Source organism: Leiobunum rupestre, chromosome 4, assembly GCF_980474605.1.
Source record: "Leiobunum rupestre chromosome 4, qqLeiRupe1.1.hap1, whole genome shotgun sequence".
NCBI classification, from domain to species: Eukaryota; Metazoa; Arthropoda; class Arachnida; order Opiliones; family Sclerosomatidae; genus Leiobunum; species Leiobunum rupestre.
This window is the reverse complement of record NC_143387.1, coordinates 61505637-61577725: the sequence shown is the minus strand read 5'-3', so window position 1 is coordinate 61577725 and position 72089 is coordinate 61505637. Positions and strand designations below refer to the sequence as shown.

Sequence of the window (72089 nt, the reverse complement as noted above, 5' to 3'; positions counted from 1 at the left end):
AATAATGGTTCAAGTATGTATTTCGTTTTGGGCGCAATTTCGTAAATAATCAAATACTCCTTAATTTGAGGAGGTGTATTTGTCTAATCTAGTGATAATCTTTTCGCTATTTTCTCAATTCGCGACTGATTTCTTTTTTCGCTGGTCTTGCCACGAGGGGAAAATAATTAGAATCATTTTAAAATGACCTTCGATTTCGAACGATCTCTCTGCAGGGGTCATTTTGACCGTTTTATAAATGGCCAGTGGGAGAGAAGGTGGTCACGAAAAAGAGGCGTGTTAATTGAGATTTGAAATTTATTTCGGATATTTTATATTTTTGGTTTTAAGTGGTGCCTGTAGGAAATAGGGTTGTGTGGCTGGGGTTATTTCAGATTCACTGATATTTTTTTTCAAGTTCTTGGGGTTCTTAAGGTTTTATCTGTAGTTGCTGAAGGATTTTATTAACGTTGAATACGAAAATAGGATTGAGTATAGTCAGAAGAAAATAGGGGGAAGTACGCTTCTAGTCAGCTTTGGAAAGGCGTCACTTTTCACGAATTTTCGCGCCAAAACGGTTTGGCGGGAAATCGCGGATGAATACATCGTTTAAAAAATCAATTTTTCTTAAATAGAACAATTGTAATATAATGTCCTTCTCATTCTCTGCTAATTGAGCTAAGGCGTATTTGCTTTCGTCGTTTATAGCCGAGTTGAATCAAAACAAAAGTGGAACTACTTTTTCAGTTTGGTTTATTATGCGTAAAAAGGCATTTTCGTGGGTCACACGACGACTTCTATGGCTCAAAGCTACAGATACGTACTTCCCCTATTTTCTTCTGGTATAGTGTATTCAATAGCAGTGTCCTTACAAAATCGGACAACGCGAACAACGTAACTCTGGTACAAATATTTTCAATTAAAACAGTCCTGTTTTGCGTACCTGGAATTCGTATCTACTTCTACTAAGAATGGTTAATCATTGCCGATTTAACACAACGTTATTGATGTGGAAACGTGTTCAGAGTTTGGCTCCTCCCATTTTTCAAAAAAAACTGCTGATGGCCTACGAAGGAAAGGGTTTCAGTTTCTTCTCGTTATTTTAGGTAACCAAAGAGAAACCATCTATAGCTTTTGACCGCTCAAATAGTTCCGCCATATCCTATACCATGTTTTCGAATTAACTCACGAGCAAACTAAATTCTTCAAATGTTAATACGATAACAAATTGTTTAAAATAAAGAATATTGCGTGCTCTTTTTGGGTATTGTCTGCTTATACCATGATTATGTTTCACATAAGTGTTTCAGTTTCTTATTTTAATGTAATGTTAAATTTTTACTAAGGGTCATTTCTAGAATGAACAAAAAGTTTAGTTGGACTTGACACTAACAAGGAGACGACCCGAGGTGTAACGCACCGATTTGGTTCAAACTCGGGGGTTTGGTAGACCATCATGGAACTTGAAAAACCCTAAAGGGAAATGTCTCTATAGGCAACCGTTTTGACATGGCAACCAAAAATGTTTCTGACAACACAAAATGGAAATTTCCCATTGAATATAACATGGGAATCTGACCAATTTTAAGGGTACCCCCCTGTAAAAAATTTAATCAATTTAAAACTTTTTCATTATTTTTTTAATTATATTTTCTATTTTAAGCATTTTCAAAAATTTCCATTTTGTGTTGTCAAAAACATTTTTGGTTGCCATGGCCAAACAGTGACCTATGGAGACATTTGCCTTTAGGATTCTTCAAGTTATACATGATGGTCTACCAAACCCCCGAGTTTGAACAAAATCGGTGTGTTATACCAAGTGGTAAATTTGTTTTAAAGTGTATCTTTTTCTCCATGACGTCAATTCTATTTTACTTTACGTAATTATTTCGACTAAATTGACACACTCATGACACATAATTATAGACGTATTCTTATACGCAAAGTTGTCTCTTCGAAAGTGCGGACAGCGTTGCAAAAGGAAAAGATGACGTACTGGAGAAAGCTAATAAATCTAGCGGTCAACCCTCTATTAAAAAAGTATCCCTGTATTATTTCCCTCGTTCCTTAGTAGCGAGATTGAAGTTCCTGACGATTCTCAACAGATGTTGGATCCTTCGCCAAAAATGAAACAGCGCCAAAAGGAAAGGGAGTCAGTCTCGAAACGGGTTGAAACGTTCTTTAAATCACGAAATGAAGGAACGAGAAACGTGTATTACAACAATTCGGCTAATTGAAGTTGATGATCATTCATTATTCCGGTGGTAGTTTCGAGGTGATCGCCCAAAACAAGCGCGGATGGGACTGGCCCCGTATCCGCTCCATTGTGTCTCCCACTTCGAGGCCAGACACACACGCAGTCCCTCGTTTGGGCGTCTCGGAGACTCTCGAGAAAATATGTAACTCACGTCCAAAGATTACGGCTTAATAACTGCCGACTAAAAAGGGAGATCCTTTGAACGTTGAAAACACGTGTTAAATCTAATCCGTGTAATTTTCAATGATCCATCTCGCGGTCGCGAGCAAACGTGCGGTACATACGATAAACACCGACGCTATACACTGATGGTCGAAATACGAATTTAATTTCTTTTAGGAGTATACGTTTTGTCGGTTTGCCATGGAAATTAATCACGCCGTAACTTTTGCGCGGGAGGGATTTTCTACGGATACTTCTCTAATTTATAGATACTCGCTTTCTTACGGGTAATCTCGGAATCTAAGAACGTTTTCTCGTGGGTTTAAAGTGGAATTTCGCGTTCATTTATGGCGTGTGGAAAACCTTTTCTCTTAAATATAATCCCCAATGTATGCATATCGAAAAATAATGTTCTCCAGCCCTTATTTCACCTTGAAATTGTCTAAGATACTTCACGCGGTAAGGATATGTATGAAAGGATGGTTTCAAGAAAAGGTTTTGTTAAGATGGTGGCCATACTCCAAAGGTGGGGCCAAGAATGTATTCATTTATTATTAGGAAGAATGATTATGATGCGACAATCGCCGGGCATGTTGAACGCCTTTCCCCCGTCTCGCGCAGGGGGAAAGACAAAACGTCACCGGCGTTTGATTTCCATCGCGTTAGGTGACGTAAATTTTAAGCAGCCAATGAAATACCGGGAATATTCGTCTTATTTTAAGCGGAGGAGCGTACTGGGGGGACCAACGAGTGGATTGAGAGAAAGGCTAAAAACCGTCTCGACATAGACATTCTCTCTAGGTAAAATAAATACATTCTTGGTGGGGCATAATGTGGGAAAATAGGATGTATAAACCTGAAAGCGACCAGTGGTATCGTAAGTAATGTAACAACCGCAAGTAGAACACGTGTAGCCTTGTTCATGCATGGGGTTTTTACTACCTCATTTTTTCACTACTGACAAATAGTGTTTTAGCACATTCATAATCCGGTAAATCAGTAGTCTTTGTGGGTTTCTTATTGGTCAGCCATATTTAAAGTCAGTCTGTTTAATAATAACGGAAAATGTTGCAAAACTGCACACAAAACGCTTTTAGATCTCATATTCCCAAAATATTACCTCAGTGAGGCAAGTAAATGTTTTTAACAATCAATTCTACGTTCCTATTCAACAATTTCTTACTAGTTTGCTAAAATAAGTTTATTTTTTAGTGTCACTATAGTTATTAAGTTATATACGATAATATTAAAACCGTGCGTAGATAATTAATTTGTCAACTTTAATTTTTGCATCTTACCGCGTAATTATTCCCAAATATTGAAAGCGCCGAATTCTTTAAAGGTATAGTTAAAGCGAGTTTTATGAATATATATGTGATATAGTTGCTCAATTGAAGCCAATTACGTTTTTTTGTGGTTAGAAAATAATATGTTATTACCCGTATTAGTCGAACATTAAAGTTTAGCCTTGAGAGTAATAATAAAGAATTATAATTAAACGAGGAAAGAAATAGCGAAATAAACCTCCCTTTGAAATGTTATTAAATCCGCCGTTAAGAAAACGAAGCGTGTGGGAAAATCCCCAAATTGGATTCATTCAAATGTACAACAATGGCATTCAATTTACGCGTACAATACGAGTCAAATTCGTACTGGCAGTGCGAACGTGTCTAGTTTTTGGGGGAACACGTTTTCCGAATTGGACTCGTGCCCACTGTTGAGTCCGCGTAATTAAATAACAGCAAAACTAAAAGTCGAAACGCTTGTAATGGCGTCCTAAAGACACTTTTCAAGATCGTTTAAATCGTTAAAGTATTATCTAAACGGCGCCCCAACAAGGATCTGGAGACGCGATATATTATAATACCGGGCCAACTCACGCGAAATAAATTACTTTGGGAAATAGCCAACACTTATTAGTTAATTTGCTTCGCTCCTTTCTGCCACTATTCGCCGTAACCGTCAAGTCTTCTTCGTCGATACAACGACTTCGATATATATACCAAGAAGTTAGTTATAGCTGTACTTTCACGGTATTATTGCTCAACTGATTAGCATAATTTAACTAAAGATTACTTCGTGATATGGATTTACCCAAAAGATCCACTGAATAAAACGTGGTTATTATTTATCACTTCTTGTTGCTGACAAACTTACGAGTTGTTAGTGCGAAACTAACGCTATTTCTGGTCAATTTTAGAAGTCCAAGGATAAGGACTAACTATTTTAAAGACAGTCTATTTTATACTGAAAAATAATCTACTAACACGTACCTAGTGCCGGTTAATAATAATCATAATAATCAGCTAGGCTAATACCCAAGGCACCATCCTAGGCTCAAGTCATCTAGCTTCTGCTTAACCCCGTGGCAGAAGTGTTAAATTATTCGACGCTTGACTGACGAAGGACCGCGGTCCGAAAGCTCCCAAATTTTAAATAAATTAGGTTTTTAAAAACTCCATGAATTAGCAGTTCTTTTTATAATATTTACAAATTTTAAATTATGCGATCGATCATAAATATGGAAATTTATACCACCTGTAATATACATGCATTCATTTTTAAACACGTCCTTTTAATTGAACAAAACTATATTAAATAACACCTTTATGGTAGTCAACACTAAATATAATTTTGTAAGAATAACGAACAAGTTTGTTCATTGGTTTACATGATAAATTCAGATAACCTTTTTCGAACCATGTGTAATAAAATGTTTTGGGCAAATATATCATTAGATTTTTGGGGAATTTTAAAATTTCTCGTTTATTAGTGTATTTCTGTTTGTGTTATCTCAATTCGGATAAATAAAGTCTTGTGAATATTAAAAGCGATTTTTCTATTAGAAGTGTTGCCTTTTAAGGGTTGCAACTGACTTGTGAGTATGGAGCATGATTTGACGACAGTTCATTTGCCCACGCAAGGTTCATAGTGTCTTAACCAGGCTTCAGCCACAGACTAGCCAGTATTTCAAGAATTTCGGGTTCCAAGTCAGATCAGATCGGAGTGGATTTCGAGCCAGCTTTGAGATAAATGGAGTTAAGCGAGATTGTTAAATAGAACTCTTCACTTCGGAGTGATCTGAGAGCAATCCTAGAGCGAAAAAAAACATTGTTCACTCGAAATCGCCATAGTTTCTTTACAAACATTTAGAAGGTCAAGATCACCAATTTCAAGGTCGGGTTCACCCAAGGGGTCGAACAAAAATGTGTACGGGATTTTGAAGTTCGGGATTTCACGCTGGATTTCAAGATTTCTTGTTGAATTTCGGATTTCTTAACTTTTGTCCCGGATTTCTGGATTTCTCGTTGGAGTGCACATTTCTTTTTTTTTGTCCCGGGTTCCTGGATTTCTCGATTTCTTTTCATATTTCTGGATTTTGCGATTTCTCTATTTCTCACTGGATTTCGGGATTTATTGTCGGATTTCGGGATTTCTCGATTTCCCATCGGATTTCGCAATTTCTCGATTTCTCCCTGGATTTCAAGATTTTACGTCGGATTTCGGATTTTCTCGCCGGATTTCGAGATTTCCAGTCGCATTTCTGGATTTATTTTCGGATTTCGAGATTTAAAAAAAACTCCGTATGTTAAAGAAATCTAGGCTGGATTTCGGATTTATTGTCGGATTTCTTGGAGAGTGTACGGGAATTCTTTGAATGTCCGACCCCTCGGGCTCACCATTTTCAAGGTCGGGTTCCCCATTTGTTAAACACCGCCCATTTGGGCACCCTGCCTTCAGGTTTCTATAAAATAATAAATCGTCGACGATAAAAATATAAGAAATATATATAATACAAAATGTTTGTTAAAATGGTTTTTTTACTACAACTAAAATTATCTGAAATTCTTGTAGCAACATGATGGCATATCTTTCTGAATAACAATTTTAAATTTATTAAAATAACGGTCTTGCCAAATATTGGCTCTCATAGTTTTTACCTCTCCGAGGGGACTATGTACCCTAGGAGGGGTTATACAACCACCGTGTCTGTCTGTCTGTCTGTCTGTCTGTCCGTCAGGCCTGCGAACGCGTTCGCATTTTCGAGGCAAATGGTAATCACTGCGTACGCAGTTTCTTAGAATCAGGGAAAAGGTTTTTCCAAAAGCGCCCTCATTTTGTCATTGGGTGTAGTATAAATTTTTAATCGGCCGGGATTCAAACCCGAGCCCTCTTGAACGACAGGTGAGCGTTCTACCGCAGAACCACGGATACAGTTACGCTTTACTGAAAATTTAAAACTCTTCCGAGGAGAGGTATATTTTGGCTTGCCAACTTGTTTTATATACTTTAACGTATACGTTTATCGGGGTATCTTTGATAGTACCAAATTTACACCTCTTTACGGATTAGAATTGATTGACTGTTTTCGAATCTATCTGAACCGATTAATTGATAACAAGTTGGCAAGCTTGCCAAAATATACCTCTCCTCGGAAGAATTGTCCCTAGTGGTATTATTTTATCGAGATAACCCTTAAAGATATATCTCCGCAATTCAGAGTTATTTACTAAAAACGTCATCCCGGTTCTATCCCGCCCGGTATAAAATTGTTATTATAATTAAAATGAATGAGACGAAACCACAGATTTTAATTTATTCAAAATATTATAAATTAAGCAGTTACAACAGTGAGCTAGACATACTAAAACAATTCACAATTGAATTTCACCCTTTTTACGGTACAAGTTTATCAGTTGAATATAATACGAAGCAAATTTTAATGAAAGAAATATCTACAGAGGGTATTTGTATTTTTCTCGCTTACGAAATACTTGCCGAATCTTTAACGCTCATTTTATTTCAACACTTGCCCTTGATGAAGATACCGTAGAATAGCTATATTCGACATCTGGTAGTGGACGACTCGTAGACTTCCAGTTGACGTTGTGACACATACCGCATGAAAAAGACCAATGCCGTCCAATTTCCAATATCATATAATGACTCACACACCCAGGAAATCAATGACTGCGTTAGGAATCGTAGATATCCAAATATCCACACCAAATGTATTAACAAGAAGCAAAAACCTTACCATCAACAAAGCACAGAGAGCCACTTGACTAAACGACAGCTCGATAATCAATAAACGTTAAATAAACGCATTTGCGTTATTACAACTATATTTAAGACGATAATAAAACCCGTAAATAAATAACAAAAAACTAACAAAGTGGCCAACCAACGGTTTTACCCTTTAACCCTCTTATCTCTGCTGACTGCGCTAAAACAAGATTTGATCTTTAAAATTTCATACGTAAAAAATATAGACTTTAAAAACCATTGATATACTCTTCCGCTAAGCTGAGTTGATAATTTTCAAAGAAACGTAATATGTATCGGTGGTTCTGTGGTAGAACATTCGCCTGTCATATAGAAGGGCTCGGGTTCGAAACCTGGGCGGCTCATTCTTTTTAATCAACAGAGAAGACGTTACATTAGAATATCTTCAATGCAATAATTTAAATGATACACGAAATTTCGTTCTATTTTAATAACAGGCATCGGTGGCTCTTTGGTAGAGCACTCACTTGCCATGCAGGAGGGTCCGGGTTCAAAACCCGTCCGATGCGATCGCAATTTGATAATAGGACGTATACCTTGAACATTTGGTGGACACCCCACCTTATGGACGTTGAGACGTTTATCGTAACCCTCAGCGATCGGTCCGTTCGAAAAGTCAAAACATAGACGTTGGAGAGTAGAACACAAACGAAACACAAACATCACAAAACCACAACACGTCACAAATGCCCAATATACATCTACATTACGATCGCGACATCTCGAAAACGACTACTAAGGCCCAACCGTCGCGGCAGTGCCAAAAAACCACAAACGCAAATATTATCCGTTAACGCTCACCGTCACGGCAGTTTGGCACAATTTAAAATCAACAACAAATTCAAAGAAACTGCGTACGCAATGATTACGCTTTGCACCAAAATTGCGAACGCGTTCGCAGGACAGACACACACACACACACATACACACAGACAGACAGACACACAGACACGGTTACCCCTCCTTGGTACATTGTACCCTCGGAGAGGTAAAAATCGGTAAATTAGACGTCAACAGAAATTGAACAGATTAACAAAAAAAACTTTAATTTAGACCAGAATCGATTAACCGAATAGAATAATGATTTAGACATGAACCGATTAATCGAATAAAATAATAATTTAGACATGAACCGATTAATCGAATAAAATAGTAATTTAGACATGAACTGATTAATCGAATTAAATAGTAATTTAGACATGAACCGAATAATCGAATAAAATAGTAATTTAGACATGAACCGATTAATTGAAAAATATTATATTAGACACGAATCATATTGTTGAAAAAATGTAATTTAAACACAAACCAAATTATCTAAAATATTGATATTTAAAGACAAACCGAAAATATTGTAATTTAAACACAAAACGATTAATCGGTAGCCGAAAATAGACTAGCTAAGCAAACAGTCTGAGCATAATAAAGTTACTTCTAGACGTCTAAACGTTTCTAGCTCGGGTTTTCTCCAGTCTATTAAGTGCTTACGTATCAGGCGTGTAGCTTAGTGTAGTTCATTCAGTATTCCTAATGAAGTCATTCGTGAGCTGTTTCTCCGAACGCTTTTTAGCGTACGGGCTTCGTCATTACATTATTTATGGAAGTATTACCAAGATTGTATTCATTTCAACTTAGGGAGACGATTTTCAGTATGACCCTCCCCTTACAATTCAATCAAATCGGTTGGGTATCTCAGCGGTTCTTTAACACTGATGTATCGCTACCTTAGAGCAAGAGTCAAGCAAGTCTGAAAACCCCCATTTGAGAAAAGCCAGTTTAAAGTTCGAAATCTAGCATAATAACAATGATAATCTAATAATGAAAATTGATAACAATAGAGTGAAAATATATATTGAAAATTTTGTACTGTGTCACCTTAATTTATAAATTTTATATTACAAAAATAATAATAATAAAAAAAAACACACCCACACGAACTTAGGGCAGGGAGTACAAACAATCCCCGAGAGAGGCGCCCGGAGGGAAAGTGTTTAGTACCGAGGCCGCATTGCCTCTCTGCACCGCGATGGCGATCCGTTGCAAAAGGAATGTCACCGACCGATGCTCGCCTGTGACCTCCTTGATCCGACGGCCTATCGAATGGATCAAGGCCAGACCATATCGACCGAAGGAGCCCAGGGTTTCAACCGCGACAGCAGTGAATTTATAAACACTCAAGGATTCTTATTTTGAATTTTTTTCAATAGTCACGTATCTCGACTTACTCGACTTTTACTCTCAGTTAGCGTGTTGTTCTATAGCCGTTACAACACTGACAGGTGACGTTCTTCATTCCCCCATCTTGTGCCGGCGGGGGATATAGAGCATCGTCTCCACATTCTTGGTACACCATAAGACATTCTTAATGATAGATTTGGATACTGTTTTATAGGTACATTAGTTGAAAACGTTTAGCCTCTTCCCTAAAAAATAAATATACACGATAGTAGTAACGCGCTCTGGTACTGTACCGTAGTACGGCGAGGAGTTTGCCGCGGGTGTTACTGTTAACGGAAGAATTTGTCTGTATGTCGAGGTCTATCGGGCACGATGGAAGAGGCGCATCTAACCGGCGCCGGCAATCCATTCCGTCCAAGGCCCGCAATTAATTTAATAAACATTAGCCGAAAACATTCTCCTCTGATGGACGTAGACGTATCGCTAATTATTTTAATTCCTCGTTGCCAACTAGAAATTAAGAGAAAATCCCGAAAGAGAAGCGAAAAAAGAACGTCATTTGCGAGGTTCATTTACTTTAATTCCCCCTGCGCTTATCTCTTCTTGCGCCGCTAATTACCTAATAGATGTTCTAATATGAGTACACCCGAGAGAAAATAAAACTTCAAATAATTTTAACCAACCAACTGCTCATCTAGCGGCTGTACAGGGGAACGAGATTTGATCGGTTTCGGCTTTCCGTTGCTACGCAACTCGTTTTGCAATTTTTAATATTTAGGCTTAGTTTCTCTATTCGGTGTTATAGTCGCGAGCCAGATTTCCCGCACGCTACTGACGAGTCCCAAATACGACGAAACCGGTCTACCGTTGGCATTTCTGCCTATTTTATTTTATTTAATTTAGTTTTCACTCGAAGACCTATTTGCGAGCCTATTTGGTCCGAGTTTCGCGTCTTTTTGTTTGCTCGAAGACCTATCGGTACGAGCTATTAGTAAGTTTTTAAATTTCTTCAAATTTGTTTAGGGTTTAGCTTTATTATCCCTTTTCATAATGGACTAATCTACCTTTATCTACTAATTTTATAATCCTTTACAATGCAGTCCATAGGTGGTTCCTTTTAACTTAGGAGCAAAAAACACAAGGAGAACGCGGCTAGCCTTTAATCACGCTAAGGCAGTGTTGTGTACTAATTTCATTGGACGAGTCTTTACGCTGAACGTTTTACGGGCGGGGGGGGGAAGACAATTTCCGAATTTTCCCCTTCTGACGGCAGCAGGCGCTAAAGCGTCTAACCAATGAAAAATGTACGCAAGAAAATGCGACTTTTGATGGGTTGCGTTATCCTTGTGTGGGATGCTGTGTTTGTTGCTGCTAGGTTTAAGGGTACGAACATCTAGTTTCATAATTTCACTATGCTTATAGAAAAGGAAGTTTCCAGGGAACCACGAATCAAAAATTATATAACGAAACATATTTTATTTCCAATTCTGTTTATAAGCGATCTGGTAATTTAATTATCCTTTAAGTACCCGATACAACAGTATTTATGAAATTAAATAATTTTACCTTGCATATTCTCACTATGAAGATTTTTGGAATGTACGATTTTCTGTTAAGACTAAAGGAGAGGCTAGTGGAAGTGGTAGGCCTTAACCTACTTTAATATTTCAAAGGGTCACCAAATCCTACCAAGGGGTTCAATATTAACCAATTTAGAGTTTAACCTTTAAATTTCTATTTTTTTAGAGAAAGGATAAAATTGAAAAGTTAGTCGTCATATTATGCTAGCTTTAAAAAAAATTATACCCCTAAATAAATTCCTAATGGGCTTCAAAAGAAAATATTGGCCCATTTACTTGGCCTACCTCAAGCGTCCCTTAAAGGGCCCCACCGGTGTTTGAAAAATCCACCCAGAAAATCGGGTAGCAGACGACGTGTCGTAGCTTTCCCCATGTCCGCGATTCGCGCGGGAAACTGACGAATTTCAAACGACGATGGGGCCCTTTAAATCACACAAATACGATTTGTGCTAGTTTAAAGACATTTTGGCGGTTCATAGAAATTGAAAATCTACACATCCTGTTATTTTTAAGCCAGACGGAAAAGTGATCGATCAGATTAGCAGACATTTCGTTAAGGATTCACGAAATCGAAATTGAACCGAAGAATTAATATTACTAATCTAGCTATCAATATTACTATTTTAAAACCTTTTTCTACTCAACCTTGTTAAACTCAGTTCTTGTCTACCTAACTCAACTTTAACAAATTCGGCTATACCAGAAGTATATTACATACCTCCGAGAGAGAAGTATTCGTCTCCATATATTGCTAATGTTATTCACTTGATATATGCGCAATATCCCGCTGATTTTTCAAAATATGTCTTGGTAGAGAAAATTGCGCGTCAAAATAGGCATTTCTATAAAGTAACATTGGTCTTCTTGTTTTGATGTTGCTGCGACGTCACGGGTGACGTATTGATGATGTTTTACTAAGAAAAGCCCTGGACATAAGTGTAAATTTGACGAGGCACCCTGTTTTAAGCATAAACTAAACTGACCTTCTACGTATTTCGTGACGAATGAGCTACATAAAAACAAGTTCAGTAAACGTAGTTTATTTTATAGAAAGGCCTATTCTGTTTTTTTTGGTTAATTTATAAAAAAAATTGCATTCTAATTTTTACAATTTACAAGTATAAATTTTCCGCCGAGCTGTGGATTTTGTTGGGAAATTGGCGTCCATTTGAAAACTGTTTTGAGTCTGCTAAGCTATATGTCATGTTTAATTTTTATAACACAGAGGGATACTTCTCTCGTAGAGTACTTTATATACTTCTGGCAATACATTTACAGGCACAAGTACACGGGTAAAATTTCAGAGCGAAATATCTGCTGTAAATAACAAAATGTGTTTAAACACTACATACAAGCTGTACGTAGAATTGTGTTTGAAACAGGACGTGACTCCCCAAGGATGTCAAATATTTCCACTTCAAAATTACACCTGTTAATCGGAAAATGGCAAATAATAAACACAATAATTTCCAATAATTAAAATATTCACTTTTAAAAGTACAAAACCATGACTGGAACAAAGTGTACGACACTGTATACATTCCAAAAAAAAGTTATAGTGGTTTTAAATTCTCGCCCCAAAACGGCTGCGTAAAGATAAGCATTTTATTATTTCTGCCATCCGTGTTAAATTATTAGAATTAAGTATCTGGTCGCTAAAAATTCTTCTAATTTACGAAATTAGGTATCTCTGGCGTAATTACTGGGTTTTGTTATTTTTGCCTGTCCCCCGCGGGCTTAATATTAAGGACAATTAGTATCGTCCATCTCTGTTCGAATTTCCCGTTTTTCGGCCGATGGCCATGTTATTAGCCTCGACGTAGCGGAGAACCCAATGTCTATAGTTAATAACCTCCCCTTCATTACAATAGCCGAAATCACCCAAGAAAATTTATTCCGTGGAAGGGCCTAATTAACTGATTAGGAACATATTGGGTGCGGTCCAGGAATACCCGCCACTCTATATAGCAGCCTCGAAATATCTAAATACAAACGGTATGTGAATTTGCCCGTGTTCGCCGTTTCGTGATCTAATTCGGTTCGCGTCTCACTACACGCCACTCCTATTGCATTTACGTTTGTTTATTCTGATCCGTTTAATGAATCTCCTTAATGATTTATTAATTAAACTTAAGTACGTCGCGATTGTCCCGTAGTTAATTGGCAAGTTTTTGATTCGCCAAAAACTCGTTTTTTCGCGTATTTATATTTAAGTATACACGAGTTAATTTACATACATTTTTTTATTTCATGTTTTTTTTTTATTGTATGGTGGCTTGTTAACCGTAATTTATCGAAATTTTAAATGAAATTATTCTTCAAACCGCTTCTTTGTAAAACTGGATCGACGCGATCATTTTAGCGGTAAAGAACTTTTGCCAATAAATATATTCCTTTATAAATTAGGTTTATTTCCATTAATTAATGATTGATGGAGAATTATGTTTGTAATAATTCGTAATATATATAATGTTCCAATGTTCCGCTTGAATGTTAAATCGGAGGAAAATTTGTGTAAATATATTTGACATCAACCGCAACCCCAGTAATTATCGGTGGATTATATATCTTAGCTTAATTGTAATTATTATTATACTTATTATTCATTTATGTCAGATTTGACATGATTTTATTTTAGAGGAGTTTGTACGGATTTAATTGTTGGAGATTATAGGTTATTTCGGATGAGTGTTGTTAATTGGCTTTTCTAGAATAATGTTTTATAAGGATTGCGGATTCGATTAGAAAATTATATCCAATTATTTTTATTTGCTTTAGAAGTTGTTGATTTATAAATGAGTTTGTAAGTTATTAGGTGGATAATTTTCACCTGTTCTGGAATTTCGAGGTGGGGTATAGCTATAGTGTTCCTCTTTGGCGTCAATTTAATCCAGTTCTGTTCTTGTTAATAGTTTGGGATAAAACGATTTTGGATTTAAAAGTGTACACTTTTTACTACAAATTAAACTGTTACTCAATTCACTATCTTCCAATTCCAATTTTATGCAAACTTTTGTGGTTTTACAGACGTCAAAAACCAATAACTACTTTTTATTCTATTTTTTGGAAAAGTTGCCAAAACCCCAGTTGCCCTATAAGCCAATAGCTTACGGTGTAGAGCAATTCCCAACACTGGAACAGGCCAATACTTAGATTTAGGGTAAAAAGTGTACAATTGTTTTAACAGAACCAAGTCCACAAGCATATTGATAATACCTTTGGTAATTTATAAATGACACGTGTGAATTCAAGTATCAATGAAATCATACCATAAGTATTGTAGTAGAAATACGTACTATACATAACCATATCGATTTTGGAAATCCTGTGCAATTCGTCAAACGTTTCTCACTTTGTTGGCAGTATGACTGCCGTCCTACAACCATGTCAACAAATAAAAAGCGAATCTAAATTGTTTTTCAAATTCTAATATAACTACCGTCACAAACAAAGTTAGTGCATATAGACTATTATATGTTATGACTCAATGATTTGGCGTTAATTCGTTATAGTTAGCGTTAACTTTGAAAGCGTTCTATTTTCCTTTTAAACCTTTTCTGAAATTTAAGGGGGAATTTATGAGACGACGATACTTGAAAGCTTATTCACACGTACCAACATTTTGGGCAAACTTTGTTGTTTAGTGTAGTTTCTCGACTCTGGTTCGTTGAGTTTTCGTTTACACGCTCCACGAAATGTTTCTAGTAATGATACGTCTTCTAGGCCTACTACATAATATTTAAATTTATGATATTTATTCATATTATAGGTATTTATTTATCATTTATTTTTATGTAACCAAAACGATGAGTACCAAAATTATTAAATTTAAATATTTAGTTCAGAAAAAAACGGTTGTTCATCAAAACTTGGCTAACAAAAGCCAACATGTTGTGGAAATATTTTCTTCATTCGCACGGAGCAACTCGGTTTGCAACCCATGTCAATCAACAATGTTTTGAGCAAATGTTGGCTCGTGTGAATAGCTCAATAGAAGTTTCTATGACTAGTACCAACTAGTTAACATCTATAAGCCCTTAAACACATTTTAATTTAAATGGTCTGTGTTAAAAACTATAATGATAATAATTATAATAATCAGCTATGTTAAAATCCAAGATACCTCCAAAGCCCTAAGCCAGCTAGCGATTTTTTATTACCTTTTAATCGGATGGGCGAGTTAGTAGAAAATTACCAATGGAGAATAGGATGTAGGCTGTGTAGTAAACGCCAATTTCGAAACTTTCGAGTTAGAAGTAAATTCAAATGCAAATCGTTAGGGCTGTGCGATTAGTGGTTTTAGGCAATCGACTCGGTTAACGAGTATTAATTTTATTTTCATAGAGTATTCGAGTCGAGTAGTATTAAAGTCGAGTCGAGTAATCGAGTACTTGATTAAGGGGAAACTTTCTCTTATTCGAGTCGAGTAACTAAAAAAACTTCCGAGTAATATCTTTAACGAGTGGTTTATCGAGTACTTGATTAGGAGCTGGTTTTATTCAAGTAATTATGAAATTAAATTCAAAAGGAGTATAAAGTTACTTTCAATGCTGAAAAATATTCAATTTTTTTAAATGAACCACAGTTTTCACAACTTTGTAGGTACCGTTTATTGCCCCCCCCAAAAAGTTGTAAAAACCCCTCTTTGAACTTTGAAGCAACGAGGATAGAAAAAACAAATACACGGTGAGTTTAGAGAGCAGCTTATTCGAGTAATCGGGTACCCGAATCTGCAATTTTTTAGTACTCGGTAATCGACGAGTATTCTCCAATTAATTATTCGAGGTCGAGTTCGAGTAATCGACCTCAAAAAAGGTCGAGTATTCGATGGTGTTCGAGTACTCGCACAGCCCTACAAATCGTACACCTGCTGTATAAATTATGATACTCAATATAATAACATTACCGTAAGAACTAATGTAAATCAAAATACAAACTAAATTATCTCGAAATTAAAAATTAGATTTACTAGATTTTGTCATATGACAGGCGATATGTCGCGCAGTTGTCTAATTCCTTAGTTATATTGAACCTAATATGGCCGTGCCTGATAGTTTTAGAAAACCATGTTCCCCGTTATACGAAGGAAGTCAGACTTTTGACGCGACCTGAGAAACGTATTTATTTGAAACGTGATTCGAATCCTCAAAATTAAATCTTCCTTAATTTAATGCTCAATCACAAGTATTATATTTGAAAAATCGTTCAACCTAGAAATGGGAAATGAAATACTGTTCATCCTATTTAACACCTTGTATTGAGATATCCTGCCCCTGGCCCAGTTACTCTCTGATCGTTGCGCTGACAGCGGGGAACTAAAAATAGAGTTTTAATTGAAATGGAAATTAGCGAGAGCCTCTTGTTTTCCCTGACCAAATCACGTGAATTCCATTTAAAAGAAATTGGGACTGTCTATCGCTTCAATCAGTAACCGCTATCGCTAATGGCTTCAACTAAAAAAAATGCTCTTACGTGTTTTCCCAACACGCGCAATCCCTTTTTTGCGTAATCTGCCTGGCGAGAGTGTCACGCGTGTTTCCGCGTATAATAATAATGCCCGAGAAACCGTTCTTGAGAATTTTCCTTCTTTCATTTGTCGTAATTCTCCGTATTTTTATTTAATGGGCTTGTTAGATTATTGCCAAGGCAAACTATCTTCTCTTTATAAAGAAAGCTATTAAATCCGTAATTTCCCTTCAAATGAAACAAGTTTTTCTCTTTTTCTTTTAGTTTTTCTTTTTTTGTGTAAGCTTTTAAACAGGGCATTTTTTTTTAATTTTAAAAAGTTTTTATCTTTTCAACTTTTAATACGTTTTCGTACGCGAAGGAATTGAAATTTTTTTTACCCAATATAGCGAAATGTCTAATGGTCTATATTTGTACCATTATCTAAGTTAGAATGTCAAGTAAAGTCTTACTCTTAGATGTGAAATCGTGTCTGTCTTTTATACTAAATCTCAATATAGTGTAACAAAGTGTTAATTCAGGTTGTCCTACATAGAAAAAAAATTGTTTTCTTTAATTTTTCCACAATTTAAATTTTTATATTACTTGATTTTATATCTCTATCTTAAAGCGTGATTCGTGACTCCACCTAGATTTAATTATACCCTTACGATCTTTAATATTTTCAGATAAAAATAATTTTTATTCTAGCTAAACTTAATTATTTCTTACCCTACTTCTTATACTGTTACTAAGCTATAGTTTATTTCTTTTCTGAACGACTTTAATAGTGGCTATCCCGTTTTTTTAGTAGATATAATCAGTAGTATCCATCTCTTTATATACTTATTATAAAATTACCTTGTAACTTCGCAGGCTGATCTGAATTTTGAAAATACATTTTGGAAGAGATACATCACAATTATTTTCTAAAACTATTACATTGGATAGAAATGTGCATTGCAATTTCTACATTTTAAAATGTTGAAGCAGTTGAACTGATATGATTATGTAAGGACCTGTGTATATATTTAGTTCAAACAAAGCCCACTTGGTGTCACCACGTATTATTATTATTTGTATAAAAACTCATCGTCTGCCAAATAGCAGACCAGTCATGGACGCCTTTCTGCCGTTGCTTACTTAAAGCTGGTTTCACACTCGACGGAAAATTAACAGCGTAAAGTTGAACGTTAGCGGTATATCGAATGGGAACCAATTTTCAGCTCAGCGTTTATTATCGTCTTTCCGGCATATTTTCCGTCGAGTGTGAAACCAGCTTTATAAACCTTTTACGTTTTTCTTATTGTCTCGCGCCATTAATAAGCTAATCACGAACAACACAGCAGTATATTTTTCGCCATGGCGCAGTGTATGCTTGTGGAAATTCACACGCATTGGAACATTGTTTGAACTTGATTTTGCGAAGGTGTTAAGCTGGTTTCACACTCGACGGAAAATATGCCGGAAAGACGATAATAAACGCCGAGCTGAAAATTGATTCTCATTCGATATACCGCTAACGTTCAACTTTACGCTGCTAATTTTCCGTCGAGTGTGAAACCAGCTTTAAGCCTGGTTTTCACTTGGCGGAAACTCACCGACAGAAAGTTTGACGTCGGCGATATGGTTTTCGACGTTTCGCTCACTGTCGGCGTTTTAGCATTTTCACTTGGCGTTTTTTTTTTGGCGGAAATAAAGCGCTTTTGTTTCTGCCAGTGAGTTCGTCGGTTTTCGTCTGATTGTGGAGATTTAAGCCTAGGCCTAAAAATGGATGATTTATCTGATCATAATAGTGAACTATTGATTAAAGCTCATGTAAACATTTTAAATTTAATGTTATTTTACATGATCTATCGTGTTCAAAGAAATACAGGAAAAGAAGGCAACAAGGGTATCATGAAAAAAAAACACGTTAAAAAAATTCACAGAAAAGCATTAACCATCCCCCCTGACGTCACAGTCACCTTTCGAAAATGGTTTTTGATTGGTTGAAAAAGAGCGAAATCGCCCAACTGAGCGAAAAAAATAGAAATTAAAATCGCCACACAAAACCGAAAACCGACGGAATTTCCGCCCGGCGTCGACGGAAATTTTCGCCCATTTTCCGTCGACGCCGGGCTTTTTCGCCCAAAAACCGCCAAGTGAAAACCAGCTTTATTGTTTCTTAAATATATATTTATATCGTAAGAGATATGTCGCATACTTCCAATATAATTTGATATTAAATCCGAAATCCTAGAAAATAAAAACCCGAAAACATTTTGATAAGCCTCTAGTAGACAATTATATAAATACAAAGTAACTCAATTAAGGTGTCTATAATGAACGTCATTTTGCCGCGTACGTATGCTTGAAGTAATTTTCCGCTCTAAGAACTTGAATAATTCCCAATTCTTATTTTCGAATTTATGTAGAAATGACTTACGTTTATAGCACGTCTTAATATTTAGAGCCATCTATAAATAAGACTACGATATCTTTAATTTAAAAAGGATAATATTATGTAGAATAAGTCATTAGGTATTCATTTGGTATCGCGCGCATGCTTCAAAATGGGAATCACCGTCTGCGGCGTGTAACCACCACAGATGACTGAAGGGGAAAAAAGTCGTTAAAAAAATCATTAAAACGTTTTAATGGTAGAAAGAGGTAGGTATTTGGCTAAATTATAGCCAGCAATTAGATGTGCTAAGCACCAATATCGTCATTTAGCCAGAGAAATTAGCCACTTAAATTGTGGCACGCCAAAGTTTTCATTCCAGTCTTGAGCTACTAATGGTTTGTTTCCAATGAATGTTTTATTAAATCGAAGTGACTTTTAGACGGAAACCTTTGATAAGCGAGTCGCCATTTTCCGCGTTTTTGTAAATACGATTTAATTATCCTTAATGTTTAGTTTTAGAGCATCAAATGATGCGTAATTGTAACTCTCTGACAACGAAAAAAGCTTACTACGATTTAATTGAAGTATTAGACGAGGAAAATAATAAACTAAGGTTTATCCCGTAGACACGTCATTTGAATAAGAATTTAGGTAATTTTATCCGCTTTTATAAATCTAATTAAGAAAGATATACTAAAATGCTAACAAGCGGGTGGTCCTCACTTTATCTTCATTGAATTCCCCGTTGCTTTCGCATCCATATTTATACTTAGGTAGAATGACTATATTAGCGTTTTTGCTAATCCACCTCACGCTCTAACAGTAGGCTTCTCCTCTCAAGTGCCAATCAAATCTGATCGGCATCTCACGCTCTAACAGTAGGCTTCTCCTCTCAAGTGCCAATCAAATCTGATCGGCATCTCACGCTCTAACAGTAGGCTTCTCCTCTCAAGTGCCAATCAAATCTGATCGGCATCTCACGCTCTAACAGTAGGCTTCTCCTCTCAAGTGCCAATCAAATCTGATCGGCATCTCACGCTCTAACAGTAGGCTTCTCCTCTCAAGTGCCAATCAAATCTGATCGGCATCTCACGCTCTAACAGTAGGCTTCTCCTCTCAAGTGCCAATCAAATCTGATCGGCATCTCACGCTCTAACAGTAGGCTTCTCCTCTCAAGTGCCAATCAAATCTGATCGGCATCTCACGCTCTAACAGTAGGCTTCTCCTCTCAAGTGCCAATCAAATCTGATCGGCATCTCACGCTCTAACAGTAGGCTTCTCCTCTCAAGTGCCAATCAAATCTGATCGGCATCTCACGCTCTAACAGTAGGCTTCTCCTCTCAAGTGCCAATCAAATCTGATCGGCATCTCACGCTCTAACAGTAGGCTTCTCCTCTCAAGTGCCAATCAAATCTGACCGGCATCTCACGCTCAGGGCCGCCTTATCCATAAAAGGGCCTACGAAAATTTTAGGAGAAGAAAGGGCCTAGTATTCAATATAATAGAGCCTACGAAGGTCTGAAAAGTCGGTAAATGAGAGATTTTTGCCTAAGGCCTACGGAAAGGTTAAAACAGTAGGCTCCTCCCCTAGAGTGCCAATCAAATCAGATCGGCATCTCACGCTCTAACAGTAGGCTCCTCCCCTCAAGTGCCAATCAAATCTGCCCGGCATCACACGCTCTAACATAAGGCTCCTCCCCTCAAGTGCCAATCAAATCTGATCGGCATCTCACGCTCTAACAGTAGGCTCCTCCCCTCAAGTGCCAATCAAATCTGACCGACATCTCACGCTCTAACAGTAGGCTCCTCCCCTCAAATGTCAATCAAATCTGATCGGCATCTCATTAGTTCCGTAAACGCACGTCTTTCAACGCGATGGAAACATAGGCGGGTGACGTTTTTCCTTCAGCCCTCTCTTGAAGATGAAAAAGTAGACCATGCTGCTCTAAAATATAAATGGTACATAATAAAATAAATTCAACATTTTCCAAGCAATATATAAATATGTTTTAATCGTTTATATACGGAATTTTAAAAAATACAATCATGTGTTTTATTTTGTCTATTAGCTTATTTGTCGTTCGTGCTTCTTATTTACAAAATTTAATCTATTTACAGGTGGTAATTTTAAATTTCAAAAGTCAGAAAATATATATATTCGCGAGCTTGCTGTTTAGAAAAGTTTTCCTGGCTGTTACAATTGTCATTTGGTCGGTGATTTTTACATTAAGGCTTACAAGTCCTGTTAAATAAATGGACGGCTTAGTTAAATCCGTTTATCTTAAATTACGAATTAACAAACGTAAAAAAAGCTTTTGTTCAGGGGTTTCTATTTAAAGCTGTAATAACAAAAAAATATCAGTCTTTTATAAAGTTGAAAGTAAAATTTTCAAAGTACACAATTTCCAAACGGTCAAGCCTGTTACTAATATTCTTTAGATATTATTGATTATTTCGGTTTTCATTTTTTTAATGAGCAGGCTTAACCATTTGTTATCAATCTTTGAAACGAATATACAATGCCCGATTAAGAAAATCGTTCCCAAAAGTGAAAATGCGGGGTCCTACCGATTGAATATTCAAGCCTTTCCGAGGTGGCCCGTGTTTATGCAAATTAACCATTCTTAGCGCCAGAAGTATATAATATAGGAGATAAGTATTCATTTTATCAAAGTTTCCCATCAAACCGCGGATGTGTAAACCGCATCGCGACTCAAACTTACTATATTTATTACCATAAGTAACATAATAACAATAAGTATGACACTTCCTATTGCTTTAATGCAAATTTTCTAACCAAACCTTTTTTCGGCACTGATACTCTGTTCAAGCTGTGACTTGGACTCGTGACTTACCGTTTTGGATGACTACGTTTTGATAAAAATTTAAGCCCTATATCGGAGAGCACGTTCTGGAGTCGCGAGGGGCTTTGGCTTTGTTTAGAAGCCCGAGAGCGAATCACGCGTGATAAAAAAAAAACATGACCTTGTGGCGCCGAGAAAAACTTTTTTAGTTATTATCATTTTAGCCTAATATTACGCCTATCTATCGGAAACCAGATATTTCGGCTTAGCCGAAGTCTCGCGTATTTTAGACACTAGATGGCTCTGTGCTGAGAAACATCTTGAATACGCAATAGCTATGAAAATCAGTTTGGTTGTAAATCTCGTTAATTGTCATACTTAATGTTATTATGTTACTTATGGTATTACTCCGCCCAAGGATGTAAAATTTAAAAATAACGCTTAGTAGGGGGGTTTGTTATTTTTAAATCATATTTTCCCATCTGCATTTGATGTATATCGAACCGCACTATTTTATCTTCCGAAAAGTATTTTGAAATATCAACTTGCAACGGTACATATTGCAAAGGATGTAGGCAGATGAATACTTATCTGGTACGAGATATATCATATACTTATCGACTAGTTAGGTAACATTGTAAGACTATGACGATGGCCTTTACAATGGAGAAACAAAGAGATCGTCATAAGAACCACCCTCGGTTTTTTTCCAATCCGGTAATAACAATGAAATGAAAATAATATTTTGGAAAATGATTGAATTAAAATTAAATATTTTGAAGGCGCAGCAATTAGGATAAAAACTATTAAATTGTATAAATTTCTATAAATCGTCTACTTCGTAAATCAATTAAGTCAATCAAACGATTTTCTTTAAAGGGAATATAACCTCCAACAATTTTAAGGATTACCTTAACAAACCACTAAACAGCGTCGAAAATGTCAAGCGGCTAATATCGTAACCTTTTGGTAGTGCTCGAAATTGTTTATTCATTATCCACAAATTTTCCGATTTATTTAAAATACGTTGGTAAAAATATATCATTTTAACTTATTTAATTGTGTTTTTTACGCAACCAAGCATTTATTTGAATAAAAGTGGTATTTATTTAAATAATTGTTTGTTTTATTTAAATAATAGGCTTATTCACTTTCGATTATTTAAACATTTTACAATTTTTATTCAACTATTGGTTATTTAAATAAATATTATTTAAATATCGCCGAGCTTATTTTATTCATGGATAAAAATTAATCGAATGCCGAGCACTACCCATTGGTCAGGGCGACAGAAATAATAAAGGTTATATTCCCTTTAAAAATGGGAAGCTACCAAAATTTGGTTCAGATCCTAATTATCGCAACTCCTTCGATTAAAAAAAATCAGTCTTATATTAATCTAGTAGAAGGTTTGCCATGTTGGCTGTTTTATACGTTTCACTAGAAGTAAAGTCTCAAGAATAACAATCGCGAGTGCAAAGAAACTAAATAAGCCTTAGCTTTCACAATAATCGAACGACGTACAATATAAATAACCAATCCGAAGATTACTAAATTATACAACTTGATTCGCGCTATTAAATTTATTCCTATTTACAATAAATAAAATTGTCTTTTTTTCGTTTTAAAGAAAATAATACAACTTCGCGATTGGGATTAAACCTAACAAATTCGCTCAATAACGTCGTACTTATTACCGTGCATTAAGGTACTCGCTTTTACCGGCGTGATAAGTGGTATCTTAGATAAATTAAATGGTCAAAAGGCCACGTATAGATGGCGCAGTTCGTCTTTTGATTAACTAAATTTTTCGGCGTTTTAATTTTTTTAGTACTGTTTGAGGAACTAGTTAGTTTAACCCGTTCGAGAAAGTGTGGTAAATGTCGTGAGATACGAGGGTGAGTGACGTCACGCGTCGCAACACAGTTCCTCCTCTTCGGATTCGTCCTCGGCGTCCATGTCGTCACCGTCCTCGTCGTGCGATTGGCTGTCGCGTTGTTGGCTACCTTCGCGACGGTTCTGATTGGATTCCGACGAACTGCCATAATTGGTCGATCGCGATTTTCCGTCCTGATTTGATCCGTCGCCCGGAGATTTTTGTCCGTTTTCGTCCTCGTCGTCCTGCTTTTGACGTTTGTGCTTGGTTCGCCGGTTCTGGAACCACACTTTGACCTACGAAAGACAAACGAATTCTTTTTAGAAACGCAAACTTGATTGGTTAAATGTCAGTGAGTAAGATAAACCCTCCTACGCCATGTAACCCGGCCACCTGAATTAATGGCCTTAAAAGTCGTTTGATGACTTAGGCCTAAGGTGGTGCCTTGGGTACTAGCCTAGCTGATGATGATAAACTTAGGATAAGGAATTAAATAAATTTGAGTCATTCTAAACAGCAAAATGATTGCGTAAGTGAATTTCGCTGTATAGGAAAAACCACAGAAAATATAGAAGAGGAATAACAACACGATCAATTTTATCTTCTTGGGGGTAATTTAGACCTATAAACTTCCGGTAATGGTACGACTTAAGCCTCGCCTATCCAAATAAATAACCGGAAGTGGTCCGCGCAAAGACCTATAGCTGTACAATCTCGAAATCCTTCTTAAAGCTTTGTCAAAGCTAACGTTGCTATTCCTCTCCCATATTTTTTTGAGGAAAACCCAAACGCTGTAATCCACAAATGATCTGGTATAATACGTGCCTTATACGACAGATGGTTTAAAGTTTTGTAATTAAATTGCGTGTACCTTAACGTAAAGTTTTAGCTGACATTTGGTCGTAATCCACAAATAGTACGGTTTGAGTCTATTTGATCGATTCCCAAATGATCGAACGGGTCCCATTTGATCGAATGGCATTTGATCGAAAGCTACTGTAGGGTAAAGCTACTAGTTTTTGGGAGTAAATCGAAAAGGCAACGGTGCATACGCGCCTACGGCGCGCGTACATCAACCTAACCTAACCTAACCTAACCTAACCTAACCTAGCCTAACCTAACCTAACCTGACCCTATTTATATATATCAAAAACAACGGGCCGTTATCGTCGATGTCATAAAAAATTCCATCATATAGTGTATTAAGTAAAAATCTCTTCATCTTTGTGGCTTAATACAGTTAAAGCAATGAATTATTCCATCATTATTCCTTCTGCACTTCATATTGACATTCGGTAAAATAAAAACATACCAACTGGTACTATAAATACTTTTGAATTCGATCAAATAGTATTCGATCATTTGAAGGTTCGATCTTATGAAACAAATGACAAATGGGATTCGATCAAATGGAATTTCGATCAATTGCAACGTATAATGATCGACTGTCGATCACATATTTTTCGATCAAATGGACCAACACCAATAGTATACTATACGAAACCGTTTGAATTTAATAGATAACAATTCCATTATACCAGTACGCCATTAGCAGTGTTTACGGTTCATTTTTATAAATTGCATTTATATCGTAATCCCTTCGCAAGGATTTTACAAAATGCCATCGCAACTTCGTTAAGGATACTTTCAACCTTCCCACGAAGACTGGCGACGTTCGAGTGTACATATTTGTTACGAAGTCGCGGCAAACTGGATGGTATTAATTTTCGAAACTTTTTACAAATCCCTACTTTGAAACCCCCGCGGTACACCGACCGTCGACAGGTAGGAAGCCATTAAAAATATACTTTCCGAACTAATAAATATTAAGTTGCTAAATTAACGTTCTACGTTTGGAAGACAAGCTTTTAAAAAAAATACTTTCCCCTCTTTTCTCTCCCCCTCTCTTTTTTTCTATCGTAAGAGTGGAAAACATTGGAGACATGTTTATTTTCGCGGTGGAATCTTTTTATTTAAATAAAGGAATTTACGAGTCAAAGAGGAGCTAGATGATATCCTTATTACCAGATTTACAGTCTCCCGCTTTCAGGTCGGCTCGTACTAAGTCCTATTTTATTACGGTTCAGATACATAAAAAAGAACTTCATATTTTGGGCCCTTTGAATACGACGCTTATTTATATTACCTTTCGCTGGACCCTTTTTTTTGGGGGGATATTATTTGAAAATGTCAAGGTATTTTTTAAATCATATTTAGGAGTCGTTATTCCAAAGGCTGATCTTTTCCGTGTGGATTCGTTTCGCTATTTTATTTGTACGACTTTTTTTGTTCGTTTTTGAAACGGGATATTATATATAATAGAGAGATTCAAATCGTTAAATATGCTAAGTAAGATATCGGAACATGTAAGGGATTTATTTGAAATATATGTTTTCTGTGTGTTTTGGGTATTTAGAAATTGCGATGGCTTTAAGAAAATTCTCAGAATAGTTTTATCTTTAGTGCGCGAATTCCTAATACCAAGATTGTATTCGAGTTAACAGAGTATACGTAAACGCATCTGATTTGGGTCTTTTTGATCGAAGTGCATTTGATCGACATTCGAAAATTCGTTCCTATATGATCGAAATGTAAAATATCAATGTTGATCGACAAATCAATGCAATGCGGTTTTTTTTTAAAACTTAAACTCGTTAGTTGTTCCCATTGGGTTGGGAATAAATAGAGGTACAACTAAATCTGGCCAGCGCGGGACCAATTTCGTTCCATAAGGAGACTTTATCAACTTTATCGTTCTACCGTGGGGGCATCTGTCTCAATTGGTGGCAACTATATTGCAATTTAATTTTTTCGCAAATCTGATGCGAAATTGAAATGTATGATTTCTCGTAACAAAAAAACCTTTGAAGTTGTTTAAAAATAATTTTATTCTGTCAACACGATCCTTTTTAACTCAAGTTACGGTGAGTTAGCTAATAATTTTTTATTTTTAGCCATATAACTTTACAAAATATAGATGGCGCTACCGCCTAATTATAAAGATGAATTTCGCACAGTCTTATCAGATTAGGTACCGCGTAACCATGGCAACCGAAATTGTAATTGTAATTCTAGCAGTATTATTCCCAATTCAATGGTTGTTCCCATTATCTACAATCACGGTGGGTGTATAAAATAATCCCACCTACTGACATCGTAACTAGTAAAATCGTACCTACTGGCATCGAAACCATTAAACTTAAAAACTAAAAAAAATTATGTTTAATTACTTTTTCACCTAACCTAACTTGCAACCTTTGAACTTTTATCAAACATTTCAGTAAAAAAAATGATATTGATAAGAAAAGTCTACTACGGATGCTGTCACTTTTGTCGATCAAACATATTTTCGATAAAATTCACTTCGATCAAAAGGACCCTCTGTCGATCGTTTGGAATTGGTATTTCGTATTAGTGTGCTTTCTCGTATCGTCGTAGGCAAACCGCCGCCATGAAGACGCAAAATATCACACGATCCTGTTTACTAAATAATCACGTGACCACCGTGGGCGTCTTAATGTCATGGCCGACAACGCATTACCATGGCAACGAAAATAGGCCACACCTTCGAGCAACGTACTAATTTCATTTTATAAGGCGTTGATAATTTATAATTAAAATCGTGTCTCTTTAAATATAATTAATTTGCAAGGTTTATTTTTATATAGATAAGATTTTTTACGTCAACTTTCTGCCTATATTTTCGAAATAATTATTACGCAAATTAGGGGGTTGTTGACAGTGAATATAGTTATTATCCGCCATTTATGAGCTTGAACCTGTATTTGCAACGCTTATCACTTTCGTAAAACCGATCACTTAAAAATTAATGATGTGAAAAATCTGCGGATTACCTTAGAAAGTAGAACAAAATCAACAAATAATAGTATAAACAAAAAACATAATTGCAAAAATAAATAAGTTTTTATAGCTGTAAAAAGTTCTTAAAGGGTGTATGACGTTCCATATTTTTTGTGGATAAACGAATTTCACATCAACACACGATTTTTGAATTTAGAGTATACTCCCTTTAAACTTTATCAGACGAACTTATTTCCCGTCTGGTGTCGCTACCTCATTCGAAAAACGCCTATGGAAAGTACGCCTACAGTAAAGCAGAATTAAGAAATGGGTTTTTTTGCGTAGTTTAGAAACTATTTGGGCAAATACAATTTATAATCCGTACTTGACCCGCGCGATTTTCGGCAGTTCGTGGGTGGTTTAAATGAAAACCATGAAACACATATTTTTCTTCCTGTAATACTTTATTGTTACAAAATCTTCCCTCAGTTTTTCTAGCTTTAAAAAAAAAGGTTAATCATCTTTTTATGGGAAGTGTAATATCTTAGTTTTTAAGAGACGTATTACGGTATCTTTATATTTAGGTTTACGACTTTAAAGATTTTTTTACAACATATTTTTGAAGGTTTTTTTAATGCCGTTATATTTTTATCGTTGGAAAGAGTTTTACGCAAGTTATTATACATTTTAATTACCTATACGCAATTTTTATTTTTTAAATTGCCTCGATCGAAAGGAATAAATGTTAGCGCACGTTGGTTCCGGGGCAATTTTCGGCATAATCGAACTTATTTTAATGTAATTTTTGATTTTTAATCATTACTTATGTAGGTTAATATTTATTACCTTTGTTCTGTGATTGAGGGGAGTGCTCAATGAAGGAAAACACCAAGTACAAAAAACTAATTTAATTAAATTGGGTTAAACGTTATTTCCCTACTTGGTTTGAAAACGAAATGAAATCACCTCGTGGGAATTTGATAACGAGGGTCACGTGACAGGGGGAGACCAGACACTTAATTTTGTATCTAGTAGGAAAAACAGTTATATCCCATACAAACGAATTCCCATTCGACCGAATCAATATATAGCCAATATACTTATAAAAATAGCACGAAAGTGGGCGGGGTCCCATTCGAGGGGCTGATCACCCCGCGTAATCGGTGTACAGAGCCGTACCTTTGACTGTACTAATGGGATTACGCATAATCTTTGAAGTCCCTGACTTTGGCAGTGCTAATCTAAGCGTAATCCGGTGTACAGACTTTCTAAGAGTGGTTAGCCCCTCGGTCCCATTCAACCTAATTAAGTCATATCTGATTTGGTAGGTTATGTTAGGTTAGGTTGGATTAATATCGGATTGGACTTGGTGCGTTTGGCTAGATACTGTCCTCTAGGTTGCGTTGTAGACCAGGGTTCGAATTAAAAAAAAACCCAGCCCAAAAAAACCTATGGTTTTTTTTGGGTATTACCCACTTAAAAAAACACACTTAAAAAACCCCATTAAAAAACCCACATTCAAAGTTTTGAATTTTAAAAAACACGAGTGGAAAATTTTTAGATGTTTATTATTTTAGAAATTTAAAAATATTCTTACAACTTGTTAAGAACTTAAAAAGACTAACTTACTAAGAGTAAGATTTTTATGACTTTTATTATCTAAACAACCTTATATCTAGATCTTTATAGAGTAATGGCACTGTGACGTCCTAGTACGTCACCCATGCTCTTTTCTATAGATAAAAATTTGCGACTAAAATGGCGGCCATGGCCAAAGCTACAGAGTGCTACTACTCTATTAGACTATTAGCCTATTACCAGTGTTTTGGTTCAACGCGGAGATATCTATAGACTTTCACAAGTTTCATTGCCTTTTCACATGTAAAATTGTAAATTTAAATTGTTTCTTGAAAATATAATATATTTTCAAGAAACAATATATTTAATAAACACAATATATTTAATAAACATAATATATTTAATAAACAATAATAATTTAATAAACATAATATATTTAATAAACAATAATAATTTAATAAACATAATATATTTAATAAACATAATATATTTAATAAACAATAATAATTTAATAAACATAATATATTTAATAAACAATAATAATTTAATAAACAATAATAATTTAATAAACATAATATATTTAATAAACAATAATAATTTAATAAACAATAATAATTTAATAAACATAATATATTTAATAAACAATAATAATTTAATAAACAATAATAATTTAATAAACATAATATATTTAATAAACAATAATAATTTAATAAACATAATATATTTAATAAACAATAATAATTTAATAAACATAATATATTTAATAAACAATAATAATTTAATAAACATAATATATTTAATAAACAATAATAATTTAATAAACATAATATATTTAATAAACAATAATAATTTAATAAACATAATATATTTAATAAACAATAATAATTTAATAAACAATAATAATTTAATAAACATAATAATTTAATAAACATAATATATTTAATAAACAATAATAATTTAATAAACATAATATATTTAATAAACATAATATATTTAATAAACATAATATATTTAATAAACATAATATATTTAATAAACATAATATATTTAATAAACATAATATATTTAATAAACATAATATATTTAATAAACATAATATATTTAATAATTTAATAAACAATAATAATTTAATAAACATAATATATTTAATAAACAATAATAATTTAATAAACATAATATATTTAATAAACAATAATAATTTAATAAACAATAATAATTTAATAAACAATAATAATTTAATAAACATAATATATTTAATAAACAATAATAATTTAATAAACATAATATATTTAATAAACAATAATAATTTAATAAACAATAATAATTTAATAAACATAATATATTTAATAAACAATAATAATTTAATAAACATAATATATTTAATAAACAATAATAATTTAATAAACATAATATATTTAATAAACATAATATATTTAATATTTTTAAAATAAAAAACCCAATAAAACCCATAAATACCCAAAAAAAAAAACCATAAATACCCAATAAAACCCGAAAAAACCCACTGGGCTGGGTATTTTTTAAAAAAAACGAGTTTTTTTAAACCCTGTTATAGACGGCCCATCGTAATAGCAAGAATAGGGTTGGGGTGGCGCCGCGCGCCCCCAGCGCTCTAGCGAAGTGAGTGCGCGGCACCGTTTTATTACTTTGCACGTTTTATAAGTCAAACCGACACTATATAGTATAGGGTATAGTATAGTATAGTATAGTATAGGCTATATTATAGGGTATAGTTATGGTTGAGCTTAGGTAATGTAAGGTTAGGTTAGGTTAGGTTAAGTTAGGTTAAAATCGTATGATTTGGTCGAATGTATAGTAGTTGTATGTATATATATTTATATAAAATGTATCCCTAACATTATATTGAATGAAAACCGCGCAAAACGCGGTTTTCGGTCGATTGGAATTCGGTTTAATGGTACATTCGGTCCAATGGTATACAATCGGAAAAAACCAGCCCAACTATTCACCTCTCTTATTATTGGTCGAGATAGTACTTGGTAAGATTTTACGTAAGCCGCGGGAGTATTTCGTTATGAGATCGCTCTATTACCATTTTAGGACAAGTGTTATTAATGACAATTTTTTTACGAAATTATCATTAATTCCTAGGAACTACGCTAAGCCTCGATCGTTATCAAGGCAACTTAACTTTTAAGTTGAATCTACAGTGCATTTAATTACCGTGTTCACGTATTTTAATTAAGTCTTGTTTCGTTTCAATTACCTATGGACGGAACCCGTAACATTGAAGTGATTTTTGTTCATTCACGTCTGGATTTGGTACGTGCAAATGGTTTTTCATTATATCGTTATTAAACGTTCGATGGAATTTTTCACCAATCACGTAGTAATTTCGAATATTGGAAAAATTACTGTAAGCCATAAGTTTAAATGACCCGAATTCTATTCCCTATACCATACAGGAATTTAAATTAAGTTAATTTATACGAATGTTTCTCGAATTGCTACCCGATAATTTTGGTACAAGGTAATGACAGTTTCCTGTTTAATATACATAAAATATAGGAATTGATATTGGGTTCTATTTAAAACTCTGATGCGATTAAAAACTTTTAGTTCTGTTACCTGAGGCAACCATTCCACAATTAAATCTTAAGAAATTCGCAGATTAAAAAATGCCTGGTACTACCTACTCTCGAAAGTTTAATCTGACAGTTTATGGAAACGCTAAAGGCGTGGCTTAATTCGTTATAGCCGTGGCCTGGTACTACCTTCACTAGAATTCTGCCGGTTCAGGGACACGTTACAGGCGTGGTCTAATTCGTTACAGGCGTGGTCTAATTCGTTACAGGCGTGGTCTAATTTGTTACAGGCGTGGTCTAATTTGTTACAGGCGTGGTCTAATTCGTTACAGGCATAGCGTTATTCGTTTTAGGTGTGTCTTATTAGTACTGCCTTCGCTATAGGCGTGGCATTATACCTTTTAGGTGTGCAATATTTGTAGTACCTTCTCTCGATAGAACATTCTACTGGTTTAGGGACACGAAATAGGCATGGAGTTATTCGTTATAGGCGTGGCATTATTAGTTTAGGTGTGCCATATTTGTAGTACCTTCTCTCTATAGAAAATTCTACTGGTTTAGGGACACGAAATAGGCGTGGCCTAAATAAAAAATTTTGTTTGTACGTTAGTCGCATCGAAGAGGGGCTATATTCTAAATCTAAAATTTGTCTGCAAATACGCGCTGCGTCTTGTTTCTACAGCAACTATCTCCAGTGACCCAAAATTGTGATGCATCTGAAGGCAGAAATGTGAAATGAAGTAATCCACCATAAATATGTAAACATGGAACTTTATAATCCCTTTAAGAATGCCGTTCAACTATCGCCCGGTTTCTTTGTCCACGATCGCTTGCCATAAATTTAGAATTCGAGCCTAGAAAATATAGTTTCATACGTAATATCATACATAACATAATCATTCATAAGTATGCCATAACAGCATTATCTTTCATGGAACCTTGTTCAAGGGACATGACGTAAATTGCGTCATCAACTTTATAGAAGGGAAACGGAAGTTAGTGGAGTGGATTTTGAAAACGCCCAGAATTCCTCGCGCGTTTCTGGCTATGGTAATCTATCGCTGAGCTCGTACCGCGCGATCACCAGATTTTGTTTCCATGGTAACCTTTTCAATAGCACAAGGATTATTAGACTATTCCATAATTTAGGTGCACTTATTATATGCTCCATGTGAAACATGGTCTCGTTGAAACGTTGTAATTCAACAGACGACATTTCCTGAATTCAATTTAAACCACCATGGACATTCTATTAGATAGAATGACCATAAAAACAATAGGCAGCGACACTTTTAGTAAAAAATTGGAATATCTAATGATTGCTTTCTCACACTAAAACCCAATGTCCAAAGATGATTTCTCATAATCTTCATTAAAATTAAAAAAGGTTTTGTTCACCTTTGTGTTGGTATAATTAATTTCTTATATTGAAAAACAAGATTAGCTCAAAATTTAAAAGCAGTGATGCAAGTGGAAAAATTAAAACTCATCTGCCACATCGAACGACAATAGTGGTTGAACGCGGAATGACCAGAAATGGAAAGTTATTAAAAATTAATGGGTATTTAAAGTTGGGGAAATCCGTTTCAGTGACTATTTTGGAGTCATTTGGAAGAGATGGTAACAATCATGCCATTTGGTCCTGTGATCAAAGGACTAGAAACTGTACCCCAGTTTGGGAATTGGACGTTGGTCATTTTTCTGAGAGGCTGATCACTCTCCGAAAACTGTGAACCAGCCTGTAGCTTTGACCTTGGATTAATAATAGTGTTACCTGGATATACCACAAATGGATTTTACGACCCACGCACCGCGTAGCGGGAAATTCTTGAAACTTCCGTAACTAAAATGAAACCTTGTGCATTTAATACTAGCAGAAGAAAATAGGGGGAAGTACGCTTCTAGTCAGCTTTGGAAAGGCGTCACTTTTCACGAATTTTCGCGCCAAAACGGTTTGGCGGGAAATCGCGGATGAATGCATCGTTTAAAAAGTCATTTTTCTTAAATTGAACAATTGTAACATATTGCCCTTCTCATTCTCTGCTATTTGAGCTAAGGCGTATTTGCTTTCGTCGATTATAGCCGTGTTGAATCAAAACAAAAGTAGGACTACTTTTTCAGTTTGGTTTATTATGCGTAAAAAGGCGTTTTCGTGGGTCACACGACGACTTCTACGGCTCAAAGCTACAGATACGTACTTCCCCTATTTTCTTCTGATACTAGGCATAAGAACATGTTTTGATCTATTATCTTTTGTAGAGGTCGGTAACGGTTAATCATTAACCATGTTTAAATTGATTTTTTTCGGGAAAAAATGTAAACAAAGAAATTCACCGGTTAATATTTCGGAAAATGTTTAAAAAACATGTATTATTCGTAAAATTTGAGCTTTTTATCGAAAAAAACGTCGTTTTTTCGATTAATTTTACAAATTTATCAAAAAATTAATCGGATAATACAGAAATATAAATTACTTGATCAAAACATTTTACGAATAATTTTGAGAGCTTTATCTATTGAATAAAAGTTAACCATCACCGACCTCTAATCTTTTGGAGCATATCTTGAATCACTTCTACATCGCGGATAAGTGCACCGTTTAACACCCATTAAAAGATCCAAGTCGTTAAGCCTAACCGCCGTTATTTTCAAAATCCTGATTGCAAGAGCAGAATCGTAACAAACGGAAACGGATTTCAAACGACTTCCGTCGAAAACACATAGTTGCGTTCTCATTTCTCAAATGCGCATCAGCGGACGCGTCGAAATGCACGCGTTATTAATCCAAGCTTTGACTGTACTAAAATAATTGCTATAGCCCCTGAGAGCTATCTTACGCTTGGTAAAAATGACCTAAGCCTGCGCGAATGAAAATTCAAATCTCAACCGTCTTATTTGGAATATAATTCACTATTTGAATTAAGGTAACTAGCATAACCTTCCGGTACCACCCTCGCAAGAGTGTCACGAAAACTAACCAGTTGAAGAACTGTCGTTACAAAGTATTTACGAAGGTAGTGGTCAGCATCTTGTCTGTAGTCCATTAGTCTACCTCCCGGCCTGTTTAGTCTCGTAGGCTTAGGCGGAGCAGCGGGGTACATTAGTCTATGTAGTGATATTTAATGAGTTTGCTCACTCATGGCGTGGGTAGCCCAATAGAGTAGTGTCAGTGCTACATCATGCAACGTCACCCATGCTTTTTCCTATAGAGAAAAAAAACGCGCCTAAAATAGCGTCCATGACCAAAGCTACGAGGTGATACTACTCTATGGTAATGGCGCTGAAACGGTAACCCAAAGGTTGTTCGTTCGATGCTACCGCGAAGCTATTCAAATTACAGGGTTCATATACAACATTTGGAAAATAAATTTCGCTGATATTTCCAGGTGTTCTCCTGGAAATTTCCCTGATATTTCCAGGTGCTAATACACCGTATGTTTTCGTTTAATCGACAAAAATTATATATACTTATTAAGGCGCTTCCAGACTCAAACAAATTTCCCTGATATATCCAGGTTTTGGTTAAATATTTAAAATGGACTTGATATCTCCCTGATTTTTTGGAAAGAATCTGTTTCACTGATATTTCCAGGTTTTCCAGGTTCTCCAGGTTTGTATGAACCCTGAATTAATTCAATGTTTCCCGCGCATTAAACCAAATGTATCTATCTATTTAATAAATAAAGAGTACCGCAATCAAATATTGTCATCGCCAAAAGCCGCAACTTATGGGCACGCGAATTAGTTCCCACATAATGAAATTTGAGAAGCTGAGTGTCCGATGCAACGAGAAATTATCTTCGCTCTGGTAGGGTCACGTTTAAGACGGGGAAAAGTTGATGTGTCCTACCTGCGTTTCGGTGAGGCCCAGACTTTGAGCGAGTTGCTTCCTTTCGGCGCCGACGACGTAGTGGTTCTTCTCGAACGCGTGTTCCAACTTCAGCAGTTGCGACGGGGAAAACGCCGTCCTGATGCGTTTCGGCTTCCGGAACGGATGGAGGATGAAACCGTGGCTCTCGACACCTGGGCAAAAACAAATTTAATTACAATTAACCTCAAAAAGTATCTCGGGAAGAGGCGAGACTTGATTGTTATTTCGTTTGGGGCTAAATTCAAGTTGACATAACACGATTACGACCAATTGCGTAGACAGAAATTCGTCAAGGGGAAAAAGACTATGCGTCAAGTTTCAAAGGAGGGTGAAAGCGTTGTTGGAATACCCTATTTCTACGCCACTGATAACTTATCTAAAACTGTTATTTGAGGGCTAGTCTCTCAAGTGTTCAGATGTAAAAAGTGTGCAAAAATCACTGGAAATCTCACAAACAAAGTTTCAAAAATCAGTAGTCAGGTGTATGAACATTTCTTAATAAAATTCAGTTAGAAAAGTTTTTGTTTACCGGTTTTCGAGAAATTGGTAATTTTCGAAGCGTCGCGAACCGGTGAGTTTTGTTAAATATTTTTTTTAAATGACCGAGAAATATCAATATTGTGGTTTTTTAAACCTAATATTTTCCAATTAATAATTCCCCCGAAGGTCTTTGATTCCGAAAAAAAAACAAGCTATACCGGATTAATTGATTTTAAGTGATCGTTGCCGAGAAATTAGTAATTTTTCAAACTGAGATTGTCATCTTTCGGTTGAATGTTTAATTTATCATCAAGAAATTCCAAAGAAAAACCGAGCGTCAGTTAAAAAATAAAACAAATCCCATTTCCAAGTCGGGCACGTGTATATTTTGAATCCCGTCTTCAATCCAGTCCCCCTCATGTCCGCGAATTAATGAGCAATTGAAATTAAGGGCGCTTGCTTATGAGGCAGCCCAAACACGAAATCGAACAGGTTCCCCGGGTCTTCCCCGACCGCCCATTCGCCGTTTACAATACCGTCTATCGGTATATGAGTCAGTCATTTTAATTGCCAATTTCTCTCTTGGCATTCACATTTCAGGGGCGTAATTGAGAGATTGCCACTAATTAGTCATTAAATAAATATATAGCCCATTCCTTACTAGGAATTATTGACTCATTTATGTCCGTACATTTTTGCGTTTACCCAATTGTCTAAATTATAAAAAAAATACTTTTATATTAATACTTTTTGTTTTAATATATTTTAAAAGAAATTTGAATTCCCACTAAGGAAGTAACACGGAATAATGTAAAAATTGGGGACAGGGTGTTAAAACATTTTTCAAATTAGTTTTTTTTTACTTTTTTTTATTTCTTCTAAGTAGCAATTGCTCACTAGGTGTTTTTATTTTAATTTTCTCAAAACTATGTTATTAGCGTTTTTTCTTTATTTTATTGTCGGCTATCCTTAGCTAATATTAGGTTTAAAGGCGGGTGATCCCGCGTCCTTCGAGGCTTATAGTACCAGGTGAAATTGATAGGTAAATTACGTCTTAACTGGGAAACCGCTAAAGGTATTAAGTAGTTCGTACCTATTTGTCCGCCTTTACATTTAACGCCAGGTAAGGGGTGTTTAATGGAGAAGGGTTTTTTTTCTCAAACTTGTATTGGGTGAAACTAATTACGTTTTATCGCCAGATTTGTGATTTCGAAGCCGAGTCATAGAGGGGGTTAAAAACCTGTTCTTAGCCGCGAGTAGGGATAGCTTTTAATATTCTTTTACACCTCACACTCGGTCTGTATAGCTCCTCGAACCTAAATATATTATTTCTTCACTTTTATTGTGGTTAATAGTCACTTTGGGGCGGTGTTTCTTATTAAAAAAGGAAAATCAACTGGTTTGCTTCTTTTGGTCCCAGGGTTCCTCATTTCCACCCCCCCCCCTTGCAATTCCCCCATCTCACAATTTTTATTAGTTCCCAATGTTAGGAAATCGACAACTCTCACGAAGTTTTATTGCTAGAGTTATTTTAATTGTTGGAATTTAATTTTTCCACAGTTTTTTTATTGCTTTTCGTACTTTATTACCTTGCCTTGGGAGGGTAATTAGTACATTTGGGTAATTTCGAGCGTTTTGAATGCGATCCCAAAATATTTCTTCTACGTTTTATCGGTTGCTACCCTTTGAGGTTTTAAGTAACTAGGATATTGGACTTTTTAATTGCTGATATAACACTATCGCTTTTGGGGAATATTTCAACAGCACCCAAAAGCCTTCGTTTTGGAAATAATATTTCAGGTATTTTTGTTTCATAATTGAGGTATTTTAATATTTTTCGATGTGGTTATAAATGATGAAGATATTACAATAAAATAAAGGCGGTACGGGAAGGAAAAATGTGTAAAAACATCCCTGTAATGCTATACGTTATTGATTAATAAAAATAAATAATAAATAATATCATTAGTATAAACTGATAAATTAATTATTATTTTCGGTAATTTTAAAACTATCTAAGATATTTAATATATATTAATTTTTGTATTAATAGTTTGTTATGGAATAAAATACCTTGATACAACCACATCAATTTAAAATCATTAAGCACTATTATTAATTATATTATAAACAAGATTCGGTAAATTAATTATATTATTAATACATTTAAATAAATTATTTACAAATTATTAATACATTTCAGTAAATTATTTATATTCTTAATACATCCCAGTAAATTAATTATATTATTAATACATTCCAGTAAATTAATTATATTATTAATACATTTCAGTAAATTAATTATATTATTAATATGAATCAGTAAATTATTTATATTATTATTATGAATCGGCAAATTAATTATATTATTAATACAATTCGATAATTTATTTATTTGCTTAATACGACTCAGTAAATTAATGATATTATTAACACGGCTCGATAAACTAATTATTATTATCGGTAATTTTAAAAATATCGAAAATATTTAAATATTTAAATTAAATAATATAAAAGTAACCTTCTTTAGCGGACTTGTAAAGAATTTCAAAAGAGCGTTTGAAATTCGATCAGATGAATTTATTCTCAACTGCCCCTCAACAGCTATTGCGTAAAGGAAAAATACCTAGATATCAGATATGATATAGTTATTTTATCGACTAAGACCGTAAAATCAAACTTAATTCACCTTGTACGGAGCTTTAGATTAGAAGTTGGTCTTAAATCTGACGTTAATTACGGCCATTCTTGTCGGTATAGGCTCGCTCTATAAATCTTTCTATTCAAATGAGGCCACCTTGACTTGATCCCAATTTAGATATTTTGCGAAACAAGTTAGATTATTTTTTTACTCAACGTAATTTTGAAAGGAAAAACTAAATAAAATAAAAGGCTCGCCAAAACTCGTTTCTCCTTCGTATAAGTGCCTATTAAGTCTTTAATCGAATTTAAAAATTATAATTAAGTAGAAATCAATCAATAGCTATTTTATTATTTTTATCTAATCATGAAAAAATCCGTGTGTCAAAAGACTCTTCATAAGGTCTTCGAAAAAGCCAATATATAAACCTGATTTCTACGTTTTATTTATCTATATTGATTTGAATATGTGAAAAAGTTGCTTGTTATTCTTAAGAGATATAACAAGGAATCAACTATTAACCAGAAGAAACACGTGCTTAAGGTTGTATGCATTTATATACACGTGATACACTGCTTAGGGAATCTTAAGGTTTTAATCCGACCCTGAGATTATTATATAGCAGTTGTAACTATCTCGTAAATTAAATTAATTTACATTTACATGTTTTTGTAGGGTCTTTGGGTTCATTTAAAAAATAATATACGCTATTACTAATAACAATTTAATAATAATAATCTTAATAATAATCAGCTAGGCTAATATCCAAGGCACCGCTTTTGGCCCAAGTCATCTAGCGACTTTTAACGCCTTTAAGCAGGTGGTCCGGTTACAATGATCTGTTGTAACCTTAGCAACGTCCACATATTTTAAGAGTTTGTGCTTATATATCAAGACGTATTTGCTAGGTTAATGTTATCCACATATTTTAGAGTTTGTGCTTATATATCAAGACGTATTTGCTAGGTTAATGTTATCCACATATTTTAGAGCTTGTGCTAATATATCAAGACGTATTTTCTAGGTTAATGTTTGTGTTTATAAATGTACCTGACGTATTATTAACACGTGAGACCAATCCACCGTTTCCAAATGTCCTTTGCTGTACGACAATAAAAATTTCACTTAAATTTTAAAAACCAATAGCCCGTTCTATAAAACCGACTGAATATTTTACAAAGACTATCGGCCAAGTTTGTGGGACTAGCAACTCTCTTAGTTTCAAAACTTTAGCTTATTTTCGGTCTTTGTGTGGGCCAGACATTATATTTTTGGAGGTATTTCTAGCCACTTTTTTCTCGAAACCAACCACAGATTTGCCAGATAATAATTTTTTTTTAAACTATCGACTATTTTCAGTAAATAAACATTTTAAGAAATATTTGATTTTGGAAAATATCACGAAACGTTTGGGAAATAACTTACCAGCTAATCGTTAATCAGATATTATAATTTAAATTATTTTAAATTTTCGTGAACAGTAGCTGATATTCTTCTGAATTTTGGTTTGAAATTAATTTGGTCCGATTAGAAAATATGTAGAAACACCCAACCCACACTCTACCAAACCAGAATTTCCACTTTTATTTAAAAACGCCAGATTACACGTTTTCTATTACAATATAAAGGTAAGTTCAGCCCGCGCGTAACGTAAACAGTCTACGCCTGATAAAGGAACATCTACACCGCTACACGTTCCACCCTAAGCGTTTCCAATCGCGAGCTTAACTTGTTTAATAATAATTATATATTGACTTCACGTACGTAATATCATACTAAACAGTCAATTTATAAAACTCAGCATGGTCTCGAGCTTTATCTATAATGGAATATTTTTCCTTCCATGGTAACACTCTGGTTTCCTTTCTTTTCGGATCCCGTGACTCCCGAGGCGACTGATCGATCAAAGCGAGACACTTTTTTTCTCAATATTTTGCCGATATCGATAGGAAATTTTGCCCAAAGTGTCTCATGATAAAGTAATTACTATTAAATACAGAAATACTATTGCGTGTTTTTTTTTGCAAATTTATTTATTATTGGGGCAATTTCTTCCTCAATTTAGGTAAGTGTATATTTTCCGTCCCTGTTATGACAACCGGAGTCGACTCGCTTATAATAATAATTATAATAATAATGAGGCTGCCAAGGACACTAATTGTCCGTGAGGAATTTAATTCAACGTTTCATTAAATTAATTATTAAGCTGACGATTGGTCTCATTAGACGTTTAATTGATGTATTCTTAATAATAACTTAGCTGGTTGGGAAAGCCCCGTCTTTTGGTTATTCAAATTTTCCGATTAAAATGAACCGCGTCATTAATTTTGAGTTCGAATTACGTGTAGAGGAATTATTAATTATTATAACTTAACAGCATGAATAAGCCTATTCGGTTCGTAAAAGTTGGGCATTAAGCCCAATAGGTCGGGTACGTAAATGAGAGCACGTTAGGCTCAATAAGCTTATTCGAATATTTTAACCTCCACATTAAAAATGATGGCCCGGGTTAACTCGCTTAACTTTCGGGGTTAGCGGTATCAAAATTAAAGGAAAACGTTGTCTAGGGGAATTTTTAAATACTTAATTAATTAAAATAAGGAGTAAACCAGATTTTAGAGGGTTGCCAAAAACATTCACACATTTAATGGAATCAAATTGCATAACTGACATTGAAATTAATTAATTTTAATGAAATGATTTTCTTTAAACGAATAGGGGGCCTTAATCTTAACCACATTCAGTGGTGTGTGCACACTTAAACATTAGGGGGGAATATATTAACGCTTTATGAGCATTACCAAGACTAGCACTATTTAAAACAAGATAACGGCCCATATGGGTCCGTTCGAAGGTTACATTAACGGCAGCAAGGCCAAACCAATCAGAGATTGAGTTTTGTAAGTTTTATAATATACTTATATTATCCGAGCGAAGCTCTATAGCGGCGGCGGTCCATTCTTCCAACGTTCGAGTTGCGCTTGCTGATGGTGTCCATGCTTGGAGCCGGCGTCCGATTCTGGCTGGTACGGCACTCACTGGGGACGACCGCGGTAATTTGGTTTATCTTTTTAAGAATTGCACATTTCACCCGAAAGACGTTTACGCGACGCTCATTAATCAGGGATGTGTCGCATATTTTAAATCGCGGCTCGACACTCAAAAGGCTCTGAGAGATTTTTGCCTTCACTTTCCTCTGGGCCGGTCACTCCGATCTACTGTCTCTCCGTAGAGTCCGAAAGATAGTCGTTCATGAAAAACGTCACCCCTACGTCACCCCTACGTCATTGGGTTTTTCTTCAAAAATCCCAACTACACATTCCACAAAACTCGCGCACACCAATATCCGTTTTACAAAATACAGTACATTTTGGAAAAGTTTTTATATATTCATGTATGGTATAAAAGAGGCTTGGCACCCTCGTTATTTTTGGTTTCTTAAATAAAAAAGGAAAATGATGGGAATCGTGTTTTCAACTGAAGGGATTAGGGGATTAACCCGCCAATCCCGAAATGGAAAGCGAGTTAATATTGTTTGGGCCGAATCGTTTAGGAAGGGCTCTGGCCAGGGGGTTCCTCTTCGCGAAACGAACTAAAGGCAGCGACAATGGGAACCATCGTCGCCGGCAGGCCCACGCTACCAGCACGTGCACCTGCAGGAAACTGGAAGCACTGTCACTGACTTTAAAACCATATTATTTTATATTTTAATTGCAAGGGGTTATTTGATTAAATTTGATATCTAGCGTATATGCCTTACATTTTTCGTTACATACGTCATTGGTCGAATTAAAATAAAGGGAAATCGCCCATATCCCTGGCTGTTTGTTAATCTGGTGATTCAACGGTGGGTGCTAGCGAAAGTGCTCGTTTCAAATTGTGCTTTACAGTGTCGATGACTGTTCAAAACAGTTCATATTTCAGTAAAATGTAGGTTAAATTGTATAATTTGTAAATTTAATATGACTATCATCATGGTCTAATTAACCACCAGCCAGAGTACCAGAGGTGTTTATTGCCAATTTTGTTCAAAGTCGGGCGTAATGTAGATCTATATATGAGATATGATTTTCCATCGCAACCGAAAATGTTTTTGACCACTTAAACAAAATAATCTCCATTTAAAAAAGCGTGGGATTTTCACGGTTACGAAAATATTTGAAAAATTTTAAATCACAAAATGGGTAATTTGGACCACATTTATGTAAATTTCATCAAGTTTCGGTAAATTAGAACATTTTTCGGGTAAAATTGTAACAATTTTTGGGTAAATTGAAGGAAATTTGTAACAATATTTAGGTAAAATAACGTAAAATTGTAACAATTTTTGGGTAAAATAAGGTAAAATTGTAACAATTTTTCGGTAATATAAGGAAAAAATCTTAATTTTGTTTTAAGTGGTCAAAACATTTTCGTTTGCCATGGAAATTCGAATGGGTAGTGCAAAGTCTTCTTTTGGGAAATTTCATATCTCATATAAGTCTACATTACGCCCGACTTTGAACAAAATCGGCTATAAACACCTCGGGTACTCTTGTAAGTAATAATAATAATAATAATAATAATAATCAGCTAGGCTAATACCCAAGGCACCACCATAGGCCTAAGTCATCTAGCGACTTTTTAAAGCCATTAATTCAGGTAGCCGGGTTACGATGTGTAGGAGGGTGGTGGCCAGCCCTTCAAGCCACGCGTATCTTTATAAAATTAATAGAATTGCGATGTCAAATGCAATACCAATACTGACCTTTTGATATAATTGTTACCCTGTCCCCCTTCGAATTTATCTGGGATATCAATTTTTAGGAGCAACCTTCCTCTTGGCGCAGATATGTTAGCAGCTCCAAATAAATGGACAGATTTTAAACCACTAAATTATCCAAAATGATAAGGGTAGATGAGAAAAAAAATCATTACCAAATTTTTCGTTCGCTAATTTAGTGGAACACGTGGAATTCTTTGAAGTACAATAATGAGACATTGCGGTCTGTGACATTCTTCCAGTTCCGCGTCGCGATTCGGTCGACTTGGCGGAGGTTTGCCCGCTAAATTCCTCTCGCGCGAACGTTTCGAGAATATCTGATTAACGTGTTTACCATTAGAAAATAATTATTTAATTTTTCTCTATTATTTTCAATCGTAGAAAGAAATAATATCCGCGGGTACCTGTTCCCGGAATAATTAGTTCGCCGCCTTAATTAATATTCCCTACTCGCGAGTCCGTTCCCAAAGAGCGAGAAAAATCACTTTAATTATTTAATCGATTTTTTTTCTATCTCTCCGGCTGAATGGTCAAATCGGATCCCAAGTGACGGCCTCGATAGACCGTGCAGTTGTCATTAAGCAAATTGCCATGACAGCTAGTTCTGTCGCAAAGTTTGCTCTTCCATAGCCCCGATTTGAGCTAATATTGCTCGGTAATGATTTTGAATATCGTCCCTAATTGAAACCATTCAAACAAATCCAATTAAAGCTTTTTTCCCTGAAATAAGTGAGCTTTTCTCTCGATAGTGCCCTTCAGCCTCGAAAGCGTTCCGAGCCACAGGTGGGTGACGATTTTGGCGGGAAATTCATTATTTCTTTTTTTTTACTTTGAAACATCTTGTAAATGGTTGTTGTACGAAACCGGAAATTGATATTTGACAGCTTGTTCGCCAGAGAGGGGGGGAGAAGCGAGGGTTTTGTTTCGTCACGTTATATATGTCGAGGTTTTCGTACAAGTTTATTATTTGGAAATATATGGTATAATCCAATTTCACGTCGGTCCCCATCAGGCGTTATTTTGTTGAGATGTGCTTTGTGTTGAAATAGTATGGCTTTACGAGGATGTGTATCGTATATAAAATAATACGATAATTAATAAACGGTTTGTTAATATTTGTATCGTCTCGTATTCTACACAGGGTTGTTCTTTTATTTAAATCGGATATTTTAATCAATTATTTCTACTTTTATTAATTTTTTTGGTCACTTTTTAAAAGCAATATATGAGCTTATTGATATTAGTTATTATTTTTCTATCAATAGTAGACAGTTCTATCAATTAAAAAAATATTTATTCCAAGAAATAAGTATATATTTATCACAGTATTCACTTATTACTGTATATGAAATATCACGTGGGGGGAAAGTCTAATATCATTGTGAGATCGAATGACAAAAATAGTCAATGGAAAATCTACCATTTATGGAAATTGAATACCTTTTAAACAACCTTTTATAGGAACTGATTTAAAACAAACAACCCCGATTCTTGAGAGTAATAGCAGATTCTTGCCTTTTACTGTATTAGAGTCTATAAGTATATAACATGGGTTTGATATCACTATATGTGAGGGTTTTCGAAGAGATGGGTTGTGTCTAGATATTGGATTATTATAAATTGCTTTTTAATAGGGTAGGGGTTTTCTTAAATTGAATGGGTTTGAGAATATTGAGTTTGTTACACGGGTTTTTAGAATATTGAGTTTGTTACACGGGTTTTTAGAATATTGAGTTTGTTACATGGGTTTTTAGAATATTGAGTTTGTTACATGGGTTTTTAGAATATTGAGTTTGTTACATGGGTTTTTAGAATATTGAGTTTGTTACATGGGTTTTTAGAATATTGAGTTTGTTACATGGTCTTTTAGAATATTGAGTTTGTTACACGGGTTTTTAGAATATTGAGTTTGTTACATGGGTTTTTAGAATATTGAGTTTGTTACATGGTCTTTTAGAATATTGAGTTTGTTACATGGGTTTTTAGAATATTGAGTTTGTTACACGGGTTTTTAGAATATTGAGTTTGTTACATGGGTTTTTAGAATATTGAGTTTGTTACATGGGTTTTTAGAATATTGAGTTTGTTACATGGGTTTTTAGAATATTGAGTTTGTTACACGGGTTTTTAGAATATTGAGTTTGTTACACGGGTTTTTAGAATATTGAGTTTGTTACACGGGTTTTTAGAATATTGAGTTTGTTACATGGGTTTTTAGAATATTGAGTTTGTTACATGGGTTTTTAGAATATTGAGTTTGTTACACGGGTTTTTAGAATATTGAGTTTGTTACACGGGTTTTTAGAATATTGAGTTTGTTACATGGGTTTTTAGAATATTGAGTTTGTTACACGGGTTTTTAGAATATTGAGTTTGTTACATGGGTTTTTAGAATATTGAGTTTGTTACACGGGTTTTTAGAATATTGAGTTTGTTACACGGGTTTTTAGAATATTGAGTTTGTTACACGGGTTTTTAGAATATTGAGTTTGTTACATGGGTTTTTAGAATATTGAGTTTGTTACATGGGTTTTTAGAATATTGAGTTTGTTACATGGGTTTTTAGAATATTGAGTTTGTTACACGGGTTTTTAGAATATTGAGTTTGTTACATGGGTTTTTAGAATATTGAGTTTGTTACATGGTCTTTTAGAATATTGAGTTTGTTACATGGGTTTTTAGAATATTGAGTTTGTTACACGGGTTTTTAGAATATTGAGTTTGTTACACGGGTTTTTAGAATATTGAGTTTGTTACATGGGTTTTTAGAATATTGAGTTTGTTACATGGTCTTTTAGAATATTGAGTTTGTTACATGGGTTTTTAGAATATTGAGTTTGTTACACGGGTTTTTAGAATATTGAGTTTGTTACACGGGTTTTTAGAATATTGAGTTTGTTACATGGGTTTTTAGAATATTGAGTTTGTTACATGGGTTTTTAGAATATTGAGTTTGTTACATGGTCTTTTAGAATATTGAGTTTGTTACATGGGTTTTTAGAATATTGAGTTTGTTACACGGGTTTTTAGAATATTGAGTTTGTTACACGGGTTTTTAGAATATTGAGTTTGTTACATGGGTTTTTAGAATATTGAGTTTGTTACATGGTCTTTTAGAATATTGAGTTTGTTACATGGGTTTTTAGAATATTGAGTTTGTTACACGGGTTTTTAGAATATTGAGTTTGTTACACGGGTTTTTAGAATATTGAGTTTGTTACATGGGTTTTTAGAATATTGAGTTTGTTACATGGGTTTTTAGAATATTGAGTTTGTTACATGGTCTTTTAGAATATTGAGTTTGTTACATGGGTTTTTAGAATATTGAGTTTGTTACACGGGTTTTTAGAATATGTAGTTCCTTATATGTGTTTCAGAATATTGAGTCCATTATATGTTTTTTAGATTACTGAGTTCCTTATATGTGTTTCAGAATATTGAGTCCCTTATATGTTTTTTTAGATTATTGAGTTCCTTATATGTGTTTCAGAATATTGAGTCCCTTATATGTTTTTTTAGATTATTGGGTTCCTTATATGTGTTTCAGAATATTGAGTCCCTTATATGTTTTTTTAGATTATTGGGTTCCTTATATGTGTTTCAGAATATTGAGTCCCTTGTATGTTTTTTAGAATTTTATATTTTTTGCAAAGAGTTCATAATTTTAATATTTTTCTCGGATGAATTTACATTTTTAAGGATACTGGGATTTTGGGTTTATTAAATGGATTTAATAATGTAATTTTAATTTGAATCCTTTTAAAATTTTGGGTTACCTTAAGCAGTGGTTGATGATAATGTTATTTACTTTAAACTTTTAGACGTGGTTGAATAACTATGCTATGAAAATCGATTACCCGTTCGCTATCCGCTTTTCGAAACTTCGTTAATGCAAAGCGAGCGCGACATTTTTTTTCTCGTTAATTTTCGACGTTTACAGCCCATTATAAATTGGCCGGAAAATTAGTAAATCCTCCTGATCAATCTACGCCCCCCCCCCCCCATGTTAACTGCAATCCACCGATACCCCCACCCCTCATGACCAATCTGAAATAAATAACCTTTTTAAAACGTGTAAAAGAAGAACTAGTAACCAGTTTAAAAGGAAACATTTTTTCCTTATTAGTTTTAACGGCGGTTTGGGAGATAACTTTTTGGCGCGTCCCCCCCCCCTTCTGGGTGCCCCCCAGCCGGTCCGGTCCGGTCATCCTCCTCTTTTTGGCAGTGGGGCGTAACTGACATGGCCGCTAATGAAATAGAATTAATTCAGCGTGCGGCATCCCGATGGGTGCCCCTTTGGAACGGGAAAGCGATGGCTTCAAGCTCCCACGTCGAAATGCTAATGAACGCTAAAGGGTTGGAATCGCGCTCTGATAATGTAATTGAAAAGGTCTATTCTACACCCTGTGAAACGTTTGTTGAAATGGGATTTAGAAATATACATTTTGGAAGAGGGATTTCGTTTTAAAAAATAGGCCAAGACGATCGCGTAAATAGTTAAAACTTTTGGTCCGAAATTGTCTTTATCTCTGGAAATTTTGGGGGTCTGTATTATTATTTTTTTAGGGGGGGGGGGGTCGTACGAGACATACATAATTTATCAGGTGGTGTAGTTTTACCGTGGCGAGTGCTGGGGTTGCCTTAATTATTTTACGAATCACTTCATTATAAGCGGTGTTCTGGCTAGCTTTATCTCACTGCTCGCGGTGGGAAGAATTGTGTGGATAGAAACAATTTTCATCTCAGGTTCTTGCCGCAATGGTATGGGTTTTTGTATTTTATTTCGACGTGTCAAGGCTCACACTTTGATACGGATTTGGAAAGAGTCATTGGTTTAATTCGATCCGAATTCAGTTTATGCTAAAATGAATATTGAGTTTAAAAAAAAATCCAAATTGGGTGAAAAAATATCTTATTTGGATCGAGTTTTTAAAAGTAACTTCGTGAGTAAGCCTAAGGTAATTAGTCTTTTCAATTTACGTAGAACCACTAAATGTTGGATTTTCGTTTTGTAAATCCAGCAGTTTATGAACTTTTCACGTTGGTCGCTATGTGGCTCTATGTATGTAAATTTAAAAATGCTAATTGTCGTTAATAAAGCTTCTGTTTTGTTTATGAAAAAATCCTATAACTTAATTAGTTAAAGATTAATTAATTCCGTATTTTTCATTTATAAGTGTGACTGTTACGAGCGATTTAAAATACTTTTATAAATTAAATTACTGGACCATTAAAGCTAAAAAAATCTCCCGTAAAAACTTTAGTTAATAACCCTCTACTAGAACCTATAGGAGCAACAAACACAAGGAGAACGCAGCTAGCCTTAAAACACGCTAAGGTAGTGTTGTGTACATATTTCATTGGACGAACCTTTACGGGCGGGGGAGCAGACAATTTCCGAATTTCTCCCTTCCGAAGGCAGCAGGCGCTAAAGCGTCTAACCAATGAAAAATGTACGCGAGAAAATGAACGACTTTTGACGGGTTGCGTGCTCCTTGTGTGGGGTGCTGCGTTTGTCGCTCCTAGCTGGAACTAACTAGTTTGATAGTTAGCGCTTGCAAAAAAACCTAACATCGAATACTAAACCCTACAAATCAAGGTACGTCATGGTGCCAAGTCCCTATAGTATGAATAGATAGTCCGCGTCATTTAAGTTCATGGCTATCTCCGGTAGAGGTTAGAGAATGGAATTTGTCTATAACAATTACACGGGTCCCAATCCCTATAGGCAAGTTGGTCCGTTATCTGGTCTGGACATCGCGCGTAACTCCAATATAATAAAACCACGAGAGAGAGCGCGTGTAGAATGCGTGTATACGCCGCGGTGATAACACGGATGAGCTCGGAGAGGCAAGGTCCATCACTCTTCGTTAGAGCTTTTAGGAAAACACACATTTCGGGCTATGGCCTCCCGCCTAGCGTGTTCTCACCCGATAGTCGCGCCGTCTAGCGTGCAACAAGCGCGGCCCCCAATCATTCGAATACTCGCCAAATAACTATCCCAGATCTCGGCCCGTTTTTAACGCGATAGTAGAACTGGGAACCCACGGATAGGTGGGGGGGCACGACCCCTCAAAAACATCGCCCCCTCCCCCCTCGTGGTTCCTAAAAACGCTATCCCTCACTGAACTGAAAAAGTTTATCTGTTTTGTCATCAAAGTTTTTCTCTTTGGAAAAAAATAAAATAAATAGGTTTCTACCTTCGTCTTTTTTATATACGTTGATACCTATGCCGATACCTATCGTATTTTTTGGGACGGGAGGTGTGGTATCGAGGGTGTTATTGCGGTTGTGGCCCGGCCGTTTCAACGTGGTGCCAGCTGACGTTCCCGGAGAGTTCATGGGTGGGTTTTCTCTCCGTCGTTCACTTTCGAGAAAACTAATAAGGAATGAACGCTGGTGTTTCCAATCACGGGTTTCATCCCGGTTTTAAAAGACCCTATTTTCTCGTCAGACGTGTGTGGCTAATGTGTGACTACACTGTGGCGCTTTTAATGAATTATTATTTGCTATTTTTATTTTATTGGCACCATTGGTAACTTTCAGAAACGTTTCTGGCTTCTTTAAAACGTTTTGGGTTTTTGTACGAACACTACCCATTCGCAAATGACGGATCAAATTTGATACACAAACTATATCGAAAATTGGGTAGATACAAATTCGACTTTGATTCAAAAATGATATCAAAAATTGGGTAGATACAAATTCGACTTTGATTCAAAAATGATATCAAAAATTGGGTAGATACAAATTCGACTTTGATTCAAAAATGATATCAAAAATTGGGTAGATCCAAATTCAATTTTGATTCAAAAAGGATATCCAAAAATTCGGTAGATCCAAATTCAATTTGGATTAAAAGATTATACCCAAATTTGCTAGATCGAAATTCGACTTTGATTCAAAAATGATATCCAAAATTGGGTAGATCCAAATTCAATTTTGATTCAAAAAGGATATCCAAAATTGGGTAGATCCAAATTCAATTTTGATTCAAAAAGGATATCCAAAATTGGGTAGATCCAAATTCAATTTTGATTCAAAAAGGATATCCAAAATTGGGTAGATCCAAATTCAATTTTGATTCAAAAAGGATATCCAAAATTGGGTAGATCCAAATTCAATTTTGATTAAAAGATTATACCCAAATTTGCTAGATCGAAATTCGACTTTGATTCAAAAATGATATCCAAAATTGGGGAAATTCATATTCGATTTTGATTCAAAAATAATATTAAAAATTGGGGAAATTCATATTCGATTTTAATTCAAAAATAATATTAAAAATTGGGGAGATCTAAATTCGACTTTGATTCAAAAATAATATTAAAAATTGGGGAGATCTAAATTCGACTTTGATTCAAAAAGTATGTCCAAAAATTGTTCCCTCCCTTCTTGCCCCACCCAAATGAAGATTGGGTAGATAAAAATTCGACTTTGATTCAAAATTTATATCCAAAAAATCATCTGTGATCGTAATGTGGATCCAAAAATGAGTTACATTTGATCCAATTACAATGAATAAAATTCAACTTTTTCCCGATTCGATCTAAATTTATTTAATCAAAACAGAATTGGATATGCCTTTAGTCCAAATGGATCCAAATTTGGATAATGGATCCAGTCATTGTCGTTTGAAGTAAAAGTAGAGGTTAATATTTTCGAATATTACTCGTAAATAACGTTAAAAAGGGAATAATATTTTGTAAAATCACGAAAATCATTCTTAAAACGTTGAAAATAGTTGAAAAACACAAAACTACCAATTTTAAGTTTAAAAATATTATTTAAAAATGAAAAAATTAACGCATAGTTGGTCGAAATACAGAGGTAATTTGTATTTTAAAATATTGATGTTATTTGTAATAATTTGACTTACAAAAACATCGATTTAAGTCTAATTTTGTAAAACAATTAAGGTAATTTATTACCATTTTTTACTGCTTTTGGCTTTACCATAACGTAATTTAACACCTATTAAATACCCCTTTGCTATAAAAAAAATTGTTATAAATTATATTCCTAATACGCATTTTGCATTTATGAATTTGTATTCCTATATTTGATATGAAAGTTAATATTTTACCTTATTTGACAAAAAAATGTTTTGGAATAAAATGATTTAGACTCGTAATGTATTTTACTTTAATTCCCAATTTTGCATTTATAAGTTAATATTCCTATAATTTCAATGAGAAGTAATATTTTGCATTCTTTGGCATAAAACGATTTGACGAAAAATGATATTCTAGGCTCATAAGTTATTTTATTTTAATTTCGAAATCCTTTTAGCGTTCTCAGGACCCTCAAAGACTTCTTTTCGATAGCAATGGCAATGCCGTCTCAATTAGAACCGCAGTCGCAGACCGCTCCCGTTTTTATTTAACTCTATAACTAAATGATGATTTCATATATAAATTCTCTTAGAATGGACTTTATTACGGAGGTATATTGAGCGTGAATTTAGTCGAAACAATTGCGTTTCTGTCTAGGTCGGCTCTATATATAGGCTCAGAGATTCCGTTTCATACCGCGTGCAATAAATGATATCCCTCTAAATAAATTGCTCTCAATTAGAGAACTACTTTGCGCCGTAAGCTCTAAATATAGAGCTTAGTAGCTGGCAGCCAGGGCGGGTTTTTAGGTATATACGATCCGGGAAGACCATTGTCCAGTCATTAAGTCATTAAAAAGGCTCCCCGCTATCATTATTACGGTGGCATACGGCCGCCGACTCCCAGTAAATCACGCAAAGCCACGAACTAGGAGCGTAAGATAATAATTAAGCGTCAAAGAAATCAAATAACATTACCCCTTTGGCTATATTTCCATTTTAATTAGATTCCTGGTAATTCCATGTTTACACCCTCAAAATTGTTGATTTCACGAACCCTTTTTAAAAAATACAATAGGTTTCGACGTTGTTCGGGGATTGGACAAAAGCCCGGGGTTATTTTCTGGGATTTTAGGTAACTAAACGTATTATTAACGACGCGGTATAATCATTAGTTTTGATTTAAAATAAGTCCGCTTCGCGATTTCGTTTTCGAGGGAAATACGACAAATAATAATTAAAAAATAAACCTAATCGACTTTTATTTAAATTTAAATAATGAAATTTAACGTTGTACGGTCATACGTCAAGATTAGCCAGGTTCATTGCTAAGAAACATTTCAACCATTATTTAGCAATATTATCGAAATCAACGTGAGTTTTTTGTTAATGGTCATTTATTCTTTATATACTGATAGTAATCGATTTCCCATAATAGTTAATGGTCCGTTAATGGTATTTAAATGACTGTTCTCCTATTTCCCAACATTTGAAAATAATGATAATTACACTAAAAATTGCTTATTTAAAATAAACTTCCTTTTATTTAGTATAATCTCGGTATACTTTTTTGGCAATAGGTTCTAATCCCGACTGCGAAAGGCACTGTTTTTGTAATTATCAACTTGAAATTAAATTTTTGTCACCTGTATTTTTCCTTCATCGGTTTTGGAAAAGAAATTAGTTGGCTCAGAAAAAGTGATTATTTTTGTACGCGCGTATTTGGATAAGAAATTGAAAGCAATTTAATGTTAATTTCGGCTTATTGACACCAGTTAAATAGCCTTTTTCCTTATAAGGAATGGTAATTAAATGCAAAGTATATTATTCCTACTTGCGACTGAAAAATTATCTCTAAATTTGTTTGTTTAAAGTTAATTGTTTTTCGTTCTATAGGGGAAACCTTAACAGTAAAAGTGATTTCGTTGAAACGATAACTGTAGGAGAAATTTCGTTCAATATCGGTAGAAGTAACTTCGTTCAATATCGGTAGAAGTAACTTCGTTTACTAACGGTAGAAGTAATTTCGTTTACTAACGGTAGAAGTAATTTCGTTTACTAACGGTAGAAGTAATTTCGTTCAAAAATAACCGTAGATATAATTTCGTTCAAATATAACTGTAGATATAATTTCGTTCAAAAGATAACCGTAGAGGTAATTTCGTTCCAAAGGTAACTGTAGAGGTAATTTCGTTCAAAAGATAACTGTAGAGGTAAATTGAGTCTATATTCAAGAAAGGTTTTAGATTAGTTTTTCTTTAATAATTGAATATTCTCGAAGCTTTGGAATGACATCCTTAGTAAATTAAATTTCACCTTTATCATTTGAGTTTTCCATGACTCATCTTTACGCAACAATGTCAAATAAAATTTTGTATAAAGGTAAAACTTCCGAAAGAAATTATGACATTATCTGACTTCACAATTGGCAATTGATACGAAAACAAGAATATTATGATATTTTCGAATTACAATTTTCGATTGACGAGTCTTTTTTTTTGCTATTTTGCTATTAATATATAGTAGGAATAAGTTCACTCCGTTAAAAAAACATTTAGTGGCAGCTGCACGTGTTGCGTGCGCGTATTGACGCGAGTTTAACTGTGTATATTTTATACTTCGCTGCCATGACCAAATAATATACGATTTTAATCACATATTATGTCGAAATACCGTTTTTAATATAACGATATATATGACGCGTATCAAAACTCACGAGTGTTTTATGTCGTACATTTATCGATCATTTTTTTTAGATTTGTAGGTGTAATGTATGAAATATAGGCCTTTTTAGAGGCAGTCGCTACGCTTGCCCGACTTGTTATTATGCACTTTTTTAATAAAGTTCACGGAAAAGGTCTCCGGGTCGACGCTTCCACGTGTAAGGAATTTTTGAAAAATGGAAAACAATGGAAATTAGCACTATTTTCGATCACAGAACAGTAGTATGTTAGTGATCAATGAAATCAAATATTTTAATATAGATTTTTAACCCGGCCACCGGTAATTGGCCTTACAAGTCGATAGTGGACTTAGGCCTATGTCCTTGGGTATTAGCTTAGCTGATTATTAATATTTTTATAATTATTATTTTATTATTTATTATAATTTTTATTAATCTTATTTTGATAATTATTATTATTTTTATTATTATTTTTATTATTATTATTTTTATTAATCTTATTTTGATAATTATTATTATTTTTATTATTATTTTTATTATTATTATTTTTATTAATCTTATTTTGATAATTATTATTATTTTTATTATTATTATTTTTATTATTATTTTTATTATTATTATTTTGATAATTATTATTATTTTTATTATTATTATTTTTATTATTATTTTTATTATTATTATTTTTATTAATCTTATTTTGATAATTATTATTATTTTTATTATTATTATTTTTATTATTATTTTTATTAATCTTATTTTGATAATTATTATTATTTTTATTATTAAAATTTTGATAATTATTATTATTTTTATTATTAAAATTTTGATAATTATTATTTTTATTATTATTATTTTCATTATTATTTTCATAATTATTATTTGTATTATTATTATTTTGATAATTATTATTATTTTTATTATTTTATTAATATTATTTTATCATTATTATTTTTATTATTTTATTAATATTATTTTATCATTATTATTTTGATAATTAATATTTTTTTATTATTATTATGTTAAGATTCAACGATGTAGATTTTGGGGAATTTACATTTAAAAGGGAGGGGAAAATGAACTTTTTAGGTTAACTAGTACAGAAAAAGATAATTTCAAAATTTCCTGAGTGGAAACACTGGCCGAGTACGGTTGAATTTGTATATACGGTGCTCATTATCGAATCCTTTTGGGATATTAATTATTTTTTTCCAATATTCAAAGCATTTACACTCTTCAAAATGATTTTTTTATCTTTAGCCCATACCCCATTATTTATTATTAAATGTATTTTCCAATAAATTGATTTTAATTAAAATTGCAATTTGTATGGTTTCATTAACTTTGGTATTAATTTAATTTTAATTACAATTTATCTAATTTACTATGACATTTTGCGATTCTCTCTGAACGTTACTAATTATCGTAATTTTATTGTTTAATTAACTTTTTATTAATTTAATTTAATTTAATTTAATTTTTATTTTAATTTAATTTGCAACTTATCTAATTTATTCAGACATTTTCACGGTTCCCTTAAAATGTTACTAATTATCGCATTTTTGGTGCAGTTCACGTTTTTTATTAATTTAATTTTAATTACAATGATTCCAAATGTTTTACGACATTTCACTCAAAATATGGAAAACTATCGTAAATGTCTTGTTAAATTAACGTTTCTTATTTCTTTAATTTTAATTACAGTTATTTTAATTTACTGAGACATTTTAGCAGTTCCCTCTTTAAATTTTACTAATTTACTAATTATCGTAACTTTTTTAGGAAATTAAAAATTTTTACTTTAAATTAATTTTACTTAAATTATTCTGATTTTCTAAGACATTTTCTCACAAAGCGTTACTACTGGTAATTTAATTAAATAATTAATTATTTAATTATATTTTAATGAGAAATGTTCTAATTTATTAGTCCACTTTCATGGAGCACTCAAAACCTGACTAATTGTAACCTGAAGTATATAAGACACCCTTCGAAGGGAAGTAAAAAAACCAAATAATAGTGTTGCACCATAAACAACAGAATCAGAGATCTGAAGACAGGATTAGCAACATAATACGTATACAATGTCTTTCTTTCTACGCAGTGGCGACATCTCGTAGCTCCGCGGTGAAACTCTGTTGTTACTCGATTTGACTAAGCTTTCATATACTTCTCCCTGAAGCGTGTTATCATACACTTTTGATTTGACGCGTAAAAGGTCATCTAAGTGAAGTAGCGCAAATTGCCGGGGCCGTTCAGCCTCGGGGGCCCGATTTGGAATAAACGAGGTATCCTTCTCGCCTAAAATGTTTAGTTATTTCCAATAGTTACGGCTCTTTAGGGGCCCGAAATTAATATTTTTCCGGGGCCCGGGCCCGTTCTCGGCGGCCCTGCCGTGACCCAAAGTAGAAATAAGAAAATTTGGCGTTGTTGATTACGCTCTAGCTTTGAGCCCAATTTTAAGAGTTTCAAAAACATACGGTACATTTTTACTAAATTCGAAACTACTTAGCTAGCGCCAACAATATACACTAGCGTAAATACTACATAAGGACTGACTAACTTCCGTCTTCATAGCTGGCGTTTTTCCTCTTGTATAATTAACTCTTCATAATAACACCTGAAGGCAATTTCGCGAAAGAATTCGGGGGAATTTTACGGGCACGACGGGCATCCACGAAGAATCCGGATATTTTAATTAATTTTATTTGGCGCGCGTCAAAATACGACACTAAATTAATTCGATAATTAAGACATTTATTAAATTAAATGTGGATCTTTTCCGTGTATGATTGAGACCTACGTATAAAATATGTTCAAAGTGTTCAATCGATATCTGACCACCATATCGCGAGTGCATTTTCTAACTGAACTTGGTTTGAAAGGGACTATACATTCTAAATCGAAGGTAACTAGCCCCAGTGACCCCTAGCTTCTGATAAACCTGGTTGTGGTAATGTGACGCTATCTGATACACCCGTAAATATGGAACTTTTAAGTATATTGTGATCAATTATCAAGAACGCGTTCAGACCATTGTCTACTTTCGCGCTATTTCAAGCTGAACTCTTTTAATTTTGTATTTTAACTTATAAAATTAATATTTCAGTGTAAAACAGCCTCTTGTTTCGTGCCTAAAATAATTTTTACAATTTTAAATTTCAAAGTAATTAAGTTATTACGTTTTAATTCGGACCCCCGGAGCTAAACAAGTTGGGCAAGCCCCCAAACTACCCTTTTGTTAGGACCTTATATCTCGTTAACTATTAATATTATAACTATCAAAATTATTTTAAGCACTAGAGGAAGGTTCAGCCTAATAAGAAAAATATAATTCAATTGTGTAATTGTTAAAACAGAAACGCTCAGCTTGAACGAAAAAGAGGCTTTTACTGTATTCTTCCCCCTTAATATAAGTATGCTTGTTCAATCATGCTATCGGAAACACGCATTTAACCTCTAATTTAATAATAGAGAGGTTAAGGCACCCTCTCGAAAACTTGAACGGGGAAGCTTGTAGGAGTTTAGATTGCGCGTAATCTTCACTCCTACAAGTTTATCCGTTCACGTTTTCGATAGGTGGTTTATTTACATTCCAATACACCACCGAAAAGATAATAGTAATTACCTGGTAATCTTTGTTGGTGAGGTAAAAGTCTGTGGTGTTGCCTAGCTAGTAGCCAGGGGTACAGGGCGTATTGTTCTCGGGCCAGCATCAACTGGGACACGGACATGGGTTGACCGGAACTCAAGTCCAGCGCGTTAGCCAAATGAGAGGTGGCCGAAACGGGATGATGCTGGGGATGTCCGTAGAACGGCGAAACGGGTTCGCCGGCGCCGTAAAACTGTCCTAGACCGGCGGCAGCCGCGGCGTGTACGGCCGCCGACATGGCCTCGCCGTAGCCCATACACACGGAGGCGGGAGGCGATCCGAAGCCGCGCGGCGTCGGCTGGTAGAGGGCGGCCGGAGCGGCGGCGGGGATCAGGCGCGAGTGAGCCGGCGGCGGGCTGGCGCTCGGCGGTCGTCGCCGGTGCGTCGGCTGCGGGCGCGGGAGGCCGGGCGACGGCCCGCGATCGGAGGAAGTCGGGCTGAGGCTCGGTGATCGGTCTCCGACGAATTTCGTGTTATTTTCGGCGTTTCCGATTTTACTTTTTCCCACCAAATCGTCGATGCTGAATCCGATTCTGGAGTTCATCTTCGCCGTCGGTGAAATAGGAACGGCTAAGGACGGCGCCGTAGGCATCATATGATACTGCAATTTTTGACACTTTAAATTTTCCGAATATTTTTCTTTTCCACTTTGAAAATTTTGATAAATATTTTTTTTTAATGAAAATGTCAACTTTATAATAATAAATTCAACCGCGAACCAGCGCGTTGATTCGTCATGATGTTCGATGACCAAATTCTTTACTGTCACGGCGTTTCTGGTGTGGTGAGACGCGAAACGACCAAAAGGTGTCTCTCTCCGTTGTTGAATGGGATTCCGCCGTATTCAGCGCGTGTTCATTTCTCTCTCTCTTTTAGTTTGGAATCATCTATTAGCCAGTAAAAGATATTACTCCGAAGCTAGCAATTCCCCCGAGCCGGAAAAAAATATCCTTTCCCCCTCTTGGGAATCGGGAATTAAAGGCGAAGGGAACGGCAAAAAGGGGGGAGGGTTCGACACCGCTTAAATCCAGAGTTGTATCGTTGCGCGAGAGAGATCAGTATAGAGGGGGGGTTGTAAAGGGGGTTGCGTTTCGGAGGGAGGAGAACACGCCGGAGCAATTCCCAGTTGAGGGGAGGAGTTTTTATTCGACGCAACAACTTTAAGCGCTCGAGAGCAAAATACGCTTAACTGTTCTAACAAGTCCCACCGGGACGGGGTTTCAGAGGGGAAATGAAACGACTGGAATCTCCCGCTCATGACGGGATTATTTTTTCTAATGGCGGTGGCGACATCTATGATAACTATCGCGAACTTATTTAGAAAGATTTGAAATTCGTTTCATTGTTTCGATTGGAAATAAATTTATTTTTGGAGTTCAAAAACTCTTTGGTTGGAAGTGGTGGCTTGTTGATTGATTCTTAATTGAAACTTTTAATATTAATGCCCAAAACTTTAAAATCTTTGAAATAATTATATTAATTTTTTGCCAATTATAGATTGAAACCTGTTGTTTCCCTCTCATAATTTTGGTATTATCTGCATAACGATGTCCACAGTTGAAATTGAAACAAGGAAATAATTATTTAAATTAATTTTAAAATAAGGGAAGCTAAGAAATGACCTTGGCAGCAGTATACGCCAAGTTTCAGAAAAAGGTTCTGTGTTCATTTTTTCCAAATAAGAGCGACTTTGCGATAGAAGTTAAGAGTTTTCTGAGTGAAGATTTCTAAATGAATTCTTAGGTTTCGGACCACCATTGGAAAATGGTGGTTTCAGATTCAGACCCGACGAAAGAGGGGACCCGTACACCCTAGGGCCTTCATCGATTGGGCTCTCGGGTTACGAGATTATCTGCGGAAATGCCAGGTTCATTTGGTGAATTAGGCTAAATAAGTGAGGCATCCAATTGTTACAAAAAAAATTGAATCCCCCAAATCTAAGAAAATAATCAGATTCATACTCAAAATTTGAATTTATATGCTTGTTGTTATAAATAATAATTTTAAAGAATTTAAAAGTCAACCACCCAAACGTTTTTGCAATTTTTAATTTCTTTGGGCCCCCCTTGAAAAATTTCAATAAAAATTTAAAGAATTTAAAAGTCAACCGCCCAAAGGTTTTCGCTTATTTTATTTTCTTTGGGCCCCCTTGAAAAATTTCAATAGAATTTCAAAGAATCTAAAAATCAACTTCCAAACGTTTTCGATAATATTATTTTCTTTGGGCCCCCTTAAAAAAGTTCAATAGAATTTCAAAGAATTTACAAGTCAACCGCTAAAAACATTTTCGCTAATTTAATTTTCTTGGGGCCCCTTGGTAGTATTTGGGTCCAACTTAAAAATTCAACCCAAGCTGCCTGCCTCCAGACAACCCCCCGCGTACATGCCCAAATTCATCGTATTCCCGGGGATCTCGAGTGGCCCTGGGAGTGTCGGAAGTTTGAGCCAATATTTCATCCGCGGAGAGATAAAATCATTCTACAAACAATGTAACCACTTTTACCGGATGCGATATTGAGTTTAAGGAAGTGTTCTAAGAAAGATGAGGAGGAGGTTTCGTAATTTGTATTTAATATTTTGGCGTGACGATCTTTTTATATCCGTCGTCTATAAATTCCTAATCGTTTATTATGTAAGGAGTGCGAAGAAACACCTGTTATTTCTCGCCAGCGCTCTTTCATTACCCGCGCCGATATTCCGTTCGCCATCCCCAGGTACAGCCTATTATCACGCGGGCACCCGACGACCAGCGCCCCCTCGCGATGATTAGAACCCGAACCGGCTTCATTTTTATATTTTCGGGTTTAAGCGCTTTTCCACTAAATGCCGGAATAAGTTGCCTACCAAATAACGAACTCCACCTGGTTGTTAATAGCCTACGACGTAAGCTTAGCTACGCGTCAACCGTACCCATCACGTTGGCTTTCGCTGTAAGTGTCTTCTAAAGGGGGTACGGTTCGTTGAGTGTTTTAGTATCATCGGCTGAGCCCCTAATTTCGTAATCCCCCTCCTGGGATTTTACTCTCCCATTTTCTCGCTGTGGCAAATGAATGTTACGAGCCAGGCGTGACGTATCGCGCCCTCTGGTTTTATAAGTCGGCGTTTTTATTCATTCGAAACACGAACTACCGTTACGATTATTCTAAATACAATTTTTATTTAACACTCGCGCGTCTTGTTCCATTTTAACGTTTCCATTAAACCAGGGGGGGGGGGGGGACCGTTCCGAACGCTAGCCCCCATCGGAGAGCTTATCGTTTTGTCCAGTCCGGTAATTCTGATATATTCATATAATTTTAAAGGCCGAGAGTTTAATCTCGATTTTATCGTGGACTAATTAAAATTCAACCCTTCCACCGCACTTTTTGAGCTTTTTTGACATTGGTTTTTGTAATATCGTATGCAGACCAATGGTCAGTCAATGAGGTAAGTTATTGTAGACAAAGAAGTGAAGCTGTCTTGAGTAGCGGTTCCCAAACTGTGTTCCGCGGAAGGTCACAGGGGATCCGAGAATTCGCAGCCCGGCCATCTTTGTTTGTGTCAAGAGTCTTTTAAGATAAGAAAAAAAAACGAGTTGGGGTTCCACCAGAATTACGTCAATAATATAGGGTTCCATAACAAACAAAAATTGGGAACCGCTGGTCTAGAAGCAAAATCTAGTAAACTCCAATTTTGAAAATTACGAGTTAGTGGTAATTACTAGTAAAAAAATCCCTACTGTTATAATTTCAACCTGGCAAAACAATTCCAGGGTGAGACATACCATAAAGTGCCACTCACCTTACCATAAGAAATAATGGTAATCGTAATGAAAAAACTGAAAAATCTAAAATTTTAAAAATGGTGTTTCCTAGGTTTGGCCAAGCTGTTAGTTGAAAAAAAAATTGGTTTAGACCTTTAAAACGGTAAAATATAAACTTAATAGTTAATTTTTTTAGGATATTTTATCCGTTTTTGTGTTATATGTGTTGGAATTCTATTGAGATTTTTATACATCAGATAATCGGAATTTACGTTCAGATACTATCAGATCCGTTTATATGGATAAAAATGTCAATCAGATAAGTTTAACATCAAAATTTATTACATAATCAGAGATGATGACCACTAGTGCTTCTGCCTAGTTTTTTAATTGATTTTCAATAAAACATGTGTAATTTTAGCAGTATCTTTTTTTACTTTTAATCTATCCTACAAAACCAAAAATATAATAATAATATAATAATAATTTCACTATATTTGCAATGGACTGCTCACATATAGGGCACTCAGGATTAATTAATTAATAAATTACTTAATAAAAATACAAGCTTCTTCGTCGTTTTGCTAATATCACTGAAAAACTGTAACAATACCTTTATGCGTAGTTTAAAGACTTTAATATATTGGGTTCTTCAATGCAAATTATAAGTTTATACGTCACAAGTCTGATTTTGTAATTGGGCATTTAAAACTGATTTGCCCTAATTCTTATCGTCTAACTAGTTTTTAGTTGTAGCGTTATTGACTACGCTACTGCTTTCTTAAACAGGAAAACGTTACAGTCTTGGTTTTTAGCTATATATATTTATATATCTTGATTAAACTTGATTTGTCGAAGTGTATATCTATTTATCTTGATTTTACTTACCTTGAGTTTTGAGAGTTATATCTAAATCTGGATTAATCTCAATTCTGTCAATTTATATCTTGATTAACCTTCATTTGTCGAAATCTATCTTAATTTATCTTGAGTTACAAAATTATATCTTAGTCATAATTTGTTGAATTATATCTTAATCATAATTTTTCGAATTATATCCTAATTAATCTGGATTTGTCGAACTACATCTTGATTAATATTGATTTGTCTAATTATATCTTGATTAATCATGATTTGTCGAACTACATCTTGATTAATATTGATTTGTCTAATTATATCTTGATTAATCAATATTTGTTGAATTATATCCTGAATAATCATCATTTTTCGAATTATATTTTAAATAATCTTGATTCATTAATCTTGATTTATCGAATTATATACATCTTGATTAATCTTGATTTAACGAATTATATACATCTTGATTAATCTTGATTTATCGAATTATATACATCTTGATTAATCTTGATTTCACGAATTATATATATCTTGATTTCACGAATTATATATATCTTGATTTCACGAATTATATATATCTTGATTTCACGAATTATATATATCTTGATTAATCTTGATTTAACGAATTATATATATCTTGATTAATCTTGATTTAACGAATTATATATTTAACGAATTATATATATCTTGATTAATCTTGATTCATTAATCTTGATTTATCCGATTATTTATATCTTGATTAATATTTTTTAACGAATTATATATATATCTTGATTAATCTTGATTCATTAATCTTGATTTATCCGATTATTTATATCTTGATTAATATTTTTTAACGAATTATATATATATCTTGATTAATCTTGATTCATTAATCTTGAATAATCTTGATTCATTAATCTTTAATAATCTTGATTCATTAATCTTTAATAATCTTGATTAATTAATCTTGATTCATTAATCTTGAATAATCTTGATTAATTAATCTTGATTTATCGAATTATGTATATCTTGATTAATCTTGATTCATTAATCTTGAATAATCTTGATTAATTAATCTTGATTTATCGAATTATGTATATCTTGATTAATCTTGATTCATTAATCTTATTTTAACGAGTTATTTATATCCTAATTAATATTGATTCATTAATCTTTATTTAACGAATTATATATATCTTTACTAATCTTGATTTATCGAATTAGATGTATCTTGATTAATATTGATATATAGAAATACTTTTGTATTGATACTGCACGAATCAATAACGTTACAATATTCCTGAACAGTAATTTTGTTCCACTCCAGATATTTTTTGCCGTAATAATTAGAGGGCAAAGTCGATCGGGTAGTGTCCCCACTTGTTGAATATTTTCGTAGATATAATTTTGGCTAAAAGTGGGCGTGTTCGAGTCGTGCTTTGGCCAGAAGGGGGAGGGAGGGTGGAATCACGTTGGCGCGCATTAAAGATTAAAGGCTATAAAATATTTGATTAGTGTTATTGCCATCCGCGGCGGGAGAGTATAAAATAACATTTCTTTTAAAATAAAATAGGGAGAAAGAGAAATTGTTCTTTCCCACCAAATATTCCGAGATTGGCACCAGGGGGGGTTTAAAGGGTTTTTTCATTTTAATAATTTCGCTTCTGACGCGATATTCCGATTCTCACGATTTTGGTCCGTAATGATCTTTTCATTGTCTCCGAACGATGCTGGCTCCGCCTATGGACGACGATCGACACTATATAGGAATTTTGAATTATCTTTTATTTTAAAATGAATATTTTGAAAGGAATGGATTTAAAAAAGTCGGGGATCTAAATTCGATACAGCGAATTTGATCTGAATTAAGTTTTAATGATTTTTATTTTCTTCTCCGGGCTTTTGTTGTCAACGTTGTCAACTCGACGCCAACGCTCACGACTTGTTTTTCGTTGTCCATTCTGGAGCAATTACACCCTTATTTCATTTTTGTAATAAATATTCTTCTTCCTATACACGATTTTAGATTAAAATTTTATTTCTTTAGAATTTGAATAAAATTATAAGTTCCAAGTGTTTTTTTTTAAATAATTCTAAACTGAATTTTGTTAAGTAGCAAATTTATTCAAAAAAATATAAAATTTTGAAAGTCTAATTTGGTATAATTTATTTAAAAAAATATAAAATTTTTAAAGTCTAATTTGATATAATTTATTCAAAAAAATATAAAATTTTGAAAGTCTAATTTGGTATAATTTATTTAAAAAAATATAAAATTTTTAAAGTATAATTTGATATAATTTATTCAAAAAAATATAAAATTTTGAAAGTCTAATTTGGTATAATTTATTTAAAAAAATATAAAATTTTTAAAGTATAATTTGATATAATTTATTCAAAAAAATATAAAATTTTGAAAGTCTAATTTGGTATAATTTATTTAAAAAAATATAAAATTTTGAAAGTCTAATTTGATATAATTTATTCAAAAAAATATAAAATTTTGAAAGTCTAATTTGGTATAATTTATTCAAAAAAATATAAAATTTTGAAAGTCTAATTTGGTATAATTTATTCAAAAAAATATAAAATTTTGAAAGTCTAATTTGGTATAATTTTAAATATTACTTCCAATGGCCACCTAATCTGGTTATTCAGGTCGTAGTTTTCAGATATCTTAAGATAATCAGTCAATCAGATCAGGTTTATCTTTTATATTCCCCTCACTCTAATTTAAATTGTATCTGATTCATTATCCCAAGTAGCCCCACTAAGATTCAGTTGGCTGAACGGTTACCTGAATTATGTGGTTAGTTAATAAATAATTTTGTCAGATCCAGTTATCCGATGCATTGCTGTAATTTATAATCTTGTAGAAGCAAATCAAATTAAACAGAATTAAAACAGAGGGATATGTAAAATCGATAACTGTGACGCATCTGAAATCTGCACACCGTGTACAGTATCTGTCATTTTACAATTAATTCAGATTATTTTCGGGTATAATTATCTAGTTTGCATTTTGATCAACTGATCGTAAATTCAAATCAGATCGTAAATTCAAATCAGATCGTAAATTCAAATCAGATCGTAAATTCAAATCAGATCGTAAATTCAAATCAGATCGTAAATTCAAATCAGATCGTAAATTTGAATCCAAAGGTAAATTCAAATCAGAAAGTTAATTCAATTCAGAAGGTAAATGCAAAGCAGATCGTAAATTCAAATCAGAAGGTAAATTCAAAGCAGATCGTAAATTCAAATCAGAAGGTAATTTCAAATCAGATCGTCAATTCTAATCAGATCTTTAATTTATATTATCTTATGGCTGATATTTTTTAATTAGTAACTCGGTTCAGATAACGCAACTGTTATCTGATAATCGGTTGATATCAGTTATTTAAGGTAAATGTTAATCAGAAGGTAAATTCAAATCAGAAAGTTAATTCAATGCAGATGGTAAATTCAAAGCAGATCGTAAATTCAAAAGCAGAAGGTAAATTCAAAGCAGATCATAAATTTAAATCACTAGGTAATTTCAAATCAGATCTTTAATTTATATTATCTTATGGCTGATCTTTTTTAATTAGTAACTCGGTTCAGATAATGCAACTGTTATCTGATAATCGGTTGATATCAGTTATTTAACTTTTTTCAAATGATATGAAAGAAGGTTAGAACGGTTCCTTTAGAAAACACAAAAAAGTCGATTTACCTGGTTGTGGAACCAATCAGCGCAATAAGGGTTAACACGACTAAATTCATGGCACCTTGGACTAATTCACTTGGACTAGGTGCCATGTAATTTTCGAAATAAGCGCAATAATGCTTATTTCCATCCCTCTAACGGGGAAAATTGGCATAAAAACCATGGCACGTGCGCGAAGATGTCGTAAGGAGGGTAGAGGGATAGTATTAAGCGTTTCTCCATTTTAGCCATTTTTTTCAATTCTAGCTACGCTTGTACGCTACTGTTCTACGATAGCAACTATGGATTCGGTTATAGCAGATGACAGTCTGTAGCGGATTATATTTAATAAAAATATATAAATAAAATGTTTTTTTTATTTTTTATTCTTTTCTTTATTTTTTATTCTTTTTTTTTATTTTTTATTCTTTTCTTTATTTTTTATTCTTTTTTCTTTTTTATTGTTTTTATTATTTTTTTTCTTTTTCTTTTTTATTCTTTTTTCTTTTTTAATATTTTTATTCTTTTTTATTTTTTATTATTTTTTTATTTATTATTATTTATATTGTTCGCGATTATTTTTTTTAATTTTTTATTTTTATTCTTTTTTTATTTATTATTATTTATATTGTTCGCGATTATATTTTTTATTAATTTTTTATTTATTATTATTTATATTGTTCGTGATTATATTTTTATTATTTTTTATTTATTATTATTTATATTGTTAGCGATTACATTTTTTTATTCATTATCCACAAATTTTCCGATTTATTTAAAAAACGTTGGTAAAAAGAATATCATTTTAACTTATTTAATTTTGTTTTATTACGCAACCAAGCATTTATTTGAATAAAAGTGGTATTTATTTAAATAATTGTTTGTTTTATTTAAATAATAGGCTTATTCACTTTCGATTATTTAAACATTTTACAATTTTTATTCAACTATTGGTTATTTAAATAAATATTATTTAAATATAGCCGAGCTTATTTTATTCATGGATAGAAATTAATCGACTGCCGAGCACTAGTCATAGTAGCATGACTAAGGTAACATAATATCGATACGTTATAGTTTTAATGCTCATTTACTTACCAAACTTTTATCCAACGCATGACACTCTCGCCCAGCTCGAATTGGACTCGCAACCGAACTGAGCTTGGGTATTTCGGCTTGAGAATATTTTAGACACTAGGCGGCTAAATCTAAATTGCACAAATATTTTGCTATTACGTTACTTATCATGCTCATGATATTACGTTACTTATCATACTCATGATATTACGTTATTATCATACGCATGCTATTACTTTACTTATCATTCTCATGCTATTACGTTACTTATCATACTCATGCTATTACATTACTTATCACTCTCATGATATTACATTACTTATCACTCTCATGATATTACGTTAATTATCATAATCATGCTATTACGTTTCTTATCATACTCAGGATATTACGTGATTAATTATCATGCGCATGCTATTACTTTACTTATCATACGCATGCTATTACTTTACTTATCATACTGATGTTATTACGTTACTTATCATACGCATGCTATTACTTTACTTATCATACTGATGTTATTACATTACTTATCATACTGTTGTTATTACGTTACTTATTACATTGATGTTATTGCGTTATTTATCATACTGATATTTTTACTTTACTTATCATACTCATGCTATTACGTTACTTATAATACTGATGTTATTACGTTACTTATCATACTCATGCTATTACGTTACTTATCATACTCATGCTATTACATTACTTATCACTCTCATGATATTACATTAATTATCATACTCATGCTATTACGTTAATTATAATACTGATGTTATTACGTTACTTATCATACTCATGCTATTACGTTACTTATCATACTCACGCTATTACGTTACCTATCATACTCATGATATTACGTTATTATCATACTCATGCTATTACTTTACTTATACTACTGATTAGTGTTGTAAGTCGGAAAATTACCGAGGCCTTTTTTCCGGAAAATTTTCTGGAAATTTTTCCGAATTTTATTTTTCCGGAAAATTAACAACCCTAATACTGATGTTATTACGTTACTTATCATACTCATGCTATTACATTACTTATCACTCTCATGATATTACATTACTAATCACTCTCATGATATTACGTTACCTATCATAATCATGTTATTACATTACTTATCATACTGATGTTATCATTTTTCTTATGGTCTAGAACTCTAGTTTATGTCGAAATACGGCAATATTTTAATAGTTCATCTCGTATTAGTAACATCATTAGTGAAAAATTGGTTATTAAGTTATAAAAATTTTATGAAATTATGGGTTTTGTAATAATTGTCTTTGTATGCAACCCCTTACCGAGCAAACATCATCAACATTGCGGCCGCAATTTCGAGCGTTATTAAGTCCTACAACCCCATTTCGACGGAGATTTTTTTGGCCCGACGTAACCTTTCACTTATTATTACCTCAATTTCATAGAGATAATTTTATTTATATAAAAAAATAGGGAAGCCACGTGGGTGGGTTAGCTGTTGAACGGTAGCCCCCCCCCCCATGATTCAACGTCCTTTTAAATCCTTTTTTTTCTTAGCATACTCAACGCACCGCGACATTAAATTTTCGATATTAAGAATCGCACGGTAGCCCATATTTTGTGTTGACCCTGTCCCCCCCCCCCCTTTTAATGCACATTTCGTGAACGGCAATCGAAGAGGGGTTTCGCCGCGTGAGTCACAAGTAAATTGTACTTTATCTATTATTTCGTGTCCTTAATAATGCGATTTGACTTGAGATGGTCGTGTGTAGATGGCATTGCTAACCTGCTATTATCCATTGGTGGGGGAACGCAAATGTTTCCCCTCATGTGTCGTGACTTTGATGTATATTTGTAGTAATCTGTGTACGAGTTTAGACTAATAGTGCTAAATTGATTTATCTGTATCCCGTGTGTTTAATGATGGGGTAGTATTTGTTAAAAGTTGTTACCGTATTTGTAATAGCAATTTTTATAAAAGGTTTGGATGTTCATTTTAAAATTGAAGTAACTAAAGCTAGCAACTAATAAATAAATAATATTTTTCTCTAACTCTTGTAAAAGTAAATAAGATGTCACGGACATATAGGTATACACAATCTCCCCATTGTATTAAATATATTCATGTCTCAAGATATATTTGAAATATTAAATTTGAATTTGAGCAAATTTTCAATCATCTTAATAATAACAATAATCAGCTAGGCTAATACCCAAGGCCCAAGTCATCTAGTGACGTATAATGCCTTTAAACAGGAGGCCGGGTTATAATGCGTAGGAGGGTGGTAGCAAGCCCTACATGCCACGCGAGCCAACAGCTCCCTACACTAACTATTACCGTTAACCTCTACAAGTTTTTATGGAAGGGGAAACCGAAGAACTCGGGGGAAAACCCCTTAAACCGGCAGGGAGAGAACTTTCAAACTCAACGCAGAAGGAGTAGTTCCGAGTTTCCACCCAGTGCCACAAGATCGAACCCGGCTCCTCTTGCTGCGAGGCGAAAGTGCTAACCACTCAGCCACCCCACCTTAACATTGTACATTAATTTAATAATCCCAAGAGGAATTTTATCGAAAATGAATTTTTCGAGTTACCTGGTTTTGGAAATAAGGTAGTGAAACGGAGAAAACGTTCGTTTAAATTAATTTTTAGAGAAACCGATTTTTTACAGTTACCTAGTTTTGGAAATACGGTAGCGAAACACGAACGTGTTAATTTAAATTAATTTTTAGTCAAACTGAAATTTCCGAGTTACTTGGTTTTGGAAATAAGGTAGCGAAACACAAGAAGTCCATTTAAATTAATTTCTAGACAAACCAAGTGAAAACCGGGCGACTGTTTTTCAAATAAGGTAGTGAAATGCGAGCACCTTAATTTAAATTAATATTTGGACCAACTGAATTTTTCGAGTTACCTGGTTTTGGAAATAAGTTAGCGATATTGGGAAGAAATTCAAATATGACAATAGTAAGTACGCGGTTTGTAAGGTCCCGCGAATTGACCAGAATTATGTAGTTAATAAATGATCAGTACTAGCTAAAAATATAATATTCAACGAAGTTACTCTTAATTTAAAAAAAAAATTTAACTTTTAAAATTTAAGGCAAAAATCGCCAAAAACCACTAAAATAGGAAAATGATTAACTTCTTGTTCTCCGATTCAAATAACGGGCTACTGCGGGCAGGCCATATGCTTAAAAACAGTGACGTAAGAGCCAGTGACTACTTTAACTACCCAAAATTTAATCCAAATTAGGATAAGATTGGTATTTATGCCACTTTTGCAAATACTTAGTTGTCAAAACCAATTTTACCACTAACCAAAATAACTTTCAGACCGAAACCTTTTGGGTAATATTCAATCTCAGAACTACCCTAAAATTAACCAAAATTAGGATAAGATTGGTAATTATGCCAATTTTGCCAATACTTAGTTGTCAAAGCCAATTTTACCACTACCCAAAATATCTTACAGACCGAAAGCTTTTGGATAGTAGTCAATTTCAGAACTACCCTAAAATTAACAAATATTTCAGGAAAATTTAGTAGTCAAAGTCATTTTAATAACATTTATATTACAAATTTTGGGTAGTACCTAATTTTGGATCTACCCAAAAAAGCCCACTAAACTAGACCCTGAAAGTTTATGAAATGTAATTAAAAACATTCTATACATAAAACGTATTCTATTGAATTCGAAAAAATTGAATACTTTTCGGAAATTCTATAATTTGCCTTTAGATTTCAATAAATATTGATTCCGAACCTAAAATGCTTCTGAAACCTTCATAAATTAACAAAAAATCGCGTTCATAAAATATGAAAACTTATCTTTCTGTGCGTGCTCTTTGGTTACTAATAACTAAATATTGAAAATACACGGATTTTTCTTCGTTTTGTTAATTACCAATAGAACTTGCAACAGAATATTTAATACATTTATAATGCTTTTTACCTCTCCGAGGGGACATATCCCCTAGAAGGAGTTTTACAATCACCGTGTCTGTCTGTGTCACTGTGTGTCTGTCTGTCTGTCTGTCTGTGTGTGTGTGTGCGCGCTGCGAACGCGTTACCGGGGCAAAGTCCAAAACGCGTTACCGGAGCAAAGTCGAAAAACCGTGTTTGAAATTTAAAGGTTGGCAAATCTACCGTGTGACTGTGAGCGTTAACGGATAAATTTGCGGTTGGGTTGGGTATGATTGTTTTTTTCGTCAACGCTCACCGTCGCGACGGTTTCAACTTAGTTTTATTGGAAAGTTTGTTATTGTGTTATGACGGTTGTGGGTGTTGAGTTGGTTGTGGGTGTTGACTGTTGAGTCGGTTGTGTTAGCGTTATGACGGTTGTGGGTGTTTTCTCTCCAACATCTTCTAATTGACTTTTGGGACGGACCGAGTGCTGAGGGTTACGGTAAACGTCTCAACGTCCAAATGGCAGGGTTTCCACCAATTGTTCACGGTATTCGTCTTAGTATCAATTTGCGATTGCATCGGGCGGGATTCGGACCCGAGTTCTCTTGTATGACACAGAACCACCGATACATATTACGTTTCAGAGATAAGAGGGTTAAAGGGTAGAACCCGTGGGCGTCCACTTAGTTAGTTTTTTGTCTATCGGTACTTTTGAATCGTTAAGGGTCATTTATGAATACAATTTCAAGTGGTATACAACGCCCTTTTTTCGTTTTGCTTATTTTACTCGTAACTTCGTAATTTATTTTACGTGTTTTCTTATCGGCTTTAAATGTGTGATACATTTTCATTAATGTGGTTACGTTGGTTTTATATTTGGAGAAATGCGCTGTTGTTTAGCCTTCACTATTCAGTTAAGGATTTTTGTGTGCGTTATAAGCCGAGAATTGTTAACGGTAAGGTGTTTTTGGTTTTTTCTATTACAATTTTCATTACCGTGGGTATATGGATTGACATTTTCTGGATTTCTAAGTATTTGAATTACCTTATTGTTTGATTGGGTTATTATTATAATTTTTTATTGCATATTTCTGTTAATACAATGTTTATTTAGATTGAATGTTTCTTGATTCCTAAGTATTTTAATTAACTTGTTACGTAGTTGGGTTATTATTATATATTTTTCTATTGGTTATTTTTCTTGTTTGTTGATAATGTGGGGGATAATTCGTGTCTACGATTTTTTAT

At 34.1% G+C, this 72089-nt stretch overlaps 1 protein-coding gene across 1 annotated transcript; it reads right to left on the bottom strand.

Annotated features, from left to right (window-relative positions):
* Window positions 1-23536: 23536 nt before the first annotated feature.
* On the bottom strand, window positions 23537-58404 carry LOC149948625 (uncharacterized). The gene is made up of 3 exons (XM_090172297.1): window positions 57574-58404; window positions 35528-35700; window positions 23537-24030 (listed from the first exon to the last, which is right to left on the bottom strand). Exons 1-3 carry the CDS (start codon window positions 58190-58192, stop codon window positions 23767-23769), a joined length of 1056 nt encoding a protein of 351 aa, XP_090028423.1. The 5' UTR covers window positions 58193-58404; the 3' UTR covers window positions 23537-23766.
* Between the last annotated feature and the right edge of the window lie 13685 nt (window positions 58405-72089).

Excerpts from the sequence above, each read along its gene's own strand:
- LOC149948625 (XM_090172297.1), bottom strand. The coding sequence starts at position 58,192 with ATGATGCCTACGGCGCCGTCCTTAGCCGTTCCTATTTCACCGACGGCG. Across the intron at positions 35,701-57,573 it reads TCACCAACAAAGATTACCAG|GTGTCGAGAGCCACGGTTTC; the intron begins GTAATTACTATT and ends GTTTTTGCCCAG. Across the intron at positions 24,031-35,527 it reads TGGGCCTCACCGAAACGCAG|GTCAAAGTGTGGTTCCAGAA; the intron begins GTAGGACACATC and ends TGTCTTTCGTAG.